Source organism: Sturnira hondurensis, unplaced genomic scaffold (assembly GCF_014824575.4).
Source record: "Sturnira hondurensis isolate 20B ecotype Veracruz unplaced genomic scaffold, ASM1482457v3 Scaffold0006496, whole genome shotgun sequence".
NCBI lineage: Eukaryota > Metazoa > Chordata > Mammalia > Chiroptera > Phyllostomidae > Sturnira > Sturnira hondurensis.
In genome coordinates this window covers 22,326,655-22,397,052 of record NW_028079127.1, presented here as the reverse complement: position 1 = coordinate 22,397,052, position 70,398 = coordinate 22,326,655, and the positions used below count along the sequence as shown (strand labels likewise).

Genomic DNA, 70,398 nt, shown 5'->3' with positions numbered 1-70,398 from the left:
CAGGCATGTGCCCTGACTGGGAATTGATTTTTATGCTTTTATTGACTGGTACAAAGTAGCAAAGAGAAATAAACAAATAAACAGAAATTAAACACCTCTGCACATCACTCAGGGCCAAGCCCTGGAGTTTCCCAATGAACAGCATGGGGCTCTGGCCTTTAAGGGGCTGTCAGGCTAGCAGTGCAGGACACAGCACAACACGGCTCCAACACTCCTTGTGTGAAATTTGCAGTGGCTTCTCATTTCTCACAACAAAATCCAAATACCTTCCCTCGCCCTCCAACGCCCTGGTTGACTGGCCTCAGCCCATCTTTTTGGCCTTATCTCACCATCTGCTGGGCTTCTAGGGCCACACCAGCTTCTTTCTTTTCCTCACACCCTCAGACCCATTGCTACTCCTGATCTGTGAGCCTGGGCAGATGCTTTTATCGGAGAGATATTTACTTAGAGAGCCTCAGGGCCTGCAGCCGTGCTTCAAGACATTCATTCTTCACTCACCTGCTGTGGTCAGACTGCCTACTAGGACCCAGCATGAGGCCCTTGGCCCCCAGCCAAAGGGCACAAACATGAAACACTGAACAACCGTGAAAAGAGCAAGAGAACACACCACAGGTCACTGGGCTGAACAATGAAAAGCCAACTAAAAACCAGATGAAAGCAGCATTAGAAATGAGCTCTAGAATGAAGGTTGGGTCACCTGGGTGATGGGAAGAAGGCTGGGCTATTGGCTGTAACAGACTCTAGACTAGACCAGTGCTGAGAAGTCCCTTGGTGTGTTTAAGCATGATCCAAAGAAGGGACCACCTGGATTCGAATCCTGGCACTGTCATTTCATCAGCTGTGTGTCCTGGACCAAATGACTCAGCCTCTCTGAGCTAGGTTTTCTCATCCATAAAACAGGATTAATAATACCGGCTTCACAGGGTAGAGATGAGGTAATAGAGATGTAGGGCCTGGCATATTTCTTCTTGCTCTCGCTCTCTCCCCTGCTCGGCTGCGGGAGAGAGGAGTGCCTGTCAGGGAAGGAAGTGGGGTCACCCTCAGCTCTGCATCAGTATCCGATGGGTTGTGACTAAAGGAGAACTTAAATTACATAACTAAAATAAATGCTCCAGGTGACGGGCACTTTTTTACCCTGGCCCAGTTGTGCTTTATAAATTAAGGAGGCTGGTAGGTCAGGGGTCTCCAAGTGCAGGTCCAAATGCAGCACTGCTGGCAAAACACAGGCAGATCCCCGGGCCTCAACCCAGGCTTCCAAATCACAGTCCCTGAGGTTGGGACCTGGAATGCAAACATTTTTAAGCTCCTTGGATAATTCCAGTGTGTAGCCAGGCTTCAGAACCCTCAGCCTGATGGACCCTGAAAAGCCTATAGCCCAGTTTTGGCTGCTATGGGTGAATGGATTGAGCGCTGGCCTGCGAGCCAAAGGGTCACCAGTTCAATTCCCAATCAGGGCACATGCCTGGGTTGTGGGCCTGATCCCTGGTTGGGGGCTGCAAGAGGCAAACAAACACTGATGTTTCTCTCCCTCTCTTTAAACAAAAAGAAGGAAAAAAACCCCAAATGTCTGTAGCCCCAACAGTCCTTGTTTCTCTCCCCATGAAACACCTCATGTCGCCATGGGGCGTCTTACTGAGTGTGTCTGGTCCGGAGCTCAGCCCCGGCTTTCATCACAGCTAGGAGGTTCCTCTGGTGCTGACTTAATGCTGAAACTGGAAACCACAAGTTGGGACTTGGTCTAGAATAAATGTTGAGCACCACCTGTTCAGTGCCCTGCTCTGGAGGAACCTTGAGACCTGGGATGTGTTCTCAATGCATATCAGCTGAAGTAAACTGAAAAGAAATCTTTAAGGCCAAAGATACAGTATAGGATTAAAACCTAAACCAAGAAGTCCTTTCCATCTTATGTAGCAGCTTCCTACCCAAGAAAGAAAGTGAAATTTTGTGGGGTTCCTGCTAGGCTTAGATTTTCCTCTTATAAGAACACGAGAGTTATTTACTGTTGCTGAGGTTCTTTCCTAACTGCCTGAAACAGCAATAAACTTCACAGCCTAAAGGGAGCATTTAGAGTGGTGAGTTACTGTTCATGTACTGACTTCTGTTGCAAACCCAGCATTCCCAGATTTCCCCATGAAGACGGGTAATTTCTTAACTCCAAGTGCTTTTACAGAGCAGAGGGGTTGAAGAGATTGGACTTTACATTTTCTAAGTGGGTGATTAAAAAACTCATTAAAAATTATATGTGACCATTAGTACCAAAACAACAGATGTATCAGCAAAAGATAGCATCATAAATTATATGCTGAGGGTAGGGGGTTTGGGGAGGGTGTGTGGGGCAGAGGTACGAAGAATACCTAGGATTTAAAAAAAAATAACAGCAACGACAACAAAAAGCAGGGCCACATTTAGAAATAAATGTAGGCCACAATTTTCCACCTTTGGGCTGAAAGGGACTTCGAAAGTGGGAAGCAAGAAAACAGTCTTCAGTGTGCACTAGAGCAATAAGGACAATGGCGTGACACAGGAAGAAGAGCACGGCTTAGTCACCTTGCTGTGTGCGGTGGGGGGTTTGCCCACATTACAGGGAGGAGACTGAGGCTCAGAGAGGCCGAGTGCCTGACCGAGGTCACAGAGCCGGGATTTGAGTCCAGGTGTCCCTGCACTGTGCCACCTTGTCCCCACCGTAGTGCAGGAATGAGATGGGATAACATCCACTTGGACGTACATTTAGGAAGAACTCTGGAGGGTTTCCGCCAGACAGCTGGTTAGAAGTTGTTTTTAAAGAATTATTTCCGAAGTCACCCATTCCTAGCCATTATAGAAATATGTGTATGGACCTTGGGTGAATGGAGAGGTGGATGGATAAGAACCCCCTTTATGATGTAATAATTTAGGCAGTTCCTGGGAGTAGTTTTAGAAAGATGGCTGGAGGGGACTTTGCCCCATTCCTCAGCATGTGGCCCTGACCTTGAGGCTGCTCAGTGGCCTTGTTCACTCATCACAGTCACCAGGAGTGGCAAGTTGGGTGAGGCCAGTGGCCAGGTGACAGGGCAGTGAGGGAGTGACACACTCCCGGGTAGCTGGTTTTTCTCCTTTTCTTGTGATCTTGTACAGAGCATTGAAATCATGGATATTACAAATCTAACCAGCAGATTTTGCATACTTTCTGTGAGCCAGGCTTTGTAGTAGCTCCTATGTTGTCCTAATCTTTCAGTGTAGAAATCTGGATGTAATCACCTGGTCATTTCCTGCCTCCATCCCCCACCTGAACATGCAGACCGAACAAGACATGCTGGAGAGAGTGGGGCGTTTGTCCGGGGTTGGGTCTGCTCCCTGTGCGTACACAGCAGGCGCTGGTACCAGGCTTTGAGTTCTTCTCTCTAAAAGTGAGACAGGATGGTGAGAAGCTAGGAAAATTCCTTGGCAAGTGGAATAGGGAAACTGAGACAGAGAGCTGAACACAGTGGCTGAGCAATTTATAGCTGGGTGCAGATGGTCACCAGGGCAGAAGGCCCCAGTGCCTGGCAGGGGGCAAAACTAGGGAAATAAGGACCTCACCCCAGGGTAACCTCTTCTCCCCTGGCTTTTCCTCCCTGGAGATAACATCTAGGCCTCAGTTGTGCTTCAGCTCCAGGGCCAGAAAAGCTGCAAAACCAGGCGGGCAATGCCAGGGCCAATTGCAATGACTAAAGGCCCCCCCTGCCCTATCACTGACCAGTCAGCGAGTCCATGACACTTAAAGGGTACAACTGGAAGACTGGTGAATATTCTGCTGAAACTCTCCCCTGAAGCCTCCCCTAAGCCTCCTGCCAGCAAGAGAGAGATAAAGCCTCAAGACAAAGGACCCAGTGTGCACTCTCTCTCTGGGGAACAATCCGCAACCTACACCGTTTCCTTTCCCTTCTTCTCCCATGCTGCTTTCTCCGGGAGGCACAGTCTCCTAAATTCTAAGGCAAGGGGCAGCTGGCAGCTTGTACCAGGCTAATCCTGTGAACCTGTCCTCAAGGGCCTCTTTTCTCTGACTTCCCAGTGAGCTAAGGCAGCTCAGCCTGGGCTTTCCTGTTGTATCTTCTGTGCTAAGCCTGTCCTTGTCCTACTGTCCTCAGCTTTAATAAGTGTAACCTCATGGTTACCTGGACTCATGTTGTAATATCTTTCCTATACAAGGTCAAGAACCCACACACTACAGGTGGCCCAAGGCAGACCCGCTCAGGGCCAGGCCCCTGTCTGGTAGCAAAAGCAGATGCCCTCAGCAGAGCTGGCAGGGCACAGTTTTAGGTCCCATTTTTGTGTCCCTAGTTTTCTTGTCCTGCCCCTTGTCTGCTGGCAAGACTGCTTCCTGGCCTAGTGTCCTTGGGGGTGGCTTCTTGCCTGTGTTTTCAATGTAGGTTGTGAGTTAAAGCCTCGGTGTTCTGCAGGGCAGCCCTGGTCTGATCCCACCCCTGCTGCTTACCGGCTGTGAGTGCTGAGGTGTACAGCTTGGTCTTTGCACTCTGTTTTCTTTTACTATAAAATGGGTGATGCTTCCAGTGTCATGATGGGCAGAGTGCAGGCTTGGGAAGTGCAGACCAGTGCTGGCAGGTGGAAAGCCTTCCCTGACTGTTAGCCACTCTCCTACTTAGAAAGGGTTTATTTATCTTTTTAATTTTTTAAAAGATTTTATTTATTCATTTCCAGAGAGAGGGGAAGGGAGGGAGAAAAACAAGAGAGGGGGAGAAATATCAATGTTTGAGAGATCATTGTTCATGTGTCCTGACTGGGAATTGAACTGGCAACCTTTCGATCTACAGGCTGGCACTCAAACCACTAAGCCACACCAGCCAGGGCTAGTGAGGGGAGTTTTGTTATATCAGTCTTTCTGTCTTTATCCAGTGATTCCCTTTGACAGAGTCTGGGGCATGCTGACTGCCAGCTGCAATGCTTCCTCGCCAACCTGATCTCTTTCTTTCTTGGATTAGGAAGAAGTCTTCCAAAGCTGCATTCTAACCTCTGTCAAGATCAGCATTTTGTATTCAGCTTTGGAGAAGGGAGTATGATTTTACTGCCTCTTTGGTGGAAAAGTTACTGTTTGGATCTGTGCTGAAAACTGCCCACCGTTGTGTGACAAAGGCACACTTCCTGCCACATTCCACCAGGGAGGTAGGGCTGGTGCCAACACCTGGGATTGCTTCTCAGAGCCAGGAGCCCTGTCTCTAGTTGGCATGAGAGGGGAGAGGCAGTGGTCAGAACGGAGGCCCAGAGGGTCCATGTGCTCACCCCCTAAAATTAGATTTGAGCTTTTGTTTTGTCCTAAGTCCTCATTTGGACACAGCTGGATTCCTCTCTTAAGATAAATAATATTGAACACCTATTTGTCATATACTATGAACCAGGCAGTTACAGGCTATGAGGCACTGTATTTTGCCATGTATAATGCATATTTTTTGCCCAAATTATTGAGAGAAAAATAAGGATGCATATTATACATGGGTAGTACTAATTCTGTATCTATGTAAATGTTTTTAATTATTTTATGTATGCTTGTGCATTAAAAGTGTAACCCTAGAATAATGGTATCGGTATGCAGAATAATTCCCTGGAATATGATAATTGGTTTTGTTTCTAAATATAAATAAATACATAATTGAATAAAAAATTAAAATGAATTTTTTTCCTGAAAGTTTGAGTCAAAAATATGGGTGCACATTATACACTGCACAGTACAGTAGGTACAATCATTGTCTAAATGTTTGCACAAGCGGACCCTGGGTCTCAGAGCAGTTAGTGACTTCTCAAGCTGAGGCAGCTACAAAGCAACAGAGCCGGGTGCACAGGCGGACTGCCTCGAGTCCAGCTTTGGACATCAGTGTGCAGCCTCCCACCACCAACTGAGGAGAAAGTAGCATTTATTGAGCACCTAGTATGTTCCAAGCATGATGTAGGAATATATAACTAAATCCCAGATCAACTCCTTCTTCCCAAGGAAGATTAAAGAGGGAGAAATGGAGAAGGGGGCCAGCAGGTGGCTCTGCCCTCCTCTGCTGGGCTGGAGCTATAGGACAAGGAGCTGTAGGGGCCAGGCCTGGCAGAGCCATACCAGGGAGAGGGCAGAAGCTGCAGAGCCCCAGGTGACCTCAGCTCTCCCAGCCCAAGTGCAGCTGTCCCTCTGGGCAGAGAACCCGGAACACATCTGCTCATTAGCGGACATCAGGATGGTTGGCTGACAGCTCCTCCTACAGGGCCTCCCTGAGCTCAGAAGCCTGCCAGCCTGGGCACCTCCGGCACAGACCCCAGAGCTGCTTTTCCCACATGCTTGCACAGGCAGGTGCAGCACAGGTGTCTGACAGCATTGGCTTCAGGGTCCTGGCCTCCACATCCGAGGCTTTGTGGGATGCTCCAACTTGGCAGGTTGGGTTGTTGAATTCCAAAACCAATTAATGTGGGGATTAGGGGAAAATCTGCCTGACTGGTGGTTTGGCCAAATCTTCAATCACTTGTTAGGATAGAAGAGCCAGGTAGTATGCTCTGTCTGTTCCTCAGCACTGGCTGTGGCCAAGTAGGGTGGGCCACCAGTGGTGCTTCCTTCTCTTTTAGTCTGTCCTCCTTCCCAAATGCAGTAGGGGTGCATCTGGGGCAAGGGGCCCTCGAGGCAGCAGCATGTCCTCTGTAGGTTCCTCCAGACCCACTTTTCTTGCACATCAAGCAACAGTCCCCGTTCAGCCTGCTGGCAGTTCCAAGTGCCGCCTCACATGGTCAGTTCAAGAGCTGAGGGGTCAACCAGGGTGAGAGCCAGGTGCCTGGAGGAGCCTTGGCTGGCAGAGGCAGTGGTCAGCTTTTGGCTGGGCCTCCTCACGGACTCAGCCTCTGGGGTACACAGGAACCCTGGGGCTAACCTGGAACCAGGGAGCCAGAGCCAGACCACAAATCCCCTCTGATCATTCTGAAACAAGTGCTGTAAGCAGGAGTTGGGGGTGCCCTCAAATTGTAACTGTCTGGGGTCTTCCTCTGTCCATTAGGGTCGTTTTTTCCTTGGGTGGTTTGACAGCTAGTGCAAGACAGGTGAGCCTCATCAGTCATGGGGCTGTTAGTCCTCATTTCCCTGAGGACTTCCATGTACTTCTCCAGATTCAGGGCCTGTGCTACCCCGCTGATTGGGGAGCTCTGGGGGCTTTTGCTGCAGCCAGTTAGGCAAGCCAGCTTCTGAGGAGCCAGAACTGTGTGCAGATCTCTGGTGGACCTCAGAGAAGGAGGGTAACATCCCCACATTTGGTTTACATGGGCAGGTGTGTGTGCACACACTCCCCTAAGGAACACTGGCCCCAGCCAGAGCAGGGACTGAGGGAGCCTGGTTAAAGGGTGCTCGGCTTGAGGGGAGGAGAGGCGAGGCATGGAAGGGTGGTGGCTGTGGGTTTGCTTTCCAGAGCCGTTTCTGGAGGCTGAGATTGTAGGGTGTCTTGTGCTGGCCCCTCCACCTCCTGGGAGTGGCTTTCCATGAGAGGCTGTCACAAGGGTTTCCGCTGCCAAACACCGCCTATTCCGGCTCAGAAACTTCTCTGTTTCCATGGCAGGCCAGGTGTTCATATCCATCCTGTTGTTGTTTTCTTCTCCTGGTGAATTTTTCTAAATACTTTAAGAAATTCCTTTATTAAACTATTCCTTTATTAAACTATGCTAAATTACTTTATCAAACTATGCTATTCAGCCTTGCCAATCACTTCTTGGGCTCCCTCACTCTGGGCTTTTGTTTCTCTCCATACCCCCTGCCTTAAATGCCCTCCTTCTCCTTCCCTCTCTCCCACCTTGTGTCTGCCAGAATCCCCTTCAGTTTTAAAGCCCAGTTCAAGCTCCACCTCTTTCTGGACACATCTGGCTGTCTGCTTCACTCTGCTATGATGACTCTTGGCTCTGAAGTCCTCCGAAGTTCTCTCTTCTGAGGCCTCTTTCCTTAGCTCTAAAATGGGACAGTACCATATTATGAATTTGTTGTGAACATTATTTGAGATGACCTTTATGAAAGTGGCCAACACATAGTAGGTAATGCTTACTTAGTAGGTGAGCTTCTTACTATGTAAGTAATTACATAGTAGGTAATGCTCAATAAATGCTTCACTTCTTTTCCTGTTCTATTCCAGGCACAGGGATAGGGACATAAGATGCAATCTCTGACCTCTCAGTTCTAAGGAAGCTGGGAGAAGGGGCACCTGACTTCTAGGGTGGGGGTAGGGCAGCGGGGAAGGCTCTGGTTGAGTCTGAAGAACAAATGGAGACAACTGAGAGGACTAGGGTGGTAGGAGTGAGGGAAGGCAGTAAGGCACAAGGAGGAGGGGGTGCGAAATGCCTGGGGAAGGGGCTGGAGTGCTGGGTGCTGTCTGGGAGCAGCTGGGGTAGGGGCTGGTGGCCTGGGCCTTGCAGTAGCTGAGAGCCTGGACTCCACCTGGGAGGTGGGGAAGTCACCAAAGGTGTTGAGGGGAAACACCTGCTCTTAATTATATGTGGAGTCGTTGGGAGAGGCAGACCCTGGAGGGCAGGAGGTGGAGGGAGGGTGCCAGGCCCTAGGGAGGTGGCTTGCAGGTGGTCCTGACTCAGGCTTTGTTAGAGACCCTGGCTGGTTCAGGCCTCCCCAAACCCTGCAGCCTCACATTACTTTTCCTGGAATAAAAGGTGGAAAGTTTGGATTTTCTATTTGGAGTTATCTTGAACTTGGCCTGGATAAGGCAGGTGGGCGGGACCTTCCCTAGGGCCCCTAAGGCATGTGGTTTCATTTCTCTGTGTGTTCCTACTTCATTGCATTGGTGGTTTTAATCAAATTCTACACTGAACACCATGTTTATTTTACTGGGTGGGTTCTCCTTCATGGACTTTGGTCTTCAGTTTCTTTCCCCACTGTTTTCACTGCTCCCTCAGTTGAGGCAGTTCGAAGCAGAGAGTGGAGAGCTTTGAAGACCAGCAACATGGGGGTGGGGAGAGGCAGGGTGGGACGGTGGGCAAAGGTGGCCTTGCCCTCCTTTGGGCTCCCATCCCAGCGTCCCTTACAATGGTTTGCTCACTCTTGTGACCTAATACCCAGCACAATGCCCAGCAGCTGGTTTGTGGTCAGTAATAATTGTTACGTGAATGAATGTGGAATGCCAGAATCTGTGTCTCCAAGTTCCCGGTATATACTGGGTGCCCAATACATGTCCCTCCCCCACCTGTGATAAGCAGTGGAGGCAAGGACCATCTCAATCCTCCTCAAAGTTTATCTGGCCCATATATTCCTCCTTGGTGCATCCCAGGTCCAGTGCTAATGGGAGTGTGGTGCCGGTGATCCAAATCTGTGTACGGAGGTGAGGAGTGGGGCACAGGAGAGGCGCTGCCTCTATTCCAGGTCTCTGAAATGTGCTGACCTATTTCTGGAAATTGCTTACTTTTCTTATCACTGAGCTTGGCAGCTGTTGGGGAATTTCTGGGTGGGTGGGGGATCCTGGAAGGAAACCACCGCCAGCCTGTTGTTTCCCTAGAAGCCCAAACACAAAGAAAGGGTGGCGTGGAGGTGGTGTTATGGAGCAGGGTGTTTTTTTCCCTGATGAATAAGCCATCTCCTGCCAGAAAAATGAAGGCTGTTATCCTTTAATCTCATGTTTTGTTCCTCCAACCTGGTGATCTAAATGTGTGGGGGTAGGAGGGGCTGGGCATACGGATGGAAGAAGGCGGGTTTCCACATTAAATAATGGCGGTCAGGTGAGTGCACTGAGGGAGGCCCAGACTGTCTCACCAAGCTGCACGGTGACCCTGTGATTCAGGTGTTATCATCCTCATGTGATAGAAGAAGCTCAGAGAGGTGAAGGGGCTTGCCCAACGTCACACAGCACTGTATTGATGGAGCTGCCATTTGACACAGGTCTCTTGGCTCCAAAGCCATGTTGAAGCATCCCCCTTGATGGGTGGAACAGCAGAATAAACAAAGGCCTGCCCTCCCCACTCTTGTTCTAGGTCATTCCACTCCCCTCCATCAGAACTCACCATTTCCTTGCCCTGGCCTCCTTGGTCATGCCTGCTACTGTATGTGTGGCTGAGCCAGGGAGAGGTCGACTTCCAGACACCAAGGTGAGAGGTGGGGACTCCAGGAAGCATTGCCCTCAGGGTAGGATTTCAGGCTGCCACCATCTCTGCCCTTGGGTGGGGCAATGAGAGCCAGGCCTCAGGGGAGGAGGGAAGCCTCTCTCCTGGGAACCAGGAACAGACAGACACAAGTCAGTGCTGGTAGCTGGAAAGGAGCAGCAGCCACAGGACCCAACTCCTCTCAGTCACAGGGCTGAGTTTGCCCTTGGCTCTGTCAGAGCTGACAGGGTTCGTCAGGTGTGCGCACCATTAGAGAAAGCTCTAGGAGCCGAGATCAGCTGGTGATGAGAAGCCTGTGCTCTGCGGCTGCCCTCTGTTAGGGTGGACGGAGGTGGCCTGGGTTGTAAATGGTCCTTGGAAATCACAAGGCTTGAGGTCCTCCACAGGGAGGGAAAGAGCCCATTTTCCTCCCAGGAAGCCTGACGACCAGGGGAGAAAGTTCAGGACAAAATACAGTTCACAGGTCAAACACCACGGATTGCTTGGTGTGAGCAGGGTCTAGAAAGAGAGGAGATGGTCACCTCACACCATTATGATGGCTACAATCTGAAAATGGAAAATAAGTGTGGGCAGGGATGTGGAGAAATTGAAATTCTTGCAATTGGAAGGAATATAAACTAGTATAGCCACAGTGGGACATAGTATGGAGGTTCCTCAGAAAATAGAGCTACCATGTGACCCAGCAACCCTGTGGGAGTGACTTTCCTTGCAAGTCCCCCCGTGTGCCACAAATGAGAGTAAGCATGACTGAGACATGATGTGCTCTGCTTGGGGATGAGAGGTGGCCAGTTTCCCAGAGGAAAAAGGCCGTGAGCAATGGCCAGTTTCTCAGGGGAAAAAGGCCTCGAGCCCCTTCCTCCAAGGGCTTTTATTGGGTTGTACACAAGAGTAAAGAGCGGCAAGGATCAAAGAGTAGATAACATTTCAAAGAAATCTAAGGGCTTAGTCTGAGTCAGAGTCTGTCAGGAAGAGTTTTAGGGTTTCCTGATGGAAACCTTAGCATATGAATGAAAGCACTCTTAGCAGAGCAGATTTCACAGGTTTATCAGGAAGTCTTTGTGATGCCAGATTTTTCCCCAGGACATGTTCTAGCAAGGCAAGGAGCTGCACCCCCCCCCATCAGGTATTCAGGATTAAGGGGATTAGAGCCAGGAAGTGCTGCTCCCAGGGGACACGGGGACTCAGGCTTTGTCAAAGCCGGAAGGCGAGAGTCTGTTGCTCTTTGTTGCAGCCTCCTGAGTCCTTCCATGACGCCTCCCAAGTGATCGTGTCTGGCCTAGGCTGCCCCTCCTCTGAGGGGTCTTACTGTTACCGAACAAGGGTCCAAGGGGGGGCAATACTTGGCCCACCCAGGGATGCCAAAAACTGCTTCAGAAAACAGGCCCCTCCCAAGGACGATACACTAATATCTATTGGGCTCTTCTGTCCGCTGCCAATTGGAAAGACATCTCTCAATGCCAGAGATTTGTGAAAAGGAAACAAAATGTTTATTTAATGCTATTCAGGCCTAATGCCTTCCTTAAAATATTAAAGTCTTTAAGGGCATACACCTACACACACACACACACACACACACACACACACACACAGCGCTCCCTTCTCCCACTGTCCCAACTCCAGGTACCATAAATCAGGAAAAGAGCACACATCCGTTTTTCAGGTCGCTGACACTGTGAGCTGTGTCACCTGCCTAACCAGGCAAGATCTCCAATTAATCCAAAGTCATGTGGTACCTTTCACTGGCAAGAGCTCTTTGTACCAAGTTCCAGTCAAAGTCTCTCCTGGTTTCCAGGCCACTCAGCCAAAGGGAGCACCCCAAAGCCGCGTGGGCCTCTTCTACCAAAGCCGCACTCCACCAAAAGCGCACGTCTTTCTTCTTCACCTGGCCGCAGGGATCTCCATTCTGGCAAAGCTACGTGGTCTTCCTTTTCACCTGGCCAAAAGGGGGTCTGCACACTGCTATGACCCGTGTGGCTCTCTCTCCTAATGGCTACGGGGGGTCCTCACTCTGCTGAAACCTCGTGTCTCTCCCGCTAATAGCTGCGGTGTCTGGGTTTAAATCTCCCGGTGCCCATCTTCCTCTGTACCCCTATTTCTGACTCCTCCCACGATGAGTTACACCTGCCAGTATTTCTGTATTATTATAAGTTTACTGGGCTGCCATTGTTAGTCTGGGCAGGTATGGTCCCATGTCCTAGAGCCAATCTCCTCCAAGCCCTCACGCAGGCGCTGTAACTCAGGGGATCTGCCCCCCAGTCACATCTTGGGGGGAAGTGACTTCATTCCCCTAGCTCCAAGCATGGCCACAGCCATTTAACATATCCAAGTGACCCGCCAAAGGCTATAGATATGTTAAATGACCAGGCCATGGATTAGCTGCAAGGCTGTTGCTGTACAAAACAGCCCTGCATGTTCCTGCTCCATGTGTCCCTTCCCCCAACTCACACCTGTGGGGGAAGGAGTGAGGACACCTTATACGTCTCTCCAATACTCCTATACACTTTGAATTCTGGACACTATTCCAAATCCTTCCCGGACACCCCCCTTTGGCTGCACCCTGTATCATTACCTGTTATTGACTTCCGACCAAGCTTTGGGGGCAGGGAGAGGAAACTGAGGCAGCGTTTGCTGCCAGAGATAAGCTTTGTCTCCTGCGGCTCACATTCCAGAGGCCATCCTGTTATGGAGCAGAGGTCCGAGGGGGGGGCCATATTTGGCCCACCCAGGGATGCCAAAAAGACTGTTATAGAACAGATACACCGGGGGCTGGACTCCAGAGGATGGTATATTAATACCATCCGGACCCCCCTACTGCGCCGATCGTCTGTCACCAACTGGAAAGACATCTCGTAATGCTAGAGATTTGTGACAAGGAAATGAAATGTTTATTCAATGCTATTCAGACCTATTGCCTTCATTAAAATATCAAAGTCCTTTAGGGTGTACACCTACACCTACACACACATACACACACACACACACACACACACACACACAGAGCACTCCCTTCTCCCCCTGTCCTAACTCCAGGTACCATAAATCAGGAAAAGAGCACACATCCGTGTTTCCAGGCCTCAGGTATCGTCAGCTGTGTTGACATCCAGGTAGGATCTCCAATTAATCCAAAGTCATGTGGCACCTTCCACTGGCAAGAGTTCTTTGTACCAAGTTCCAGTCAAAGTCTCTCCTGCTTTCCAGGCAACTTGGCCAAAGGGAGTGCCCCAAAGCCTCGTGGGTCTCTTCTACCAAAGCTGCAGGGGTCCGCACTCCACCAAAAGCACGTGTCTTTCTTCTTCACCTGGCCACAGGGATCTCCATTCTGTCAAAGCTGCGTGGTTTTCCCTTTCACCTGGGAAAGAGGGGGTCTGCACTCTGCCGAAATCACGTGGCTCCCTCTTTCACCTCGCCAAGAGAGGGTCCTAACTCTGCCCAAAACCACATGGCTTTCTCCCCAATGGCTGCCGCGTCTGGGTTTAAATCCCCACACCAATCCTCCTTAGCAGCCCCATTTCCGACTCCTCCCACAATCAGTCACACCTGCCAGTATTTCTGTATTTTAACAAGTTTCCTGGTCTGCCATCGTTAGTCTGGGCAGGTATGGCCTAGAGCCAATCTTCTCCAAGCTCTCACGCAGGTGCTGTAACTCAGGGGACCGGCCCCCCAGTCACATCTTGGGGGGAAGTGACTTCATCCCCCTAGCTCCAAACCTGGTCACAGCCATTTAACATATCCAAGTGACCCACCAAAGGCTATAGATATGTTAAATGACCAGGCCATGGATTAGCTGCAAGGTTGTGGCTCTACAAAACAGCCCTGCATGTTCCTGCTCCATGTGTCCCTTCCCCCAACTCACATCTGTGGGGGGAAGGGGTGAGGACATTTTATATGTCTCTCCAATATTCCTATACACTTTGAGTTCTGGACACCATTCCAAATCTTTTTTGGGGGATCCCCCCGCCTTGGCTGCACCCTGTGCACCCTGCACCCTCACCCTTAGCCACAAGGGGTTGAGATACAATTCCTAGAACCAGGCAGAGTGGTCTACAACACAACCCCACATCTGGGTATACACCCACATATTTGAAAGCAGGATCTCAAAGAGTTATTTGCACAGCTGTGTCCAGAGCAGCATTACTCACAGTAGCTAAGGTGTAGAAGGAAACAGCATTACTCACAGTAGCTAAGGTGTAGAACACCCAGCTGTTCACTAATGGATAAGAAAAATGTGGTCTGTACATACAGTGGAATAGCATTCAGCCTTAAAAAGGAAGGAAATTCTGACACATGCAACAATGAGGATGCACCTTGAGGACATTCGGCTAAGTTAAAGAAGCCAGTCACAAAAGGACAATTACTATGTGATTCCACTGATTGAAGGTACCTGGGGCAGTCACATTCACAGAGACAGGAAAGTGGTGACTGGCAGGGGCAGGGGGGCAGGGGCTGGGGAGAAAGTGTTTGATCCGATCGGGCAGAGTTTCTGTGTGGGAAGAGGAAGAGTTCTGGAGGTGGGTGGTGGTGATGGCACAACGATGTGAATGTACTTAGCGTCAGTGAACTGTCCACTTAAAAATGGTTGAGATGGTGAATTTTATTAAAACTAATAATAATAGGGAGAACCCTTCCAGTTGCTAGACAGATGTCCCTGATTCATGAATTTCTTAAAACCAATTAGATCTTAAAAAAAAAAAAAAGAACAGAACAAAACTAAGGAAACAAATGTGGGCCAAGGGCCCACTATAGGCCAGACTCACCAAGCCCTTGGCATTGTTTTCATCCTCCATCGACCTCTGTGAACTAGCTTTCCTTGCAGACAAGGAAACTGAGGCTCAGAGATGTGCCATGTGTCACCCAAGGGCTACTCAGCTAGGATGTGGCAAACCAGCATTAAGTCACTTTCATCTTCTGGGCGAGAGCTGCTTCCTTTGTGTCAGGCTGTAGCATCGGGTATTCGACATACAGGGGTCTTAGCATTTTAGCAGGGAGCCCTCACACCCACAAGAAGAGGAGCCAGTGAAAGCTGGTAAGGAAAATGTAAGGACAGATCAGAGTCATCGAGAAAGCTTCTTAGAAAAGGAAGTGGATTGGAAAAGCTGGAGGCCATAGCTGATCCCCTCTGGTCACCCAGCCCCTAAGAGGGGACCACTGAGATAATGAATGGGTCCAGACTGGGGGGCGTTCCTTAGAAGAAGAGCTTCAGGGAACAAAGGGGAAGGAGAAGGGCTGTGAGGCCCTGAGGGCCTGGGGCTAGATGGGCACCTTCCTTCATCCTTTTCCCTGAGGGGAATCACAGCCACACACAGTTCCATTTGAGTCCCCAGCTGTCCCTGCTGGCAGAGATGCTTGCATGCCTTGGGGAGAAGTCTCTCTGGCCTGGGACAGTTCTCCTGCCTGCTGTTCTGGTCTCCCTCCCTGGCAAGCTGGACCTGTGCCTGTGACAGTTTTGGTGGCTGTGGGCCACTGAGATTTGTCCACCCAGAGATCCCTGAGCTTGGGTAGAATTGTCAGATTTTGCCAGTAAAAGTACAAGGTGCCAGTTAAAGTTGAATTTCAGAACAAGAGTGAATACTTCATAGTATAAAGTAGGCCCCCCATACTGCATCTAACCATAGTAGTCTTGGGCCTTTGTCCTCTGAGAGAGCAGCAGGGGGATGGATGCTCTGGGTATTCCAGGTTGTCTAAGGCCAGGCCCACCCAGCCTGTCACAGCTCTGCTGAGACACACGAGGTGGCCTTGGGTAGAGCCACTACCTACTGTGAACAGCAGGGGCCTTAATTACCAGGTGTCAGTAAGGAGGGTCANGTCAGATTTTGCCAGTAAAAGTACAAGGTGCCAGTTAAAGTTGAATTTCAGAACAAGAGTGAATACTTCATAGTATAAAGTAGGCCCCCCATACTGCATCTAACCATAGTAGTCTTGGGCCTTTGTCCTCTGAGAGAACAGCAGGGGGATGGATGCTCTGGGTGTTCCAGGTTGTCTAAGGCCAGGCCCACCCAGCCTGTCACAGCTCTGCTGAGACACATGAGGTGGCCTTGGGTAGAGCCACTACCTACTGTGAACAGCAGGGGCCTTAATTACCAGGTGTCAGTAAGGAGGGTCAAAGGCCTGATGCCGCTCTGTGTGCCCTGCAGAGCCCGGAGTGAGAGACTGGCACTCTCAACACATTGGGGTCTGTGCTCCAGGCTGGCACGCTGTTCTCTGCGTGCACCTTCCCTGACTCCTGCCTGTATCCCTGAGGCTCCCTCCCAGACAGCACTCTGGCCAAGTGCCCTCTCCTGGGTCTAGCACCTCACACCTACCTCAGCAGGGCACCCCCAGTTTGTCAATAGCACTTCCTCTCCCTGAGCTTCTTAATCACCCTTCCTCCAACCATTTCCTCATCTACCCACAAACATTGCTAGGGGCTGAACACAATAGCGAGCACTTTGATGTATAGGAGGGATTATAGGAATTCATACTTAAATATGAGCTGCTCTCAACAGCCTTCAGGTATGACTTCTGTTAACCAAAGGACCTCATCTCCTGTGCTTCAGCATCAGGTGACCCAGATCAGGAGATTCTCTAGCCATGCCCTCTTAGACACCAGCTGCTCCTCCTAGGAGATGGCTTCAAGCTGCGAGGAGATGGGACTAGGAACTCTGGGGACCTGGAGCCCTAAGAGGTCTCAACAGTCAGGGAGTGGAGCGGGCTGTGCCAAAGCTGTGGCCTCCCTCTTGAAGGGTTAGAGCTGGGACCTTAGAAGCACCCTTCCCTTGACAGCTGGCGGCTGGCACAGCTCCTGCCCATAGCAGGTGCTCTGTGTAGACTTAAGACTATCACTCTACAGAGAAAATTGAAGTCCAACGAGGGTAGGTGACTTGTCCAAGGTCACACAGCCTTGCAGCTGTGGATAGGAAGGCAGTAGAGACTGAGATAAAGAGCATGGATTTTGTCAGGCACATCTGTTCTGAGGCATGCTTTGCCTCTCAACCTGACTGCCCTATCTAGAAGTAAGAAACCACACCTCTCTCTTAGACTATGCAACAATGAAGGAGACTGGAATGACACTGTAAGATGCCCTGCACAGGACCTGGCATGGTGCCAGCCTGCATTGCTTAGGAGAGAGAGGGTGAACCCTGGTCTCAGCTGAGAGGCTCTCCATGGCCTCACCCACCCCAAACACATCCCTGGGGCCTTCTGAGCCCTGGGCCTCTCCTCCTTCCCAGCTGAGGAGAGGGCAGGCACTGGGCCAGAGAGCAGGGTCTGACCTCTGGGAAGTTGGCCCTTTGCTATGCTGCTGGGTCAGGGTTTGCACAACTACCTGGACAGCAAATTGCTTCCTGGGATTTATAACCCTTGTGACAAGGCTGGATGTGCCACCTGCACAGGTTGTGCAAGGAGGCCTTGTGTGCACCCCTCCCCCATGCAGGAATGTGACCCCAGTCACCACTTCCTTCTGGAACTTTCCCTGTGGGGGCCTGGCCTCTGTGGGGACATGTACAGGATGCAGCTTTCCTACCCCTGGGGCTGCACTAACCTCAATGCTGCTTTATTTTTGTTCCTGTTTGCCAAATTTCTTCTTAGCTGTTGTAAGGAACAAACGCTACAGAAAAACCTGTTCCAGGAATGGGAATTGTCCCTGACACCCACCCCAGAAATGTCCATTTTTTCACAATGTTTGTTTGTTTATTTTTGTTCTATCACAGTTGTGCCAATTTCCCACCCCACCTCCCCTGACTTGTCCACTCCCTCTACTCCCACTTCCACAGTTAATCCCCATCCTGTTGTCCATGTCCTTGGGTCATGGACACTGTTCTTTAGGCCCTTCCCCTTCTTTCCTCCCTTATTCCCTTCCCGCTCCCCTCTGGTCCCTGTCAGTCTGTTCCTTGTTTCCATGCCTCTGGTTTTATTTTGCTTATTTGTTTGTCTTGTTCAATAGGTTCCAGTTATAGGTGAGATCTTATGGTATTTGTCTTTCACTGCCTGGCTTATTTCACTTCGCATAATACTCTCCAGTTCCACCCATGTTGTCACAAAGGGTAGCAGCTCCTTCTTTCTGCTGCGTGGTATTCCATGCGTAAATGTACCACAGCTTTTTTGATCCACTCATTTACTGATGGGCACTTAGGCTGTTTCCAGCACTTGGCTATTGTAAGTAGTGCTGCTAAGAACATTGAGGTGCATAGGTTCTTCTGAATTGGTGATTGGGGATTCTTAGGGTATAATCCCAGTAGTGGAATTGCTGAATCAAAAGGAAGTTTCACTTTTAGTTTTTTGAGGAAATTCCACAGTGGCAGTACCAGTCTGCATGCCTATCAACAGTGCACTAGGGTCCCTTTTCTCTGCATCCTTTCCAGCACTTGTTGTTTGTTGATTTATGATGGCTATTCTGACAGGTGTGAGGTGGTATCTCGTTGTGGCTTTAATTTGCATCTCTCTGATGGCTAGTGATGCTGAGCATCCTCTCATATGTCTCTGGGTCCTCTGTGTGTCCTCCTTGGAGAAGTGTCTGTTCAGGTCCTTTGCCCATTTCTTAATTGGATTGTTTGTCTTCCTGGAGGGGAGTCATAGGAGTTCTTTAGATATTTTGGAGATCAAACCCTTGTCTGAGGTATCATTGGCAAATATATTTTCCTGTGTGGTTGATTCTCTTTTCAGTTTTCTGATGTTTTCTTCATTTGTGCAAAAGATTTTTAATTTGATGTAGTTCCATTTGTTTATTTTTTCCTTTATTTCCCTTTCCCTAGAGGCTGTATTGGTGAAAATAGTGCTGCGTGGGATATCTGAAATTTTACTGTCTATGTTTTCCTCTAGAACTTTTATGGTGTTGCAGCTTATGTTTAAGTCTTTTATCCATTTTGAGTTTGTGCTGGTGTATGGTGTACATTGGTTTAGTTTCATTTTTTCCACATACCATTCCAGATCTCCAAGCACCATTTGTTGAATAGGCTCTTTTTTACTCCATTTTATGCTTCTGCCCCCTTTGTTGAATATTAATTGACCATAAAGACATGGGTTTATTTCTGGGCTCTCTATTCTGTTCCACTGATCTGTGTCTGTTCTTATACCAGTACCAGACTTTTGTGATTACAGTGGCCTTAATACAGTTTGATGTCAGGTATTGTGATCCCTTCTACTTTGTTCTTCTTTTACAAGATTGCTGTGGCTGTTTAGGGTCATTTTGGTTCCATATAAATTTTTGAAATATTTGTTCTAAATCTATGAACTATATCATTGTTATTTTAATAGGGATTGCATTGAATCTGAAAATTGCTTTGGGTAGTATGGACATTTTAATGATGTTTATTCTTCTAATCCATAACATGGTATATGTTTCCATTTGTTTGTGTCTTCCTTGATTTTTTTCTTCAGTGTTGTGTTGTCTTCTGCGTACAGGTCTTTAACCTCCTTGGTTATGTTTATTACTAGGTACTTTATTTTTTTTGTTGCTATAGTAAGTGGGATTTTCCCCCTAGTTTATGTTATTTCATTGTTGGTGTACAAAAATGCCATTGATTTCTGAATATTGACTTTGTATCCCGCTATTTTGCCAAATTCACTTATTAGGTCGAGCAGTTTTTTGGTGGAGTCTATAGGATTTTTTATGTACACTATCATGTCATCTGTAAATAATGACAGTTTTGTTTCCTCTTTTCCAATTTGGATGCCTTTTATTTCTTTTTCTTGTCTGATTGCTGGAGCTAGAACTTCTAATACTGTGCTGAATAAAAGTGGTAAAAGTGGACATCCTTGTCTTGTACCTGATCTTAAGGGAAAAGCTTCTAGTTTTTGCCCATTGAGTATGATGTTGGCTGTGGGTTTATTGTATGTGGCCTTTATTATGTTGAAGAATGTTCCCTCTATTCCCATTTTGCTGAGTGTTTTTATCATAAATGGGTGCTGTACCTTATCAAATGCTTTTTCAGTATCTATTGACATGATCATGTGACTTGTGTCTTTCATTATGTTTATGTCTACCCTAGAGATGTACATCTTATGTTTTGGTAGTCTTGCTTCTTCAGGAGGAATATCCAGGAGCTGGGTGTGTGACTTTATAGATCTTTCGTTCCAAAGCAGGGGTCTCCTGGCTCAGTGGTTCCTTTCTAGTCCTGAGCCATCCCACATTCTTCAGACCCCTGACCTTTTGACCTGGCCCCATTCTTGGGAGCAGATGCAAGGGAAGAGATAATGCTGTCTGTTAAAAAAGAGAGTCACATTTTAAAACGTGTTGCTAACAAAAAATCACTGTGGAGGGGTATGACATTTATGGGTGGGAGGGGCAGAGAGACAGAGGCTGCCTGGGGATGGGCTGGAGGCCAGTCCCAGTCCAAGCAGGTCACTGACACTCCCCAGGTGTTGGGGTAGGATGGGAGTGAGTGGGGTAAGGGCTTAGGTGATGAGGAGAGAAAGGGGCCAGAGAAAGGCAGAAATGCAGGCCCACTCCTCTCCCTGGAGAGCTGGAGTCAGCCTTAAGCACAGGAGGTGAAGGTGAATAAAGAACCTAGAGAGCCCAGGATCGCAAAGCAAGGTCCCAGGAATGTTCTGGGTGTACAAAGCCAAACTCCAGAGTGACTCGGCCTGGGCTTGACCTTGGGCTCTACCCCTCTGTCCTCTGTGACCTGTTGGCCCCTGAGGCCCAGGGTCCCCATCCTTCGGGTGAGGAATAGCAGCTCACAGAGGGACTGCTGTGAGGGGTCACGAAAGAGGAAACAGCAACTAACAGTGCCAGGCACGTGGGAAGGATTCAGCCAACATTGCGTTCCTCCTCTCTCTTCCTAACTCAAGTGTTGTGCCCTTTTTTCTGTCTGCCTAGCTGCCCAGACCTGGATGACTCCATGGGTCATATTCTTTTGCAGATCAGGGGAACACTTGGGTTGGGGACTTGGATCTGGTGAGGTGTCATCATCATGCACTAAACAGGTGAGATGCGAAGGAAGAGGTGGTTCCCCAGGGAGGCAGGTGGCAGAGACAGGACTATCAAGAGCTCCTGTGTCTGAGGAGTCACACAGCTCACAAGGAAGGCTGAGGAGGCATTCTGTGGCAGAGTCCGGACCCCCAGTACATTCGTGGTTGACAACATTCACAAAGATCTTGTGACATGGTCAGGAGAACACACTGGCTGGGCCAGAGGGAGGGCTCAGGGGGTCTTTTTGTGCTGCTAGATGGGGCAGCTTCTTGGGAGACTGTGGCTAATATTTCACATTGGCGAGAGCTCAGCACAGAATCCAGACACTTGAATCTCATTTCATCTCACAATCAGTGCTTTGCAGCTGTCACCCTGCACGGGCTTTTATCTGGTTATCTGGCCGTGAGTACCGGACCCGTGGTGACTGTTTATGGTGATTTTTGGAAACAGGGCGCATGTGTCTCCATGCAGACAGCAGGAAGGAGAGAACATGAGCCAGCAAGTGGTGGGGATTAGCAACAATGAAGTCTCATTACTCAGTGACAAAACAGGGCTACCTTCATTTCTGGGAGATAATTCTTTGTAAACTATGATGTCAGAAAGATAAGTCCAGCTAGTTTGATAATTTAAAATAGAAATAAACCATTTTTTCTAATGTGTTTCTCAAGGAGATTAAATTATTTTGTTAAGGAGAAAGCTCATGCCCTAGCTAATTATTTGGGCCTCTGTCTGTAACCAAACGCAGGTCTGGCTACCTGCCGCTATGAAACTCAATACTCAAGAGACAGGTGCTGATGTAAAGGACAGTGGTTTATTTTCAGGGGTCGGCAACCTGGAAGATGGGGGACTCATGTCTCAAAACACATCTCCTGGGAAGATGGGGGACTCATGTCTCAAAACCCATCTCCACTTCTCAGGGGAGGCAGGGGTTTTTTATATGGAGGGAGAGGGGAATAGAACAAAGAGATCAAGGGGTGGGGAGACTTGAAAAGTTCTCTAGATACCGATTAGCACAGTCCATTCCAATAAGGCAAGTGAGAGTTTGGTGTGCTTCATCCTGGTTTAGTCATCCTGGCTTCATGTCTTCCTGGATCTGGGGTTGAAGGTCAGCAAATCTCTTAGAGCTGAGATGTTTGAAGGTTGGGGTCTGTATCTTTTGAAGTTAGTTCCTAGGATTCTTATATAAACATGATGTTTTTATCTATAAGCTACAAATTACTCAGAGTCAGCACTTACAGAAGCAATGTCAAAAGAATGGTGGGGTGGGTTACAATTTCTTACCATTTCAATTTTCCTCAGTTACATGCTTTTGCAGCAGAGCAGTTCCCAGGAATATCTGGTTAGTTCCTGCTGGCTGGCTGGGGCTATAGAGACAGCATAGAAAGATGACAGTGAGGAAAGAGAAGCTCTCAGTACCTTTTCACAAGTGGGGATAAGTCACTCCATCCTAGCAATGTGAACTAAAGTTCTCATGTCCTCCCCTAAGTATTCCCCCTGGTCTAGGACTTTTGGTTTTCATCAACTGGATGATACAAATGGCCAGTAAGGAGTGGGTAGCCACCGAGCTGCCGTTACTCCTTTATTCCCATGTGTGAATGAGCCTGTGAGAACCACTACTGAGAATACGGCAAGACAGCAGGAAGTGGAGAGAGAACATTGGACACTGGGGCTGGGGAAATAATAGAAAGATGACCACTGTGCTGAAGATGAACTCCACCTAGTTTTGCTGTGTATAGATCTTTTTTGTAAACCTCAGGAGGCAAGAAAGTCACCTCCCCCACCCCCCACCCCACTGCCACCCAACCTATAGATTTTTTTAAATTTAATTCCTATTAAAGTACAGTTTTCTGTCTTATATTCCCAGCCCTGCCCACCATCTAGTGCTCCCCACCTCCCTCCCATTCCCGCCCCCCACCTTAGTTATTGTCCATGTGTCCTTTATACTTGTTCATGTGAGTCCATCCCCTTTTCCCCTGTGATTCTCTCCCCTCTGGACCCTGTCAGCCTGTTCCGCATTTGAATAATATGGAACGCTTCACAAATTTGCGTGTCATCCTTGCGCAGGGGCCATGCTAATCTCTGTATCATTCCAATTTTAGTGTATGTGCTGCTGAAGCGAGCACCCAACCTACAGATGGGCAGTCCCTTTTATTTTCTAACTGAGGTGGTCACCAAGTATCAAATGCCTGGATGGGATGCCAGACCTTGTCAGATTCTTTCTAATACCATCTATTTATATAATACTGCCAGCTCAAGGGAGGAAGTCCCTAATGCTGGCTACTGTTCTACAAACTGGTCGGCAGTCTTCTCTATACCCTCCCCCATTCCTGCCTGGCTTTTGAGCCCTCGTCTCCTTGGAGTCAGAGTACCTCTGGGTAGGAGGCAACTTCCAACCTGGCTTCTGCTTCCTTTAGGATTGAGAAGGAGGACCCCTGGGGTAGTTCGTCAGGCCTCTTGCTCTCCCTGCAATCTCCCCAAATGCCCTGTTATCTTCCTGTGCCTCTGGAAGGCTATATCCAGCCCTTACACCCTTTGACACCCTTACAACAGAGGTGTCAAACTCATTTTCACTGGGGGCCACATCAGCCTCAAGGTTGCCTTCAAAGGGCTGAATGTAATTTTAGGACTGAATGTAATTTTATGTTTAGTATAAATGTAACTCTCCTTAAAAGTTAAGTCAGAGCGAAACAAGGTGCTGGGCTGGATAAAACAAGGTGGAGGGCCGGATTCAGCCCGCATGCCTTGTGTTTGCCATCTGTGCCTTATAGCCCATGGCCTTGTAGACCGTGCTTTGCTGGACCCTGGAATAGCTTCCTAATCTCCATCCCACACCTGCCCCTTACAGTCCATTCTCCATGAAGCAGCCAAAGTGATATTTTTAAAACCTAAATCAAAGCATGCCACCCTCCTGGCTCAAATCTCCTCAATAATTTCACACTTGCAATAAATGCCAATCTCCTTATCATAACCTGGAGGCCCTCACCTGCATAATCTGCCTCCCACCTCCCTTTCCCTTTTGTGTGGTCCCTTTCCCTGCACTCCATCCAGGCCTCCTGTTTGTCCTCAAGGGTACCTAGCTGTGTTCTGCCTCAGGAGTTTGCACAAGACTTACTCTGCTGGGAATATTCTCCTCTCCTTTCCCTCACTCCTGACTTTTTCTAAGACTGATTCATTTTCTTTTTTTTAAAGATTTTATTTATTGATTTTTAGAGAAAGAGGAGGGGAGGGAGAAAGAGAGGGGGAGAAACATCAATGTGTGATTGACTCTCAAGTGGCCCCCACTGGGGACCTGGCCCGCAACCAAGACATGTGCCTCGACCAGGAACCGAACCAGCAACCCTTCGGTTCAAAGCTCATGCTCAATCCACTGAGTCACACCAGCCAGGGCAAAGACTGATTCATTTTCATCCGTCAAGTCCTAGCTTAAATGTCACTTCCTAAGAGAACTTTTTAAAAAATATATATTTTATTTATTTATCTTTAGAGGGGAAGGGAAGGAGAGAGGAAGAGAAACATCAATGTATGGTTGCTTCTTGTGCATTCCCTGCTGGGAACTGGCCCCTGCCGGGAACTGGCCTGCAACCCAAGCATGTGCCCTGACTGGGAATTGAACTGTGATCGACTGGTTCACAGGCCCGCGCTCAATCCACTGAGCTACACCAGCCAGGGCCTAAGAGAACTTTTTGACCACTCATGTCTCAAATACTTGTCATTGACACAATTTGTAACTATAGAATTGCTTGTTCGGTTACTGGCTTATTTGTTAATCTGTTCTTTTGTCTGAGTTGTTCACCACTGCACCCCCAACTTGGCATACTTCAGGGCCTTGTATCAGTCAGAGCAGGCTGAGCTCTGTGGCTGTTACAAACAACTTCCAAATCTTAGTTCCTTAAAACCACAAAGGTTTGTGTCTCAGTCATGCTAAAAGTCCATCACAGGCTGGGGGTGTTGGGGGTGTTGGTGAGTGCTCACTGAGTACTGATAGAGTGGCCACACACCCAAACATTCCCAGGGGCCATACCACAGAGAGGAGAGCTCTGGAGGTCGTGCATTGGCAAATAAATTCTCCAGTCCAAAAATGATTTGTGTCACTTCCACTCACAAGTCATTGGTTAGATCTAGTCACATGGCCTCAGCCAATAATAGGGAGCTAGGAAGTTTAGTCCTTCCCAGTGCCCATGACCCTGTTCCTCGAACTACTCATTTTACTTGGACAGGCTGCTACAGACTCTCCCATCTAAACTTGGATTTGATCAAACGGTACCACCACAAGTACATTCCATAAGGCTGTGCAGTATTGGTTGCACTATGATAGTGTTGCACACTTCCAGATACAATGGGCCTTGGAAGGAAATGATGGCCCTACGTTGGTTATAACACCCTAGAGTATGCATCATGGTTTATGGTGGCAATCACAATTTAAGCTAACATTTGTTGAGTACTCAACACGTTCCTAGCACTGCAGAGAGCTTTACATGTAATATCACTTAAATCTTCACACCTACAGTGTGGAGATGCTTTTCCTATTGGGCAGTTGAGGAAACTGAGGGCCACAGAAATTAAATAAGTTCCTAATTAAGTAATTGCTAGTTATACTGTAGGGCCCTTCTTTGAACCTATCTTTCCTGATTCTAAACCTGTGCACTTAATTGTTACTCCATAGGAAAAGGTTTGGGTCTGATTTCCTTTCTAGGTTATAATACCAGAGAGCTTCTTTCTTGAGAAGTCTCCTACCCCTTCTCCCGTATAGTACCTAGCAGAGTTTCTGTCATATAATTAGCATGCTATAGAAGTCTTTAAAGTACATGAGAAGGGTAAAAATAGAATCCTTAAGATAGTAGACTAACACTAGGATATTCTTCTGGTTACATGCTTTTTGTTCAGCCTGTTACTTACGACTAAGGTAAAGCTTGCGTGCTTTTTGACAGCTGTAGGTGGAGGGCCTGGATCCGTTAGTTGCTTCTACCTAACAATCTAACCAAGGCATCAAGCCTCTCATGTAATACACGTGTACCCGTATGTATTATTATCAGCAAAGAAGGAATTACATAGTGCTAGCTGCAGTGGATATCAAACTGAACAATAACTACTTTCCTTCCTCAGAGATTAGAGACAGATACTTGAACAATTAACTGGAATACAGTGTGTTGTGCCATGGGGTTTGTGTAAGGGTCAGTGGGGCCGCAGGTCCTGCGGAGGCGGTGAGCGGTAGGATTCAGCTCTAGGAAGGGGAGGTTAGTTGGGATAATCAACCCGAGGTGAAGCCCTATTTGGATAGAATATTACAAGTTCGGGGCTTTGGAGAGCGATGATAGATAGGGGCAGGCTGTGGGGGAGAGAGCTGTGGGCCTGGAGCTTTTCCACTGCACTTCCTGCCTCAAGGCTGTGGATGGAGCTAGGACTCTTGATCTTGTGACCTGGGTAAAGTATTGCTAGGAACTCCCCGGGACGTCATTAGCCAAGAGTCTTGGCGCCACGCGAAGTTTCCTCCTCAGGTGACCCCAGCGTCCCGACAGTCGCCTGGACCCTTAGGCATTTGCGCGCCGTATGGTTCACTTTCCTTGATTTTCTGCCTTAGGTCTGCCCTTCCCTTTTGCTTTCCACTAGGTTGGCCTTACCCTTACCTAAAACCACGACGGGAGCACCTTCCGTCCGTCCACACCCACGGTCCCCAAACTACCTCCAGACTCCACCACTGCAGCATTTGTCACATGCTACGCGTCGCACGGCCGAGAGGAGGAGACGGAGGTGGGCGGGGCAGGCTTGCGGAGCCGGTCTGCCCCCGCCCCCCCCGCGCTGGAGATCGCTTGTCATTGGCGAAGAGTACCCCTAGCCTCCTGAGGCTTGGAAGCTCCGCTTCAGATTGGCTACTAGGTGCTCAGTGGGCATGGCCTCCAGGGAGTGAGAGCGGAAGGGAGGGCGCGCTCTCGAGAGGCGGGGTTGCCTAGGCGACAGCGGGGGCGCGCTCCGGGGTGAGGAAGCGATCCCTGCTGCTCAATGACAAATAGGCTGGGGACTGCTGGGGACTGCTGGGGTCCGGCCCTGGGAGAAGGCGAAGGGGACCGCGGGGCGCGTTTAAGACCGGCTCGCGGGCTGCTGACGGCTGAGGCGGCGCCGGACGGGGCCTAGGTAAGAGAGTCCGGGCCTGGCAGGACCCCTTAGGGGCGGGCTGGGGAGCGGGTTGGGGAAGTGGGGTTGGCCCCCCCGGCGCTCTCCAGGCAGGGTTGTAACCAGCCGTCGGACACGTAACGCCCGGAGGCCGCCGGAGGGCGACGCGGGAGCAGTGACCCGGGGAGGTCCCCTGGAGAAAGCTTCTGGGCCTCCTAGATCGGTCTGAAGCTGGGGAAATGGGGGCGGCGCCCCAGCCTCTCCCTTTTCTCCGCTCCTTCCCTTTTCCCACAAATGGCCTCTGCTTCCACTTCCTGCCCTTTCGGGCCTCCAGCCCGAGGAAGGTCCACTTCCTCAGTGCCTTAGTTGCCGCTAAAGTGTTGCAAGAACTTGTAAGTACCTTAAGATCTTGTGCTTGGACCGAACAGGACCACGTTCCAAAAGTTGTTCGGTCTGTTTTTGGTCTTGTCTTGCAAATGAGGGTAAAGTTGCTCCCGCCCCCTTAGTTTCTTTCTGATAGGGGCTGGCACGGGATGTGGCTTCTAATAGGAAGAAGCACAATGGACTTGAAGTATTTGCCAGGACTAGGTTTTAGCACCTCTCTTCTTGCCCTCTTATAGGTAAATAACTTTATTCATGGTTGATTCAGAACTGGTAGTGGCAGAAATAGCCGCGGCCTGTCTGTGCTCATTTTCAGGTGAATACTGGAAACTTTGATGTTGTTATCAGGTGAGTCTTCTGGGGAGAAGTTCTTGTGTTTGATGGACTGATTTAGAATTGCCAGTGAAAGAGGCTTGGCTGATTATTCATTTGAGTTATCTGTGCCTTGATTGCAACCGTTCTAAGAACAGTGAACTTTCTGCTTTGTCCTACTTTCCTAACTTCATTTCTTTTTGTCAAGTTTTGGGGATGGATAGTGGGCATTGATTATCAGAAGGGACAGCCCATCTTTTAGATATGTAAATGTTTTAAGCAAAGCAACAAGATTCTTGGGTGGCAAAGCTTGAAGGTTAAGGCAATGTTTCTTAAACCTGCAACAAAATAATTAGAATATCCAGAAATGGGATGACTGTGAATGGTAGCTTTGAATATTGGGAAGAACTGGAGGGCAGAGTGCGAAGACCTAGGTTTGCTGATGGTTCTGAAACTTTATTGGTGATGTGATTTTGAGTATGGCTTTTGCTTCTCTGTGCTGCAGTCTACAGCTGTGAAAAGATGATAATATATATTTAAAAATGTGATAATAGTTATCCTACTTGTAAAAGATTAAATGAAGTAAGGAACTTTTAAGGTGTTCTTTGTGGTAGTGGGGGTGGGATTGAGATGGGGTGGGAATAAGGCTCGGGATATCCATCTCCTGTGTGTGGTTTTAATCCAGTCAGCTAGTGTCTTCTCTGACCACAACTGGGTGTTCCCTTCCTCTTCCTTTCCTTTATTTCTCATTGGAAAAGTGGGTTCTCTTATTTGAGATCTCAGCAAGATTTCCCTGCACCTGAGGAGTAGAGGATTTTCCAGGATTTTGTGTGGAAAAAAGTGGAAATAAAAGTTAGATCTCTTTGGGAATATGGGACCTAGACACATCAATGTTAGAAAACAAGAATTAGAGGCTCAAATGGGATCTAAACAGGTCTTGGTAGAAGGTGGAAGAAGTGGAAACGTTTTAAATTCATGCCTTAGCTGAAGATGGTTTGAGGCTGGAAATTTTTAATCCAGAGTTGAGATAATCCTTTGTGCCATATCACCCAATCTCACAATACCTCTTTGTATTCAGTTTCTAAATTTTTATCCAGTCATTGGATTTGGAAACATCATTGGAAACCTTTTCCCAAAGCTAAATTTGGAATCAATATAGCAACCTTGAACTAGTATCAGAAGAGATCTTGGTGAACTTAATTTCCACTGTATTTGTCCCAAGATGTGCAAGAGTCCTACTTTTCATTGGCTACAAGTACTTCTAAATGAATAGCCCCTGTGCTTGCATATGCAGGACACTTGGATTTTTTTTAAGTGAATTCATGTGGCTGAGGATAAGTCTGAATCAGAGAGCCAGATTACCAGAGAAAATGGAGCTCACATGGAGGATGGTGGGGTGGGTAAGGAGGAGGGGGGCAACTAATGTTTACTGTGTATCAGCTATCTGCTTGTTACAGACTCACTGATCTAACCAACACCAGATAAATATCTGACCTTGGAGATAATATTTGACCTTGAGTAGTCTTTAGCTCCTCAGTTCTTTTGGTACCTATGACAACAATTACGGAAGTATATGTGTACATATATTTAGATATTTCAACAGTAGAGGGGCCAGTAGGCCAGAGGATGTAGGAGATTTTGGACAAGTGAGAGTGGAAAGAAAGATGCAGAGAGTGTGGAAGCTGAGTATCAAACCCCAAAGTATGTAGTTACTGTGGCCAACTACAAAATGCCAGCCAGGTCTCAATTTCAAGTGTATGTTACTTTTAAAGAAAGTAACTGCTTACACAGAACTGAATGTTCTCTGTTATGGTTGTAGATGAACCTTTAGGGATTTTTTTGCTCTTTAGAAATTGAAGTATAAATGCAGAAGAAGGTGCTATTAATTGATCATTGTAATATATTATTGTCATCATTGCTTTTGTCATTGGTTTGTGGGCAATTTATATATAGCATCTTTTAGGTCCACTAGATTAGGGATTGACATAGGAACTACTAAATTAGGTCAGACTCAAATTAAAAGAGTCCAAGTTACATACTTTTACTTAGCATAGGGCATGAGTTAAAAGAAATATAGTAGTTTGGTCCTCTAACATTTGTTTATCTTTTGAATGAATTTTTCTACCTCTGTAATGAATCATGCCAAACCTGGCCACTTAAAACAACAGACATTTATTATCTCAGTTCTCAGTTATATCTACAGTTTCTGAAGTTCAGGAATCTGGACATTTGAAGTTCAGGAATCTGGGGACATTTTTGCTTTGAGCTGATTGAGTCTATCTTTAATGTAAAGCACAGAAAACCAGTCCTTCCCAGGAAGATTAAAGTCCAAATCCATGTCCAGAAGTTTTTCATTATTGTTTATCTGTAGTTTAAGGTAGTTATTTAAATGGGTCTTTGTCTCTAAGTTTTATGCCTTTTTTGGTGTGTGTGTCAGAGTTGTCATTGCCTTGAAGGAGTTCCTGTCTTTTTATGGTTTGGAGTGTGTTGTCAGGTTATTCCAGACAGTTGTTCAGGGGAAGCTTCCTTTGCGAGGAATGTCTCAGCTCATGTCTTCGAGTGTTGTTCCTAGAGCGAGAAAGTGGAGGTTGTCCAGGACCCATGCGCCGTGTTGTATTGGGTGGTAGTGTCCCAAGGGCTGGAGCCCAGCGAGGAATGTATTTGTGTGGGACCTTGTCTTCAGGAACTGGCTTCCAGCTCTTCAGGGCCCAAGGCCTGAGCCACCCTGCCTGTGCAGGGCAAAGCAAGGGTCAAAGAAGCCAAAGTGCCAAGAGACCTGAGAGTGAGTTTCTGCCTCTCTTTTGTTTAACAGTTTCACCCAGAATCCCATGTGCTCTGGAGTGTTGAGCTTTTAAATTAATGAGGGCCAGTGTCAATCATATTTGTCTTTCCCCCTTTTTTGGTTGACATGTTTAGGAAGGGGGCAAAGTCTCCAGTCACACATGTTCTGGACAAGCTCCCTTATGCTGAGTCAGGAGCGGCCTGGCTGCCCTGGGCAGTCTCCCTGCTCCAGTGGCCAGTCCCTTCACAGAGAGGCGTTTTCTCCCCCTGCCTTCTCCAGCAATTTGGTCTGACCCCTCTGTTACAGTTTCTGAGGGCGAGTATAGGGGAGAATCATGGTAAGACTTCTAGGAAGTGTTGAGTGGATGTCCATTTCTGGTTTGTGATCATAAATGCTTTTAACGTGAAGGTTCATACGGCCACTCGCATGATTTTCTTTCCCTCTAGACAGCATCAGTTGCCTGCCAGGTGCAGGTGTGAAGAGCCTGGTGAAAGGAGCACCGGAGGTGACTGTATTTGCAGGAGGGCTTTTACAATGTCGACAGTGGTGTGGGGGCTGGGGAAAGAGGGAATTTGAGCCCAGAAGGGCTGGAGTCAAGAGATTGGTGGGTGGATATTTGAGCAAGTGAACTAGAAGGTGGTGGCTGAGGCTGGACGGTTAGGGGAGAAAACTTCCTGATAGTGATGAAGTTTGGCATACACCCCTAGCAGAGTGAGGTAGCATGAAGGAAAAAGTTTCTGGAGAAGGTCAAGGACGTGAGAGATGCCAAGCTTTTAGATAGACCATCCATATGAACATAAGAGGTCACCGAGGAAGATGCCAGGAGTTGGGTCGAAAGGAAGTCTATGAACCAGAAGCAAATACCATCAGTAAATGAGGGAAATGAGGAGGAGGTCTACAAGATGACAGCAGCCAGGTGGGAAAAGGGCATTAACCACTTCCTAAGAAAGGAGGAGATTATTGGACCTAGGGAAGTACTGAATTGGAAGTGACAGCGGAGAAGGAGGAAGGCACTTATCACCTCCTGGCCCTGAGGCACATGACATCTTAAGATTTTGTGTCCCCAGGGCACACCCAAGTCTCAGGGAAAACCAGAAGGTAGAGAAACATTCTTAGAAGAGGTGGAGGGTCTTGAAGAGTTTGCTAATGTTTCCAAGGGCTTGGGATGGTGTCATGGTGGATTAGTCATTTCAGGGGATGGATGCTCTTCTGATGGTATGAGAATCTCTGTCTGTAAGAGGGAAGAGTAGGAATGCCTGCATTTTGGTGGTGACTCAGTAGAAACTTATTCAGCAGTATGTGGCCCTTTTAGAGAACGGCGAACCCTGTTCTAACACTGTGGTTGCCAAATCTTGGCTGGGTAGGTGGCAGTTTCCTGGTTCTGGTTCCCTAAGTCTTTGTACACCGGCATAGCAGGGAAGAGAAGGACTCAAAAGATTGTTTCTGTTAGAGAAATTTCAGGACTTGCATGGGGAGACTTAGGGCAGGTCATGAAATGCTCATCAATAATGCCTCTGAAGGCCTGTGACATTGTGTTTTGGGGTGATAGAGAAGACAGGTCTGAAGGACGACCTCTGTTGATGATGAGAATACTCCTACTCTTATGTCTGTGTTGGAAATGCTCTCAAAGCTCTCAGATTCTGTAGTGCTATTAAAAAGAAAGAGCAGCTCCAAAATGGAGTCACTTTTGTAGGCCTCTCCAAGACTTAATAGGTATACTAGTTGCCATTTTAGCCTCTCCCAGGAGTGGAATTTAGACCAATCAGTCTAGAATTCCCTGGTCAGCACTAGTGAGTTCATCTGCCTGATAAGACCCCTCCCTTCTCCTTAGGGAAGGTGATCTTGGCCTGAAATAATTCACTTGTTTAACTGTCTTGCCCACCCCCTTTATGCCTATAGGAACCTTCCATTTTGTATATCCCCATGTGCCCTTCTAGTTGTTAGATGGGTTGCTTAATAAAGCCAATTAGATTTTCAAATTTACTCATTTGCATTGGTTCTTCAGCAGTACATACTTCGCCATTCATCCCTTCCCAGTTACTCTGTGAGACAGGCAGGGCAAGTACTGTCCTTGTTCCTTGGGTGGAGAACTTAGAAGTGGGGTGAGGTGACGCCCTTCGTCAGTAGGGAGTGACTAAGTGAGGTCCGCAAGCCAGAACTCTCCCTTTCTAGCGCAGTGATCTAGATGGCTGTCACCTCAGCGGTCAGGACGAAGGAGTCTCCCTTGCCTTATCTCTCCATGGCTCCAGTTTCTTTCTCAGGACTTTTTAATATATCAGAGTGTTATTTAGAAAACTGTTAAGTGATTATTCAGAGCCAGGTATTATTGTAGGTGTTTTCTTATTTAATATTCAAATAAGGATGAGGATGTAACCCTGAGGGTGCAGATATTTGTATTTTGTAGATCAGACTGAAGCTAAGAAAAGCAGCTTAGCCCCGCTTAGTTTCCTAATGGTAGACCCCAGACTTCAAGTTGTTAGGATGGTCAGGGATGCAGGCTGTGGAAGAATTCACAAAGAGGAGAAAATGTAGAGAGTGAAGATTTTATTCACTGTCCAAGAAAGGAGAGGGGCATGGTGTGGAGAGATACACCAGCATTGAGGGGTGGGGGCTTCGGGCTTTTACTGAATTATAATTTGGTTGAAAAAGGGTGGGGTGCTGTTGGGAGGCCCTTGGGCTGTTGTAACTTGGGGCTACAGTCCCAGTGTTACCTCCTGCCTGTGGCTGTAGGGAGCCCTTAGTCACGTTCCGTTCCGTTCTTGCTTTCTAATAATTTCGAGTCCTGGGGACAAGCTCAGAAGAGTAAAATGGCAGTCGTGTTCAACGGGGTCACAGGCCTGCTTGGCAAATGGTGCTGTGGTAGTAAATGGTGCCAGACTTGTCCTTCAAGTCTGTCCTCGGGACAGGATAAAAAAAATGTGTTCCACTATACATAACACAAAATTTACCATTCTAACCATTTGTAAGTGTACAGTTAGTCATTCACATTGTTATGCAATCTCTGTCCCTCTCCAGAACACTTTTTATCATAGCACCCTGCAGCCCTGTGCCCGCTGGACTCTACTCCCATCCTCCCCTCTGCCCTGGCCCTTGGCAGCCACTATTCTGCCTTCTATCTCTATGCATTTGACTGTTGCAGGTATTTCATGTAGGTGGAATCACATGGTATTTGTCCTTTGTGTCTGATTTATTTCACGTAGCATAATGTCCTCAAGAGTCATTCATGTTGAAGCATGTGTCAACATTTCATTCCTTTTTAGACTGAATAATATCTATGGTATGGCTGTATCACATTTTGTTTATCATTTATCCATCAACAGACACTTGGGTTGCTTCCACATTGCGACTGCTGTGAATAATGCTGCTGTGGACATGGTTATACAAAGATGTATTCAAGTCCTGCTTTCAGTTTTGAGGTTGTAGAGTAACTGCTTTTTGTTGCACTTTCTTCCCAGGTCTTTGTTTCAGAACTGGTGCTCTAGTTGCCTATGCATTTCCCTCTGTTTCATGAGCTTCCTGATCCATAGTTTTGTGCCTTCGATATCAATTCCAGTGTTTGACACCCCGGTGGAAGGTCTTCCCCACCCCACTGCAATCCACTAATGGAGCAGCTCAGTGTTGTGGCTCCGAGTAGGACTCGGAAGCTAGACTGCTGGGGTTCTAATGCTGGGGTTCTCTGCCGTGATTTAGCTAAGTGACCATCCAAATTATACAAGTTCTGTTTGAATGGATGCAGTATACTAGCAGAAGTGGAAATAATAGCAAATCTCTAAACAGGGTTTTATTTAGCTAAATAATTCTGAACAGGGACATGTATGTGAGTTCCAGTCTTCAGCTCTTGAGAGATGAATTAGCTCTAATGTCCCTGAGGCTTCTCTTGCAGGAAGAAGGAGTTGGAGTTTGTCTTATATAAATTGGTAGAACTCTTTATTTAAGGCCAGTGAAATCCCCAGATCCTTTGAGGGTGAGGGCATGATGGGAGAGGACTTCATTTCAGAAAAACTATACATTTAAAAAAAATCAGAGCTTGGATATGGACAACAGTATAGTAATTGTTGGGGGCAGGGGGAGGAGGGTAGATGGAGGTGGAGGAGGGTATGGTGGAAATACATGGTAATGGAAAAAATACAATATAATAAAATTTAAAAATCAGAGCTTGTAAATTAATTCCCACCACTTCTTGGTGCTTTGTACTTCAGGAAAGTCATCATATAAGTTGACTTTTCAAAGTTTACCTGCAATAACTTGTCCTCTTGAGGCCTCACAATCCCCAGATGGAGAACTCATTTTTTTATTCATCACGCATTGAGCATCTCTGAAGTACCAGGCACACTGGGCACTCAAAAATGAATGGACAGATCTCATCCAGGAGATTACTGGTTTACCTCCTTGGAAGAGTAGGCTGCTTTGATAGGTGTGTGGTCTCCTTAGACTGGGAACAGCTGTGAGTCAGCTCTGTGGGGGGAGGGCGCTAGGCAGGTGGTGGGGGAAACATTTAGGCTGAGTGTGAAATTGCAGGTAATCCTTCATCAGGAGGAAGAGTGTTCTTGGCAGGAGGAATAACATACATGTAGAGTTAAGAACCAGAAGCAGGGTGCTTAGCTACTTCAGAGCTTTCTGGGTTTTGTTTTAGTTAATTTAGTTTGTTAATTCTTTTGCTTTTCTTTTGGTGGGAGAACAGATAGAGAAAAGTTCCTTAGGGAACAGAAATACGTAAAACAAATTTCCTTAGGCACACAGGGTCACTAAATTGTTTTGCAGATTTAATTTCATAAAAAATTAGAACAAAAATTGGAAAGGAACCTAGATCATTTCATTCAACTTCCTTATTTTTACAAGCATGGAAGTGGAGTCATACATGCATGAGAAATTCCCTTCTGTTCCCTGATGCTAATGACAATAGCAGCTGTGGGGGGGGCGGTGCAGGGAGGGATTTGAGTTTCTTCTTTAACTCAGTGTGTAAGTGTGTAGGAAAGGCCAAGTGTGCAGAAGGAGAACTGAGAACTGTGTTACTTGCCAGGACTCTCACTACTGGAATGCCCCAATTAATGAAAAGCAGTAAAAATACACAAATTTATCTAATAGAGCAGTCAAGGCTGAATTAATAGAAGGATTTAACAGAGGTACAGGAGCAGCTGTACTGAGTCTGTATCTATTAAAGATTGTTAGCCAACCTATCAGAAATTTTTCTCTGGGTGACCAGCAGGCCTGGAGCTGAGGGATTCCGAACCACTTGCATGGAGTCTTGTCGCTTAGCCATTCAGATTCTGCTCTCTACCGCAAGGGTCCGTCAGTCAGAAATCATGGTTCATTGAATAACAACCAAATGATCAGACGTCATTATTTAAATCAGAGGGTAAAATGATAGATCTTATAAACTAGGTTGCTCTAGGGTCTTTGCATATTGTATTGAAATAGCAAACCACTAAGGCAACAGTTTTTTGTTTACTCTGAGACTTGTTCAATAAATAAACTTACTTTACTTAATAATCTGGTAATCTCTGTTTCAAGGGCCTGTGTCATAACTAATAATGGTAACTTCAATCTTAAAATAGCCAAATTCTTTAGTGACAGATTTTCAAAGCTTTAAAAATTAATGTTACCCACTTGTCACACTTTGCTTTTGAAATAAGAACATAATCACTTAAATTTTTTATTCTTCTCACCGTAAGTAATGGAAATAAGATATGGATGAGTCCAAGTGTTAAATTGACACTGTATACTAGATTTTATAGTGACCAGAGTTTGGGTAAAATTCATGGTATTTGGGTTGTAGCATGATTTATGTGACCGTAAAAGGAAATATTCCTACAGGAGGAAAAAAGTGGACCTGGTACCTGCCCTCATGGGAGTTAATTGTAGTGGAAGAAATAAGTGAAAAGCAGAGAAATGAATTGTGAGTGATCTGCAGTGGAAAAAGCTAAGGGGCTGAAGTGGAGGAAGGTGGACTTACTGAGGTGTGGAGATCTAGGAAGGCCTCTTGGAAAAAGTGACATTTAAGGTGAAACCTACAAGATAAGTAAGGCATTAAGTTTGTGAATGATAATTGGGAAAAGGCTTGGGGTTGGGAGGGGGCAGTGGGTGGGGGAAGAGTAGTAGGCCATGGGGTTGGAGAGGTGGAGACTGAGATAGGGGAAGAAAAGGGGTTCTGGAGGTATCATTTGAGCCCCTGAAATAAGCATTATTCCTAGACATGTGGTTATTCAAGCCAATAAATAACACTTATTTTTATTTATTTTTGCTTAAGCTACTTTAAAATTGTGGTTTCTTTCATTTTGGACAAGACTTCTAATGACACAAGGGGGCAGAGTATTTGAATTCCCCGAAAACACCTTTAGCTGGAGTGGGCTAAAAGTAGAGTTCAAATTTTATTCATTCTGAAGGAAGTATTTTTGTGTCACATTTTCCCCTTAGCCCTGCCAGGGTCTTTAGGAGAATTTATTGGCAGGATACCAGTGTATGTCAGTGACTCAGAGGAGAAACAAAAAACCAAGCCAAGTTAAGGGGTCGAGGATGTGGCTGGGACTCAGGAGCAGCAGGAACCAGCACCCTGCATGCCGCCAAGACTGTTGCATTGTCTGTCTTCGTGTGCTGATTCTGTCTCTCTTTCTTGCTGTAGATCAGCCCTTCCTTCTTGGGAAAAAACATAGCTGCCAACTCGTAAAAATGAGTGGCCTGTAGACATGCTTTTCTTTGCCCACAGTTGATTTAGTTAGTAACTTTTAAAAGGGGAGATTTCATATAAAAATCCAAATTCCGGGCATCTCTTAAGAAATCAGAAGCCTGACATTCCTAAATCCCAGCAAACAGCTGGTGCTGAGGAACTGCCCTTCCTTTTGGAAGGGGCAGTGCGCTGTCTAAAGGGCTACAGTTCCCCTACTGCTCTCTTTCTTCTGCCTGGGGCTCCCTTTCCCAGCAGCACCATCATGGAACCAGCCCACTCAGCCTGGTGCCCATACCCTGGTTCGGTTCAGTGCTCTCCTTCAGACCAGTTTCTCCCATACCGACATGGTACATCTTACCTCCCTCACACCCTCCTCTCTCCTGTAATAACCATGGAGATGACAGGAGGGAGCAGTTTCTAGAAAAGGGGTGCTAGGCAGATAGTATCTTAAGTTGCGTATTTGGAAAAAATGTGCGTTATGAAGTCTATTTTTAAGTTCATTTTTGCCAGATGTACTTTTACCCAAATGGCCTGTTACTGTTCTTAATGTGCCATTACTTTAGTAGTCCTCTCCTTTTTTTATTTTGGAGGAGAGTTGGGAGGACTTTAGAGAAGCTTTAGTGATGTATGGCAAAACATAAAATAGTGTGTGCAAGTATACACCTGTTCTGTTTACAGGGTAGTAGAAGTACGGTTGGACAACATTTAATCTGGGGATACGGAATTTTGCTGTAGATACTTTCCTCTGCTACATAAAGTGGAAGATTTGGAGTGTTTAAGCAAATCTTTAAAAAATTGTCCTGAATTGAATTTTTAGGTTTTGTTAAGAGAAGATGGAGCGATTTGTACTTTTTCCTCAATGTAAAGGTTAGTGACCATCCTCAGGAGTAACTAAGTTGTAAGTCCTGTTAGTATATATATCAGAAATAATAAGCATTTCAGTTGGAACTTTGATGTAACATGGTTTATTCATTTGTTTTTATGGATGGTATAAACTGGGACTACAAGAAGTTGCCATAAATGTATTAACAATCTCCTAAAACTTATTTACTGAAAATTAAAATTTAAGTATTAACAGAATTTTAAAAAAGATTTTATTTATTTTTAGACAGACGGGAAGGGAGAGAGAAAAAGGGAGAGAAACATCAATGTGTGGTTGCCTCTCATGCGCCCCCTACTGGGCACCTGGCCTGCAATCCAGGCATGTGGCCTGACTAGGAATTTAACTGGTGACCCTTTGGTTCGAGGGCTGGTGCTCAATCCACTGAGCCACACCAGCCAGGGCTAAGTATTAACAGAATTTAATAAAATATTTTTAAAACTTGTCTTCTGGTTCCTAGAGTTTCTATTCTGTTCTAAATTGTGAGAATCCAAGAATGCATTTTTTAAGTCAGAATCATTCAAATATTTTATTTATTTTTAGAGAGAGGGGAAGAGAGGGAGAATGGGAAGGAGAGAAATATTGATATAAAAGAGAAATATCCATCAATCAATTGCCTCTCAAATGCCTGGGAACCAAATCGACAGCCTGGGCTTGTGCCCTGATGGGGAATTGAACTGGAAACCTTTTGGTTTGCTGGACAGTGCCTAACCAACTGAACCACACTGGTCAGGGCCTATTTCTGAAGCCTTCAAAATCATAGAGTGAATATGTGAAAATGATTGTATTTGAACTTGAAGAACAGAAGATAAATAGAAGACTGTATGAAGAATAAGTTTTTCTTGTTAGTAGGTAAACACGGAGAGGAAGGAATTCACTTGATGGGCTGAATGAAAAACGAAGAGACTGTCTCTAGGATGGCATTCGAGAGTTGAGTGTGGATACTTTGTCATCTTCATTTAGATACTAGAAAACTCACAAAAATGGAATCAGATTGTGAAATGTGAATCAGGTTTTGTTTTTTTTTTTTAAACAGCAATGTACCCATGCTTAAACAAAGTTTGGTAGCATAGTGTTAAGCATAGTGTTAACTGTGAGATGGTCAACTGATTTTATAAGAAAGTAAGACTTCTGTTTGAAGTTAGATTCATCATTCCTTATAGATGTATATGCTACTTCTCATAGAATTAAGGTGAGAAAAACGGTGTGTCCTGTGTTAGGTGATGGGTGAAACAGCAGTTAGCAAAATACAGAATCTGTTCTCAGCTTAAAATTAGTGGAATGGTGTTCCATCTAGGTGTGTATTGGAATCAGCTGGACCACCTGAGGACACAGGTGCCAGGTCTCCATGTCCCTGAATTGGAATCTCCAGGAGAGTGGGACCTTGGCACCTGTATTTTTGTCTTCATTATTTTTTATAACTTTTTTAGTGTAGAAGTTTTTAAACATATACAAAAGTGAAGAGAGTAGTATAATGTATCCATCAGTCAGCTTCAACAATTATCAATTTATGCCACTCTTATTTCATCTGTATCCCTAGTCTCTGCTCCCTTGATAACTTTGAAGCAAATCCCATTTGTCATTTAACTTCATTTGTAATAATGTTAAATGAAGTCATTTGAAATTTTCTTAAACAATAAATTTTTTAATATTATGCGATCCAGTCATGTTTAGATTTCCCTAGTTTTCTTATGTGTTTATTCATTCAAATTAGCATCCAAATAAGGTTGATATGCTTCAATCAGTTTATATGTCTCTTAGATCTCATAATTTATAGGTTCCCTCTGTGTCTCTTTTTTCTTGGAATGTATTTGCTGAAGAAACCGAGTGGCTTATTCATAGAATGTCCTGCAATTTATATATTGCTGATGGTGTGTCTCTGTGATTGTGTTCAACATACTCCTCTGTCTCCCGTACTTCTGGAATTAGACCTAAAAGCATTGGGCGCCGGGGTGGTCAAGACCACAACACTGATGGTTGTGTCTTTTTCAAGATGCTCATCATAATGGTCCTCACTGGTGTGGCTCAGTGTGTTGGGCATTGCCCCGCAAATGGGAAGGTTGCTGGTTTGGTTCCCCATCAGGGTGCCTGGGATGCAGGCCAGGTCCCCAGCTGAGGGCCTACCATAGGCAACTGATAGATGTTTCTCTCGCACATAGGTGCTTCTCTCTTTCTCCCTTCCCCTCTCTCTAAAAATAAATAAATAAAATCTTGAAAAAAATAGATGTTCATGATGTCAAATATTCCCGCCTCCCCTACTCTACCCCCCAGTAGTGTTAGCAGCAGCTCTTGAAGCTTAGTGCCTAGGTTTCTTAACTCACGAGGAGTTGCAAAGTGGTGATACCCCAGTTTCTGTCATTCCTTGATTTGTTAGAATATTTTGTAAAAGAAAACTTGCTTCATCTATTATTTGGTCACCATGTGTTACAGTTTGTATAAGAGAATCAAGATACATATTGAATTCTCTCCCTTTATTTACCAGTTTTTAAAATAATGAGTTGTTCTACTGGACCTCCAAAAGTGACCAATAATGTTCTTTTTCAGTATCAGTGTGAACAAATTTGATGCATTTCAAGTCATTGCATTTATTGTCTTTGTATATCTTGAACTGTCCATCTTTGACCAATCTCTTCAAATTGGTTCTCGAGTGTGCATGCACATGTATATGTGTGTTTTTTAGTTATAATTTTTGTAGCTAACAAGCATCTATTGTTAAACTACAAACAGGACCTTTGGGGAGGGCTTCTGCTTTAATGGCTTACCTTCTGGAATCAGTGTTCACAATAGAACACTCATTTTCTTAATGGAACTTGGATGAGAAATGCGGTGTAGTGTATATGATGGGATATTGTTTAATATATGTCCTTATTTTTATTTCTTAAAACTCTTCCCTCATTATTCATTCATCCCTTTATTTATTTATTCTCTGGGCATTTTTAGGTCTCTAATACACTGTAGGCTAGAATTGTAGGCCCTGGGGACACGTATGAGTAGGATACTACGTCCCCACGCAAGGAGAGCCTGTGAGACAGATAACCGCAAGTTTGTGTTGTGTCTTTAAAGTGACAGTGGTGTTGGGACTCAGTGCAGGAAGTGAGGTGCTGCCGAGTCACATTCTTACGCACGTGGCACACTCATTTACACAGTCCCTCGGTTTGTTTTGTTACAACTGGGTAATAATTTGATGTTACGTACTAAGAAATAAGACTTTTTTAAAATGACTTTTTAAAAAAGATTTTATTTACTTATTTTTAGAGAGAGAGGAAGGGAGGGAGAAAGGGGGAGAGAAACATCTATTGGCTGCCTCTTGCAACCCAGGCAGGCGCTCTGACTGGGAGTAGAACCAGCGACCTTTTGGTTTGCAGGATGGTGCCCAACCAACTGAGCCACACCAGTCAGGGTCCATGTTGATTTTCAATATGAATGAAAATGATGTTTACTGAGTAGGCAGTTTTATGTTTTCATTATTCAGCATTCACAATCTCTGTGATCCATCTGTTTCCTGTGTTGCTTTATATTAGGAGTACTGTTTTTTTAGAGGTGGTTCCTGCGTGACCCTATGTTAGATCAGGTTGTTCCTAATTTGGACTGTAACCGGCAGTTGCATGGATAATTGGGACTTGCCTTTACACTTATACTAGTGTCAGTAAACTTCGCTGCTTGTTCGGCTGAAGACTTCGATTTGTAAGGAATCTGTGGAGACACTTTAAGATTATGCAGATAAGGTGGAGAAAGGCAGAAAACGGTACTTGGGAAACAATTAGAAAATTGTAAAAATAAAAAGACTATGCAGATAGTTTGTTACTCATCCAAATCTTCCCTTTAGATGTAGCATCTATTAATGATCCTTGCCTGAACCAATCTTTACTATAATAGTTGCAAAGTGTTGATTTTTCAACTCAGGTGCAACCTTTACATTTATCAGTCTGCCTTTGGTGTCCCACTGTGAGCAAGAGCCCTCCCTTCTCCCTTGTGTGTAATATTTAGTGTAGATATGGATTCATGAATTTCTAAGTTTTCAGTCTTATGGGCTCAGGGCTGTGCTGTGCCTTTCATGTATTGGCTAAGATGCAAATAGTTCATTGAAGAGATCAGGTTTGCAAGCCCCTTACAAAGAGTTCTGATGTTGTTAGTGAAGGCAATAGGTGAATTATAATTGATTTGCAAAAAAAGGGGGGGGATGTATACGTGGAAATCAGGGATGAATTGCACTGATGTCTATAACTCACATGAAAGATATCAGAAAATAAGACAACCGATGGGTGCGTAGAGGGACCGGATGACTGTGTGTGATGGAGCAAGTGGAGCAAAATGTGACTTGTAGCGTCCAGGTGTTGGGTGCATGGATCACTGTGTAGTTCTCAACTTTTCTTAAAACTTGAAACTTTTCATTATAAAATGTTGAGGAATGGGATTCTGCTATTATTTTAAATAATGCATATATTGGCTAGGCATATCTATAATGAACACATATCATCAACATGACCTTCCTAAGCCTTCTTAGTTATTTTTCTTCCTTGTATTGTTCCTCCTCTCTTTATCTAGTCAAATACCAGTTCTTATGATGCTCCCTTAAAATCTTCCTAACCATCCAGTCTGATTTAGATGTTTCTCCTGTGTTTCCGGAGCACCGCTCACAAATCCTGCTGTGGGACTTACTGTCCTGTACTATGTTCGTTTACTAATCTGCCTGAACCACTAGACTTTGAGTTCCTTGAGTTCAAACACTGTTTGGGGGATGTTTTTGGTACAAGTAAAAGCAAAAACAACAATAAATGGACTAACAATAGTTTAAACAAACAGCAGTTATTTTCTCCCATGATAGGAGTCTGGAGGACGCATTTCCTGTGCCCAGGGTAGGTTCAGTGATGGCCACTCGGCAGCCTTTCTCCTGTCTCCCCCCCCATCACATCAGGTTCACTGAGGCAGTTCTGTGGATCGGAAGTAGCCAACCAGGGTTATGTCCGTTTTTGAACTTTCAGCACATTTGGACAAATGTCTATGAATTTGGTGAACAGCCTTCAGTTTGTTTGTGATTTCTTTTAAGAAAATTGATTTTGTGCTTTTGAAAATAACCGCTCAGAATTACATGTGTTTATAAAAGCCCCCCCCTCCTCAATGTAGAAAATTATTTCTGTCCAGTTGTTAAAACAGCTATAATAATTCATAGCAGCAAGGTTGCTTCAGAGAAATTATGTGACCACTTACTGGCAGGGGTGAGGGGTGGCTCTAACCTCATTCCCCACCCTCAGCTCTGTGGGAAACAGTTGCAGCCCAGAAACTAGGCCAGAGCAGTTTTACTTCCTAAACTAAAGCCTTTTGTGGTGGTGGTGGTGGTGGGGGGGTTCTCCTTTATCTCACTTACTCTATTTTAGTCACAACTCAAATGTGCATAATTATCTAGTTAATGGCTTAGAATACTTATTAAAAAGCACATAATTAGAAAAGGGAGAGTGGAAAGAAGGCCCGGTGTAGGTGAATAAACGGATGGGCCAGTGACAGGGGAGGAAGCAGACTGTCTCCACAGGTGGCAGCGTGAGGACGACCCTTAGAAAGGAGAGTGAGTCACCTGTGGTCCTGCCACCCGTGGGTGCTCACTGTTAGCAGTTATTTCTTGCTAGTACTTCAGTGTCTGTATTCCTATATTTAAAACCAATTTCAGATCATATTTATGTAGTTTTGTGTATTTTTCTCATGTATTTTATCTATCCTTATTAAATGGAGCAGGCTGAGCATAAGTAAACCTTTTCTTGAAGATTTAACCCTTAAAGATAGTTTTGTGTATTTTGTAAACTTTCTGCCAATGATTGACGGGATTTAGAGTATGCCACCCTAAAATCTGCCACTTCGGCATAAGGATTGTTTTGAGCCAAGGACAATTGAGAAAGCTAACGACAGGAGGAGAAGCTGCCTTCCCCTCTCTGTGGGAAGGGAAAGGCAGTTCCTACTCGCCTGAGACAACGCTGCCTAGAGGCTGCCAAGGAGCTGCTCCTAGACGCTGCCAAGGAGCCCAGAGAATCACCAGAGGAATCTGCCTGACAAACCTTGCTCACCTTCACCTTTTATTAGTTTCCCCTGCATTTACCTCCCCACAGTTTGCCACCCCTACAGGTGCAAAGCCTCTTTCCTATGTTTTGTCACTTCTCTAGAAAATGTATTGTTCTTTTGTTAAGATACTTCCTAAGCCCAGGTTCTAATCACCCCCTTTGATTGCTCATCACTGCTTTCTCCTGTGTGTGTGTGTGCGTGTGTGTGCACGTTAATAAGTTTCTGTTTGTTTTTTCTTTTCACTTCTCTTTGTTTTCTCATTAATCTGCCTTTTGTCAGTCTAATTTTGGAGCCTCTGCCAGTGACTTAAGATGGGTTTGTTTTTCCTCCCCTACAGTGTTTATTACTTTTCATTTTAAATATTAAAAAAATATTTTAGACATTCAGAGTGCTTCTTGTTCAACTCCTGGTCTTTTGAAAATGTAATTTTTCTTTCATTCTGATTTTGTTAAAAATGATCAGCTAATGCTTCTTTTAATCGCTGTCTGAGAAGTCCTACTTGTTACGTATGCTGACTCCTGGGTGGGGTGATTTTTTTAGGTGCCATAGGTTTGGTGGGTTCTTGTTTGTGGGCTTTAGCTATGAATTTCCTGAGCTGTCTTCACTGCATGTTATCCCCACAGAGAGGCTGTGTTTCGCGCTCTGCCTCGGTTTCCAGCACTGCAACCAGCCTGGGGTTACTTTGTGTGTGAATCTTGGCTTTGGGGGAGTGCTGTGGTTACAGATTTTCAGAATACACTTCCCTGCAGACAGAGCTCAAGCTTGCTTGCCATCTTTCCCTATTGATGAAAGATGGTTTTCTGGTCCATTCTTTACCAGGAGGTGTGCTTCTTCAAGGATCTTATCTTTCCACGTCTCAAATCAGAAAAGCTCTCTCAGTTGTAAGTCCCACCTGGCAAAAGGCTCGTCTGCTAGCCCTGTGTGTAAATCCTAACTTACCAAGAATAGCAGCTGTCCAGGTCTGCAGAAATGCCAGCCCTCACTGCTGTTTTTTCCTGCCAAGCATGGGGCTTTCTTACTTTCTTGTAAGCTAAACTGTACAAGACATTCCCCACCTTAGCGGTCTACTGTAATACAATGCAGTCACCTGGGAAACTTTCAGATGTTCTCAGCCCAGGCTGCATCTCAGACCAACTCCATCAGAAATCTCTGGCATCAGGATGTTTTGAGAGCTCCCCAAGTGACTCCATTGTGCACCCAAAGATAGAAACCACTGTTTTATAAATGATGTTGTTTTATGTAACCCAGTGATTTGTGTGTGTGTGTTATATATATTTATTTTTCTAGTAGGGTATTTCCAGTTACTTTGTCAGAAGAAAACCAACCTTTATTAAGTTTTTAGTGTGTACTAGGCTTTGTGCTTAGGTTTTTCATATGTTATCTCATTTTGTTTATTTATTATTATTTTTAAAAGATTTTATTTATTTTTAGAGAGTGGGGAAGGGAGGAAGAAAAACACTGATGTGTGGTTGCTCCTCATGCACCCCCTACTGGGGACCTGGGCATGTGCCCTGACTGGGAAGCGAACCAGTGACCCTTTGCTTTCCAGTCCAGCGTTCAATCCACTGAGCCATACCAGCCAGGGCATGTTATCTCATTTTAATACTCAGAAAAATCCTTCAAGGTAGGTTGGTGGTTTTCTAGTTTTCAGAGATAAGAAAACTGGCTTGGAGAAATTAAATGACTAGTTCTAGGTCACATGGCTTTCAAATGACAGAGCCAGACTAGGGATCATGTCCTTTTTCCTTACTCTTTATACATGAAGTAGAGAGATTTTTGCACACAAATTATTAAAATAAAAATTGGCACTTTGGCCCCGGCTGGTGTGGCTCAGTGGATTGAGCATGGGCCTGTGAATCAGAGGGTTCATGCTGGTTTGGTTCCCAGTCAGGGCACATGCCTGGGTTGCAGGCCAGGTCCCCAGTAGGGGGCACATGAGAGGCAACCACACATTGATGTTTCTCTCCCTCTCATTCTCCTTCCCTTCTCTCTAAGAGTATATAAATAAAATATTTTTTAAAAATCGCCACTTGGGTTGGAATAAGTTCTAGGTACTGTCTGTTAAATTCACTGGTTCAGAATACCTTATCTTTCCACAATTCAAGGGTACTCTACTCATTTCATCTCACTCTAATGAGGTTAAACTGATTTTGACTAATGAAATTGTTATTTTTAGGGAAGTTTAACTCATTTCATCACTTTAAATATACTTAAAGTAAACAATTTAGTTCTCTTTTAACTTCATGTGTCATGAAGGGGTACATATAAAATAATACATGTACTTCCCTTTTCAGGTGACCTCTGAGTCTCCAGTCTCTGAGGGCCGTGTGGGGGTGTGTGATGGGAGGGAGAAGTACGGTGGGGGTGGAGTGAGGATACAGACAGCGAGGCCCCTGAGTCCTGGTGTTCCCCGTAGCTCCAGATGACTCGGCGGGGAGGCGGGGCGGGTAGGCTCGGGCACTAGGACTGGGAGTAACTGCACCTCCCTTCGGTGAAGCAATGCTGAGGACACATCGACCTTTGGTGGCAGCTCATTCCCCACCCTTCTCTGTGACACAGGCCCATTTCCCTTCCTTCTCTCTTGCCTCGCTGTTGCTCTGGCCCTGCTGTGATAAGTTACTTCCAGAGTTGCTTGTGGGCTTTACCTCTGCCTGGAGCCGAGAAGAATTACTCTCTGCTGGAATGTCTGGATTAGGCTTTTCTGGAGTATATGTACTTCACTTGGGTTGACACCAAACCTCCCCTAAGTTTCTGTGTTTCTCGTTGGCAGTTCTTCAACTGGGTCTTCTGTCTGTGTGTCACAACCTCAGAAAACCAGCAGGATGGCTGCAAACAAGAATAAGAGCCAGAGCTCCTTGGCCCTGCACAAGGTGATCATGGTTGGCAGTGGAGGGGTTGGCAAGTCGGCCCTGACGCTTCAGTTCATGTATGATGAGGTAAGCCACGCCGGGCACAGGCCACCTTTGTCCTCCTGTCTGTTGTGGCAGTGTCCCCTCTCCAGCAGTGTTCATGTGCCTGTTCCCCCACGTGTGTGGATGGTCACGGGGCAAACTCATGTGAAGGTGCTTTCTGAATAGCTTTGTAAGGGGCGTTGCCTGCATAAAATCTGGATTGCTGCTTTTTTGGTTAATTTCAACTCTGGCAGGGATGGGAGGGGCCCCTACTTGCATTGTTTCCGTTGTTAATGTTTGAGCTGTCTTTCTGGCAGGAGCAAGAGAGGAGAGGGGGACCTTTGTATAGTTATTTCTAAAGAACAGGTTGGCACTTAGCTTTTTAATAGTCAATTTTAGGACCTATTAGAAGGGGGAGCTAAGTTGTCATAAGACTGAGTTTTTTCTCAAGTGGTGGACAGTAAGTTCTCCTTGCAGCAAGGTGAAGCATGCACTACCCTCGCCCCAGACTCCATCGCTTGTGTAATGTGACTGGTGCTGAGTCCAGTGTGACAACACAGGCTCGATCCCTGTGGTGACGGCCGCCCCTGCTTGGTGATGGTTGCTGATATTAGAGTGTTTGGATCAGAGCTTAACCATGGGGACCTCTCTCACTTGCATCACATTTCACATGGCACGTGCTTCACAAAGTTTGTGGAAGGAAGCCGTCAGAACCACAGTCGGGTAAGGTCATTATCCCTTTTCACTAGACTTCCGTCTGCCCAGCTCCTCTTACGCTGCGTGGTGCTGGAGTGGCCATGGGCATTTGGGGGGTTTAGCTGAGGCAAGCTGATTAAGGATATGTTTAGTTGGGGATTAGTGGCGTATATTGATGTGGTTCGGAGTCACTTTGGTGGTTATTACCAGCTGTCCCAGTGGAGGAATGGCTTCCAGGAAAATTCTTACCGCCCACTGTGCCGACTCACCAGGCGCCGTGACAGGAGCCGAGCTCCCGGGGTGTGTATGGTGACATGGACATGTCCTCTGACACCTGGCACCGAATGGGTGGGCTGTGAGGGAGGAATAGGGATTGAAACAACGATAAAATTTAAAAGTGTTTAAAAAAAACCCATAAGGAGCTAGAAGCTGGTGTGCGAAGTTCTTCCCTATCTCACAGGAAAGCTTGATAGAGGTATCCTAATTTTGATGGTAGTCCTAAATGTTTCATTGCTAGTAATGTGAAGTAGTTGTGAAGCTGAGAAGTCTTTCTAAACTATCGATAAAAACAAAGTTTGGATCAACTAGACTACCAGAAAGACTAAATTATTTTTTTAAATTCTCTATAGGAAATATTTCAAAAGCATTGGTATAGGACAAGATAATCAAAGAATGTACAGCACCCCCCAAAACAGTAGGAAGATATCCTAGAGGTATGGCAGGCATTTAATCAATAAAAATGTTATTTTGCTGGATTTTGTAGTGTGTTATTTGTATTAGTTTTCTATTGCTGTATAACAACTTACCACAGATTCAGCAGTTTAAAATGATGCATGTTCGTTGCCCACGGTTTCCAGGGGTCAGGAATTTGGGTGCCAGCTTACCTGGTGCCTCACTGAGGGACTCACAAAGCTGCATGCAGCACAGTGTCAGCTGTGGCTGTGAGCTCAGCCGAGGCCTGGGTCCTTGTCCAACCTCCCTGGTAGCTGGACAAAGTGGCTGGAGGTCCACAGCTTTGAGAGGTCTCTGCTACAGGGCTTCTCCATGGGTGTTCATACCCTGGTTGCTTATTTCTTCAAGGCTAGGAGGAATGCCTGTCTGGTTAACTAAGACAGATTCTTACATAAGGAAGTGTAGTCCTGGGCTCTTCGTGTTCAAGCCCTTTGTGACATTCTTTTGGTCAGAAGCCAGTCACAGTTTCCCCTGAATTCAAGGGGAGGGCATCATACAAAGGCATATTTACCGAGGGTCACCTGAGGGGGTGTGTTTGTTCATTAAAAAATTTTTATAACGAGTTTTGATTTCTCCTGGTTATTCACTTCTCTATCCAATATTATATGTATAATTTTATATTTACTTAGAGAGGGACCCCCAAATGAATAAACTTCAGACCAAAATCATAATCTTTCCTGGGTTATAACTCTTCTTTTTCTTATAATGAGAAACTTGTTTTTTGATGCTTGCTTTTCTTCATCTTGTTGTAGGGACCAAAATAGGGGAATCTGGCAGAACCTGCTTAATTTATCCGAACATTTTTGCATAAAAGAAGAGATGCAAATTTTGAAGTCCCAAGTCTTTGTTTTTGCTTATTAACTTGATTTGCATAGGACAAAATCCTTACTTTTCTTTTATAATGGAGACTATGGAAGAATAGAGGGTGAAGAGAGGAATTAAGACGAAGGAGGTAGGATTAGAGGTGGTTTGTTAATGAGATGAGGGAAGGGGATTTTGCGTCCCTGAAGAATGAATAATTGGCTATGTCCTGTATTTTTGGTTGTCACAACTGGAGGGCAGGTACTACTCACACCTAGTGGGTAGAGAGGCCAGGGATGCTCTTAAACGTCCTGCCGTACACAGGAGAGAACTGTCCTGTCCGCAGTGGCCGTACTGTGGGTTCGAGGCAGAGCTCTGAGAATAGGATCCTCTCAGCACGGCTGCGCACTGTGGGAGGCTGGGGGTCTCGTTTGGACTTTTCATTGTGTGTGTGCATGTGTGTGTGGCATGAGAGAGGGAAAAGAGGCATGCAGAGCTGTTTTCTTTAGCTTCTTCAGAGAAACGAAAGAAAGCTGTTTTTGATCTTAGGCTATTTTTCTCATGGGTTAACATATTTGAGGAATGAAGGCAGCAGTTATTAAGAAATGATAAAGTTAAATCAGAACAAGGGAAGAATGGAGATGAAGTCATGTGTGTTTGGGGAACTCTTAATTGATTTCTAAAAAAGTGTTGTCTAGTAGAACCTTCTGCAGTGATGAAAGTGTTCTGTAGCTACCCTGTTCAGTACATGCGGCCACTGAGCACTTCCCCCATGGCTGGTGGCTGCTATGTTGGACAGTATAGTTTCAGAAGCATAATTTTGGCACTAGAAGAAACCTTAGTAGTGATCCCCAAACCTAGCTAATCATAGAACTCCTCGGGATCTTTTTGAAAAATATCTTCTGAATAACATTTCTGGAGTTGAGAACTAGGAATCTTTCTTTTTATAAAGCCCTCTAGCAATTCTGACGTATGGCCAGATGTGATCATCCTGCTGAGGGATGATCCAGTCAAACCTGATTTCATAGAAAAGGAAACTCAGTCCTATAGTTGGGGATGCCTGTGGTCTAAACCGCTCAAAGTCTTTGTTCCTGGTCCAACGCTTTACCCTTAGTTTAAAAGAACTTTTATTTTATACGGTGGAATTGCCATGAAAATTGGATTGTGGACAGAGCCGCAGTCCCAGAATTCTTTTTTTCCTAAATTCTGACTTTGAGAAAAATTAGGCAGAGATTTTGACCTTTTTATTCTTGGCCTAACATACTTGAAGACTTTAAAAAATATTTTATTGGTTATGCTATTACAGTTGTTCCATTTTTTCTCTCCACTTTATTTCCCTTTGCCCTGCACCCCCCCCCCTCCAACCAACATTCTCACCCCCTCACCCCCTGCCTTAGTTCACATCCATGGGTCGTACATATAAGTTCTTTGGCTTCTCCATTTCCTGTACTATTCTTAACCTCCCTTTGTCTATTTTGTACCTATCATTTATGCTTCTTATTCTCTGTACCTTTTCCCCCAATCTCCCGCTCCCCACGGATAACTGTCCATGTGATCTCCATTTCTGTGATTCTGTTCCTGTTGTAGTTGTGAGTTTGTTATCATTTTACTGTTTGTATTTTTGATCTTCTTTTTCTTAGATAAATTCCTTTAACGTTTCATATAGTAAGGGCTTGGTGGTGATGAACTCCTTGAACTTGGCCTTATCTGGGAAGCACTTTATCTGCCCTTCCACCCTAAATAATACCTTTGCTGGATAGAGTAACCTTGGATGTAGGTCCTTGTCTTTCATGACTTTGAGTCCTTCTTGCCAGCTTCTTCTTGCCTGCAAGTTTTCTTTTGAGAAATCAGCTGCTAGTCTTATGGGAACTCCTTTGTTGGTAACTATCTCCTTTTCTCTTGCTGCTTTTAAGATTCTCTCCTTATCTTTAGTCTTGGGTAATGTAATGATGATGTGCCTTGATGTGTTCCTCCTTGGGTCCAAGTTCTTTGGGATTCTCTGAGCTTCTTGGACTTCCCAGAAGTCTGTTTCCTTTGCCAGATGGGGGAAGTTCTCCTTCATTATGTTTTCAATTTCCTGCTCTTACTTTTCTCCTTCTGGCACCCCTATGATTGGGACGTGGGAATGTTTAAAGTTGTCCCAGAGGTTCCTAAGCCTCCCCTGATTTTTTGAATTCTTGTTTCTTCATTCAGTTCTAGATGAATGTTTATTTTTTTCTTCTGCTTCAACTTGTTGATTGGAGTCCTGGTTTCCTTTTCTTCAACTATTGGTTCCCTGTGCATTTTCCTTTATTTCACTTTTCATAGCCTTCACTTTTTTCTCAATTTTGGGACCGTACTCAATTGTTTCTGTGAGCATCCTGATTACCAGCTTTTTGAACTCTGCATCTGATTGGTTGGCTCTCTCTTCATCACTTAGTTCTGTTTTTGAAGCTTTGATCTGTTTTTTCATTTGGGTCATATTTCTTTGTCTTGGTGTACCTGTTACGTTAAAGGGTGGAGACTTAGGTATTTGCCAGGCAACTCATGTCACTGCTATTGTGGTTTTACATTTCAGGGAGGGGTTCAAGTGGGAACAGTGCTGCTTGCTCGGTTCTCAGCCTGCTTTCAACCACTTCCCCTGCTTGCCCACAAGCCATTTGACTGTTCTGGTGCTGATTCCCAGGTGGGAGGTTTTGTGTACATTCTAGGACCCTGTGGGTCTCTCCAGTGAACTCTCCTGGGAGGCTGGGAGTTTCTCTCGCCTCCTCAGCCCCCACAGGTTTTTTCAGTTAGAGGTTTTGAGGCTTTATTCTCCCTGTTGAAACCCTGGGTTTCTCAGCCTGTCTGGCTCCCTAGCTGTTCCTCCCGGTTTATCTGCATGAAAATGGGGGACTGCCAGGTCCTCCAGCCAGTGCCCTGCTGCGAGTTCTCTCCACCCCATCTCTGAAGCTCCTACTGGTCTGGATGAGTGTTTCTTCTTTAACTCCTTGGTTGTTGGACTTATATACAATTTGATTTTTTAGCAGTTTTTTAAATTCAAATTTGTTGTCCTTCTTTTGGTTGTGCAAGGTGGCAAAGTGTATCTACCTATGCCTCCACTGTCTACTTGAAGACTTTTTAAGCTATCTGCCATTTCTGGTAAGGTGAGGTTGGTGCCGGGGGCACTTTGGCAGCAAACACTTCAGACTTTTAGTGGCTAGCAGAGTCAGCTGAGATGTGGCTGAGTGCACAGGGGTGTGTATGAAGTTTGACTTAGATTTGTGTATGGCCCTACAAGGCCAGGGGTATGGTTCATCTTAACAGATACCATGACTTTGGGGATTTCCAATTTCTAGTGGAAAAATGGGAACATCAAGGTTGTAGTCTAATGTTCTGTTAGTAAACACAGCTTTTCTTATCACAGAGGTATGCAGTCATATCAGGATATTCCGACTTCTAGTGTCAAAGGAGTCAATGGAACTCTCATTGGTATTAACCTTGAAAGCTCAGAAATATGCACTCGTGATGCTTTATGGAGGTTTTCATAGATTTTCACTGCAGGCAGGGGAGCTGGTCATGTGTTTGTCTTTTGGAAAGGAGTTAAAAGAAAGACACTGTTGTGCAGTAGAAGCAAATTTTCACATTTATTATTATATGATATTTATCATATATTTGTATTATATATTTGTATATTATATCATTATACTTATAATTATTAGGATGAATATAAAAAACCTAATGCTAAAAATATTTTACTTTTCTATTTTTAGATTTAAAATCATTACAACTAGTAGCTCCTAGTTGGCATTACACGGCTGTTTTCAAGAGTTTTCTTCAGAGGACCCATAAGTTCATGTTGATATTTCCATTTAAATTTTTAAGTCTTTAAAAATTTTAATTAGACCTGGCTCTTGTAGCTTAGTGGATTGAGCATGGGCTGCGAACCAAAGGGTTGCCAGTTCGATTCCCAGTCAGGGGACATGCCTTGATTTGCAGGCCAGGTCCCCACTGATGTTTCTCTCCCTCACTTTCTCCCTCCCTTCCTCTCTCTCTAAAAATAAGTAAATAAGGTCTTTAAAAAAATCCTTTAAAAATTTAGAGTTTTATTAAGACATAACTCACACACCATGAAATTCACCCTTTTAAAGTGTACAGTTCAGTGATTTTTAGTATATTCACATGGGTGCACGAGCACCAGCACTGTGAGCTTAGAAGATTCATCACTTCTTCCGCCCAAACGCCCTGTGCATTAGTCACTCCTCATTACTGCTTCCTTTCCCGCCTTGGTCCCTGACAGCCACTTTCTGGTTTTATGGATTTGCCTACCCCAGACATTTTATATAAACGGAATCATACAATATGTGACCTTTATATCTGGCTTCTTTCGCTTAACATAATGTTTTGAAAGTTCACCCATGTTATAGCATTATTTCATTTAAAAAATTGAGATAGGATTTAATACACCCTAAAATTTACCCCTTTAGAAGTGTAAAATGCAGTGTTTAGTATATTCACAAATTTGTACAACCATCACTGTCTGATTCCAGAACATCACCCAGGAAGGAACTGTGCCCCGCTAGCAGCCCCTCCCCACTCGCCTTGCCCACAGCTCTGGCAGCCACCGCTGTCCTTTCTGTCCCCACAGATTTGTCTGTTCTGGACAGTTCGTATAAATACACTCATTGTACGTGACTCTGTCCTCTACTCCTTCTGCGTACCATAATCTGTCATGGTTCATCCGTGTTGTAGCAGGAATCAGTGCTTTTTACTTTTGATGTCAGGTAATCTTCCATTATCTGCATATGCCATGTTTTGTCTGTCCATCGTCAGTCGGCAGTCTGTGTTTTGGCTGCTAGTAGGATAAGTAATATCCTGGAACTGCAAAACTATTTTCCATGAGAGCTGTACCTTTTTATCATTCCCACTGGCACTCTGTGAGAGTCCAGTTTCTCCATATTCTTGTCAGCACTTTCTGTCATCCATCTTTTTGATTGCAGCATCCTAGTAGTTGTGAAATGGTATCTTATTGCGGTTTTGATTTGCATTTCCCTAATGATTAATGATGTTGAGCATCGTTTCATGTACTTCTTGGCCATTTGTATGTCTTCTTTGGAGAAATGTCCATGCAGATCTTTTGCCTGTTTTTTCATCGGGCAGTTTGTCTTTTCATTATTGAGTTTTGGACAGAGGATAAGTGCTTCTCGAGTTCTGTCAGGTGTTGCCATGTTCATGTCCATAAGGATGTACTGTTCTCTATTTCCTCTAGCAATGTACAAGAGTGCCTTTTCCAGAGTGTGTTGTCAGCTGGGAATTTTGCCATTCTGGTATCTCCATATAGTTACAATTTTGTTTTCTTTATTAGTGAGTATGAACATTTCTTTGTGGGCTTAATATCATATGTATCAATATTTATTTTTCTGTGAATTGTTCATGTTCATTGCCACTTTCCTCCATTGTATTGTTGATCTTTTTTTTTTCCCCTTTCCTTTTTGTGGGAAGGGAAAAATCTTTGTGATATGGTTTCAAATACATTTTCCTTGTTTGTCATTGGTCCTTGTTTATAGTGTATTGTGCGAAACAAGTTTTTTAATTAATTTTTTTACCTGGTCTAATTTGTCAAAAAACTTTTTTAAATATTTTATTTATTTATTTTTAGAGAGAGGGGAAGGGAAGGAGAAAGAGTGGGAGAGAAACATCAATGTGTGGTTGCATCTCATGTGTCCCCTACTGGGGACCTGGCCTGCAACCCAGGCATGTGCCCTCACTGAGAATCGAACCAGTGACCCTTTGCTTCACAGGCCCGTGCTTAATCCACTGAGCTAAACCAGCCAGGGCTCAAAAAAAATTTTTTTACTTGGCTTCTGGATTTTGAGTCATTGTTATTAAAAAGACTTTCATTACTTAAAGGTGTTAAAGGGATTTTACCCACATTTTCTTCTAATACTTGAGAGTTTTATCTTTTACATTTAATCCTTGATGCATTTGGAGCTTATCACGTCATATAATTAGTTAAGCTTCTTGGTATCTCTTATCAAATTACTTTTCAGGTGAGTTAAGTTTCTGTGGATTATGAATAGGAGCCCCTGTTTCTTGCCCTTGCCAGCGTTTGTTTGTATTATAATTTTATACTGACAGGAATGTTGCCCAGTATTCTGCTGTGTGCTTGGTTCCCTTATCTGTAAAATCGGATTATCTGCTCTTGTTTAAAAATAAAAAAATAAAAAAAATGGTGGCACTGAGAAATTAGGAACAGAATTGTTATATAGGAAGTTATTTTTATTTTGTAGCACTTTATACATAGTGTGATAATTGTAGGCACCCAGTAATACTCAGTTGCCATACTCACTTGCTTATAGATTAAGTATCTGTATATTGACATTTATTTTTTTGGCAGATTTTATTTCTCTTAAAACTGTGTTGATTACTGATAATGTTGTTTATTTCCTCAGTTTGTTGAAGACTATGAGCCTACCAAAGCCGACAGTTACAGAAAGAAAGTCGTGCTTGATGGAGAAGAAGTCCAGATAGACATTCTGGACACTGCTGGACAGGAGGACTACGCAGCCATTCGAGACAACTACTTTCGGAGTGGGGAAGGCTTTCTACTGGTGTTCTCAATCACCGAGCACGAATCATTCACAGCGACCGCCGAGTTCAGGTGTGCTGGGGGTGGCCTCTAGCCTCCAGGGGCTTTTTGTCTTCCTTTCACATGTCTGGACTTAGAAGGAATCGGGGCTCAGAATAGTAGTGGATGGTTGAGCCTGTAATTAGGAAGAATCCTTCTAAAGAATTTTCTGGTTTTTTTGAATCTTGGCACATTATTATTGTTACAATCTGTTTGGACTTCCCTGTTTTATAATAATTTCTAAGGATAAATGATCTTAATCTGTTGTCCGTAAGAGGGACAATGTTTCTCATGCATTCAAGAGCCCATGGTTTGGTTATAACCAACCTATAAATCCTGAGAGACAGTGATTGACAAGAGTTAACTATCTTTTAAATAATTTTGCTAGAAAAGCAACAAGTTTGATCTGTTTTGAAGGTTATGAAACATTGTCAGCAGAGTAAAAGACGTGAGTCAGAGTGACCATTTGCTGCTATTGTAAGGACTTAGCCTAGTTAAGTAGGAAGAACCCAGCTTCTGAATCGGACAGACCTGGGTTTAAATCCCTGCCACTTACCAGTTTAGTGACCCTGGGCAAGCTTACTCAGCATTGGAGATTCTGTTTCCTTATATGAAGATATGCTTGTTGGTTGAGGTAATGAAATGAAAAGATGCTTTAGACTACAAATTCCACCCTTTATTGTCCTCTGTTCCCCAGGCCCTCTCACAGTGTGCTCACATGGTCCTTACATGTTGGGTGGAATAGTCACTGCTCTAAATCATTTGAAAATATGGTAAAGACACCTTAAGTTTATTTTATTATAAGGAAGTAGTGAGCTGTTAGACATAGTTCTTATGGGAATTCTAATGGAAAGTGTCTTTCTCTCTTTCCATCATTTTTTTCTTACACAATTTTTTTTCGTTTATCCTCCTCATAAACCTGTCTGTCCTGATGACTCCTTCCTTTAATACTTAGATCTAGACTCTAACAGGGAACTAAAAAAAGGAAACAAAAATCACTGTAACTTTTTCATTTTTTTAAGCAAGTTTGGTTAGGAATTCAGGTGAAAATGAGGAAGCTAAATATCCCCTCAGGATTGGGAAGGAAGCACGCATGAGTCCTGGAGGAGCCCTGGGGGAGGTGAGCCCTCGGGAGACCAGCTGAGAGAGTGTGAAGTGATAAGGGAATGGCTCCGAGCTGCAGGACCTCAGAGGTTGGGGCTCTGTGCTGTGTTGATCGGTCAGATGACTAGGACTCCCTCCTGATGAGAAGTCCTTTAATTTTTAGACTTCTCTAACATATCTTGAGGTTTCTGTATGTGGTTATAGCCCGTGGACTCATAATTGTGTTTGCAGCTACACAGTCCGGTTTTTATTCCTCCTTGTAGTAAAACAGAACAGATGCACGCTACCTTATTTTCTTCTCTTTTTTGAGCCTTCTGATTTTTTGGTTGCTCTGTGACTTGCCGTGAAAGGCGAGGTTGGGCAGTAGAAGAGTCTTCTCCAGAGAATAGATGGTGCCACCCTTGCCACCCTTGTCCTGTCTCCCCCGATTAACACGCACACACACTCACACGCAAACTCTTGCAATATTTGTCTGTTTTCCTAGACTTGGAGTGGTCTCATCTCATCTTGGAAGAAGGGTTTTGGTTAGAGAAGAGGGATTTTTAGAAGACAAAGGACAGGACTATCTAAAGGAAAAAGGAAAGGAAGTTAGTTCTTTCAACTTGAACTCTGACATTTAGATACAAATCTCAGAGCTGTCCAGGCTTCTTTATCATTGGAATCATGTAGGTTATCTGAGCCTTTGGGACTAAAATCAGTTACTTTATGCCTGTTAGCACTTTAAAATAAATGTACCATCTCTGTATTTATCTTCCAAATGGAAAGACCCCAACATAAAACAAAATGTTAATATGCTCTATTTTGAAACTTTTCTTGGACGCGTATTCTATGAACTAAAGAAATAGGCTTTGCTATAAGAGACCAGAAATTGGTATTTCCATTTTTGGATCAATATGTTTATTAATCAGGTAATTTTATATTCCTGTGTAAGACTAATGAGCCAGAAAGCTCTCAGTTTTGTTGTTTGTAATTTATATTAATCACATAACTACTAAATGTTGAAATATAGGGGACAGCAGTTTTCAAGCATCTAATGTCTGTTCACTTTTCTTAAAATATTTGATATCTGGCACTTCCGTTGACTGAAAGAAATTTGAAATATTTTTATTATAAAATGTTATCCTAAATCATATACAAATCCAAATCTCCACAAAATACATTTTTGAAGGGTTCCCACTGGATTGAAATAGTGCAGGAGGAATATTTAATTTTTTTAATATTTGGTTTTGATTAATAACTTTAGATAGAGGATTATTTCTAGTAGAGGTAAAATTTGATGTGCTACAGGTAACAGTTCTTTTAGAGAAGATGTTTTTGAAGTATTTTTTCGTAGACCTTGGAGTATTTCCTTTCTCTTCACTTTGTGTGGAAAAATAATGTGTGTTAAATACGATCACTGCCTAATATAGCTGTCCCCGTCCTGTGGCCTGTGACATTCACTGTGTCTGGGGGAACGAGGGGAGGGGGGTTGCGGAGGGGTGGGGGAGGTGGCGCAGACACGGACAGATGTCACAGCAGAAGTTTCACAAAACCATTACTTACTCTGCTGGTCTCCTGGAGCTCACCTCCCGAGGGCTCCTATGGCTCACGGGTGTGTCCTTCCCTATCTTGAGAGGATACTTAGCTTCCTCATTTTCACCTTAATTCCTAACCAAACTTGCTAAAAAAAAATGAAAAAAGTTCTTACTAGAGACTCCTGCTGATGTTTCTTTTCTGTTCTTTTTCAGTGAAGGAAAGAAATTACCGGTTGTGACCCACTAAATTGATTTCACAATCTACTAATTGACTGTTAACCTTTCATGTGAAAAACACTGGATTTCATAGCTTTTATTCTCACAAAGAAATCATACAATTTTTTTAGAGGACTTATTAAGTGTTTTGTGTATAAAGTAATACTCCTTTCGGCTTGGTTTTATCTTTGCAGTCCTAATTTTTTTTCCTTTTTTTACTTGAGCATAAATTGGCGACCCTACTGATATGCAGAATCCTGGGCCCCTGTGCAAGCATTTACTTCCACAGGGCAAGTTGTGGGGCCTAGAAATCTGCCTTTGTAGTGAGCGCGCCAGGCCACTCCTAGCACCAGACTTGGGAACCCTTTTCTGGTTTATGCAGGGTCTGGGTTGGGATGTGTCCTTGTGGTGTGCTGTCAGTGTAGCGATTTCTTCTTTTGCCTTTGGAAAGCATTTCATTTTAGATGACTTCATAATTGTTGTACTACTGCCATAGGGAACAGATCCTCCGTGTCAAGGCTGAAGAAGATAAAATTCCTTTGCTCGTGGTGGGAAACAAGTCAGACTTGGAGGAGCGGAGGCAGGTGCCAGTGGAGGAGGCGCGGAGCAAAGCCGAGGAGTGGGGCGTGCAGTATGTAGAGACCTCGGCGAAGACTCGGGCCAACGTGGACAAGGTGGGTTCGCCCTCCGCCTGTTTCTTGGAAACAGACTGGAGAAACAGCAGAAACTAGGCATCTCATAGGTTTGGTTTTAAGGGAACCATTTATGGAAACTAGGGTTTTTTACAGGTGTCTATGTCATGATTATGAGAAGCACTGGGAGGGTTTCGCCCATGTTTTAAAACAACCCAGAGTCCTTTCACTTTGCCGGCAGCCTTGTTGGAGGTGCCTGATGTTGGCCCAGCCCTGGGAGGATGGTGAGATGAGGTCGTTTGTTTGTACAGACTCTGCTGGAGGGGTGGACATAAGGACAGCAAGTCCTCAAGTGATGTCATTCCATTACTGTGATGCTGAGATGCATAGGAACTTGTTTATATCCATTAGCCCATGGTAAAATTGGTTTCTTCAGTTTGCTTCAAGTCATACCACATATTCCCTACCTTTAGTGAGGACTTTTCTGTGGCTTTCCCATGCTCTCTCATCTTTCATAGCTTGTTCCTCAGGCACAGGGCTGGCTGTGTCCCATTTAGGGACACAGTATGTCTTTGGGGAAGGAGTTTCCATGTATCTTGATTTTGTTCTCATCGAGTTATTGGTTAGATTTATTCTTTTCACTTTTCATCCACAGGCAGAGCCAAGGAGTTGCGTCTTTATAACTGAACCTCTAAATAATATTTGCTCTCAAGAATCAACGCTGCAGGGATTTCTTTTCTCTTCCATACTGAACTTCAGCATATTTTCTCTGTTAAATCTCTGAAGCTAGTGAAAGGATGGTCTTGATAATGATGAACAGTGACAATTTGAAAATCTATCTACCAGTGATTGCTATTGTTAGGACTTTAAAAATAAATCTAGGTTCAAAGTGGTTGTTATCTGGCTACAACAGACAACCTCAAAAACGAGGCCTTCCCCGTGCCTTACCTTGTTTATCAGCTCCTACCGCGCAGCTCATAGTCTGGTAAAATCTACACCCACCGCACCTTGGCACCAAGCAGTGGGTATGTCTGTCCTGTCTTATGCAGCCTCAGCAGCTGAATCCTCCAGGTCACTGCTTATGTTTCTCTTTTTCTTTTAATAAAGACTTTATTTATTTATTTTTAAAGAGAGGGGAAGGGATGGAAAAAGAGAGGGAGAGAAACATCAGTGTGTGGTTGCCTCTAGGGCACCCCTAACTGGGGACCTGGCCCACAACCCAGGCATGTGCCCTGACTGGGACTTGAACTAGTGACCCTTCGGTTTGCAAGCTGGCATTCAATCCACTGTGTCACACCAGGCTGGGCTTATGTTTCTCTTTCTTACGGAGATAAGCTCGAGGGGTGCTAGAGGAACACGGGTACCCTTGGAATGTCGTATTAGCAGCAGTTCACTTCAGAAGCACTTGGGCGGCACCTACAACATAAACCTCTGTTGTTGTACTCTGCAATGAGATGTTCACCGGTCAGCCACTTTTTTTTGTATTGTTATCCCAACTCTTATGTTGACTCTTGTGCTATTCCAACTCTCTTTCTTTCTATAAAATTGTTCCCCAGCTGTAGAAAACCTATGGGAAATCCAGACATGTACTTTGTTTTGAAAAAGTCAGGGAGGCGTTCTGAGCATGGAGCTGTTGACGGGTGGTTTGGGGTGGGATGGGGTAGGGAGGGGCTGTTGCACAGCGGCCTGTCGGCTCCCCTTCCTCCACCTGAGCAGCTTGACCTGCCAAACAAGAACCAGCAGAAACTTCTGATTGGAAGAATTGTATTCACTTGTAAACAATTCACATGAAGGGTTGATAAGATCAGGAACAACTCTGTCATCGTTTTAAGTTGGACACACTCCATTCCCCTCCTCCTGCCTTTTGTTAGAACAAAAAGAAAAACCTGTAACTTTTGAGGCTCTTCACTGTTCCTATTATGGGTGGGGTGATTTCCTGAGTGCTGGAGAAAGGGGTGCCTGCTCCAATATGAGGCGTTTTGGGGGAGCCCTTTTCTGTGCCCTGAGCTGGTAGTAAATGCTGGTGATGTCCCCCACTTGGTGAGCATGGTCTTGCCTCCTCTGAGAAGGTCCATTTGTGAGGATAAAAGGAGTTTGTGGTTTATGTGAACACCCAATGATAAAAGCTTCCACCCCGTCTTTCACTTTGGTCCTTCTCTAGGAGAAATCTCAAATGTTTGTTTTGGGGGGTGTATTTTGCCTGCTGAGTATAGTCAGTACTTTGGCACAATTGCTGGTAGCAGAGGGCAAAACCCAAACTATTTGGCAGATGATAATCTATCTAAATATCCCACACTAGCATTGGAAAGGACAGGTCTGTCAGTTCTTGATAAAGTTCCTTTCAGCTGACATTGCGAGGAACTGAGGAGGGGTTGTTCCTCAGCATTAGGGCGGGGTATATGGGCAGGGGGCGGGGAAGCCTGCTGGGCCTCTCCCTCTCCCCCTTTTCCCAGTTTCCGGAGTCTTCATTAGTTTACGACTCCCCCCTCCCCCGCTCCTGCCCCTCTCACAGGAGCACGACCACTTGCTCAAGTCTGCTCTTGAGTTATGCAGGGACACTGGCCTGCAAAATGGTGTCCTTAACCTTCATATGGTCCTTGGAAGGATTAAATAAGGTCCGGATACTTATATCATTTTCATTTTCTGGTGGTTGGGAATGCTAGAAAGTCTGACGACCATTCTCACTCCCAGTATTTGGGATGTCACTAGCTGTGATAGATGTTTGTTCAGTGCTGCTTTATCCTTCATTGTGCTTACCAGAGAGAAGGTTTTACAGTTCTGAAAGAAGCTGTTGAGTGATGATAGTAACAGTATGATGCGTCTGTCCTTAGGTTAACCAGTTGTATGGTATCAGTCAAGATGTGTCTTTCGTGAGTTGGAATATGTGTTTGATGTTAGTTATTCTTACCTGCGCTAGGCTTTTTGTTTTGACGGCATATGGTTTATAAGAATAAGTATGGCTCTGTGCTTAGTCTAATTGCTTTATTAAATCGTTAAATGACTTCTTTCTCGCTGTTCTTCTCACCCCAGGTGTTTTTTGATCTAATGAGAGAAATCAGAGCAAAGAAGATGTCAGAAAACAAGGACAAGAATGGCAAGAAAAGCAGCAAGAACAAGAAAAGTTTTAAAGAAAGGTGTTGCTTACTGTGACTGCCGCAGTGACAGATGGAGTCAGTTGCCGCCGAGGACATGGGGTGGGGTCGTTCAGAGAAGGCTGTGGTCTCCTCCTTGGTGTGTTCCCTGCTCGCCCCAGCTTCGTTCACATAGACTTCTTTAAATGGGGAAGAATATTTGTGAGTCAGTGGCTGGCAGAAATAAGCCCTTGACCTTGTGATGGATTGGCTACTTTGTCAGGAGGTTTTGGAGCTCCCTTTTCCTTCATTTCTCCCTCCTCCCTCCTCCCTCCGGAAGTTTAACCGCATATGTAGTGCTAGAGGTTGGAAATAGTCCAGTGCTAATTAAAATGAGAGAAGACTGTCATAGCATCTTATTTCCTCCCAATTTCATAACATTAGCACCTTTTGTTTTGCAATAAAAATGCCTTATTAGGTTTTGGAGAAGAGGTGGCATAAGACTCCCCCAACCCTTGTCAGCTTAACAGTAGTTCTCAGAAAGACCCATTAAACTCTAAGGATGCTGAAAAACTCAGATTTTTTGTGGGGGAGGGGTTTTTCTTGGCAATATCCAGTGGATGTTGGATAGCTAAAGCATAAAAGCATACCTAAAAACATAAATTTGAGTTGGGCCAAAGAGGTCGATACCATGCTCATAAGTTCTTATATGAAAAATAGAAGTTGTATTCTTCGTATTTAAGTATTGGCCCATGACAGTCTGCGTTGGCTCTCTTCCTCCTGTGTCATCCTTGTTTGGGGAACTTCTTTTTAATAGACTAAGTGAAGACTCAAGAGTGGGGTGCTTTATAAATGATGCACTTTTTAATCAGATTTTAAAAAAATTCTTTGGCTAAATCCTCCCTAATTGCCAGTCCCGTGGTGAGGCTCCTCTTCTCCGCCGGGAATCAACACATTTGTCCCCTGGTGGCTTCGCTGCCCGTGGGGGGTGAGCGCCTCTTCTTCCAGTGTAACGGGTTCTGAAGAACGGAAGGAGTTGGAGCTGCGTTCTAAAGTCCCGAGGCCAGAGCCGGTGCCAGACATTCTGCTACCTCTTGTAGAACTACCGAGTAATTCTAAATTTAAAGTTGGAAGTTGGGAAGGATAAGCCATTGCTCCTTTACCTCTGAGAACTGGCTGCTGTTTCTCATTGTTTTCCCCTGAGACAGCTATGTATGTTAGTTAGAAAAAGATTTTTACTGATGAGATACTGTTACTCTTTCTTGAATCAATATTCCAAAATCAGCAATCAGGAAAAGGAGAACTGTGATAAAAAACCCAGGATTCACATCTCCCCGCCCCCCCCCCCCCCCCCCCCCCCCCCCGTTTTCCAGAAGTGACATTTCACACATGGGTGCCAAAAGTGAGTGGGGGGAGGGAGGCAGGGACCTTTTGCATTTATGGTTGCTATAGAAATCGTGGAAATTGTGATCTGACCGGAAAACAGTTGTGTATAATCTCCCAAAGAATCACGGACTTTTGAATAAAAAAAGCAGACAGTACACTTTTTCAGGATTTCAGCCTTTTATTTTATCCTTTGTCATACATGTGAAAGGCAAATATTAAAGACCTTAATAGTAAGTTACTCATTATGTTCTTGTTTGATGTTCTGCAATATCAGACAAGCTTTAGTGGAATTAGTTCTTTGAATTGGACTGTGGGAAAATTTAAGTGCAAACAGTAATTTTAACTTCATTTTTTCCTTGACAGAGATGACTACTCTTCTTAAAATTTAATAAGTTCAGGATAATCACACTCTTGAAACCACCTGGTTCTTTTCATCTGACTTTGTTACCTGTTTGATACCATTTCTGGTCATGAGTAGGTAGATTTGAACATGTATGGATAAATTAAGGGTGGTATGAATTGGTTCATGCTAGAAACTATTCAATAATCAATACAGGTATATGTCTCTCAGTATGTCTAAAATTATAGACACACTGAGAGCAATCAGGAATGGGTCTTCCTAACAAAATAATTTATACATATGAGATTCTTTTTCGTAGAAAAATAAAGAAGCAGCATTATTTACAAGTTTGAGACACACTTGCTCGCTAACCGATTAGTTCTTGGGTCCTAGGCCCTGTCACTTCCCTGAAGCAGTCTAGGAATACGGGAGCCCCTCCTGGAGCCAGGCTGTGTTCCCGCTGCTGGAATATGGTGTTCAGCAGGACGGGCAAGAGCTCTGCCCTCTGGGACCTTATGCTGTAGGGAGGAAGGAGACAAGTCAGTGAAAATACCAGGGTAAGTGCTTTGATGAAAACAAAACTGGGTAACATGACAGGGTCTGTTTCTAGGCAGTAGAGCTGCTTTTAATTTGGCGGTCCACAAGCCGTGCCAAGGAGGTGACATTTTAGCTGAGACTTCGTGACCTGAAGGAGCCAGCCATGGGAAGAGACAGCCAAGGGGCGTGGGAGCTTTCCAGGGAAGACAGCAGCTGGTCCGGGGGCCCCAAGGTGTTCAGGAAAAGACTCAAAGACCAGTGTACGGCTGGAGTGGAATGCAGGAAAGGCAGAGTAATAGGAAGGCATAACAGTCTGTGATTTCATAAAGCGATGTAGGGGGAAAAATGACCAGGTATGTGATGTCACACAAGTATCCTGAATAGCAAATGTAAGACACCATTGGTAGTGAGACGTCATCGTAATGTGTGTGCCACAAAGGAAGAAGAGCCTGCCAATGAAGCGAGTCCATCCTGATTTCAATGCCATAAAAATGAGGAAAATGTATGTTTTAGATTAGATGAATTATGATATATGCATTTAAATTAAATGACAGCTAAAATTCACCTCTGTTGGTCTAGAAACTGCATTATAATAACACCATTGAAACTTAACAGTGGATAAATACGGTGACAGGGACTAATATATGTGGTTAATGTTGTGGTAGTAAACTTGACTTTGATATTTTAATTTATTTTTTATTTTTATTTTAAAAAATATTTTATTTATTTATTAGAGAGGAGAAGGGAGGGAGAAAGAGAAGAAGAGGCTGACTCTTGCATGCCCCCGACCAGGGACCTGGCCTGTGACCCAGGCATGTGCTCTGACTGGGAATCGAACTGGCGACCCTTTCATTCGCAGGCTGGCACTCAATCCACTGAGCCACACTAGCCAGGGCTGATATTTTTATTTTAAAAATTCATTAACTTGTTTAATCAAAATGGTAAGTGCATGTACTTTAAAATTCTAACGGACCAGAGGTGCTTGCAATGGAAGCTCTTATCCGTGCTCTTCCCTGCCCTCACCCTGCTCCTCGAAAGCCCCACTGAACTGTTTCTGTTCTCAGATCATGCATTAGGTGCTCCCGTGTTTCTAAATACTGGCCTTGGGCTGTTCTTTCTTGCTTTTCCATCTCAGACGTTCCTGGTGATGGCTGGCTGCAGTAGATGAGTATTTAGCTCACTCTTCCCCTCACTCTCATCCCTATTTTTGACAGTAATATCAGTGTTTTTAATTTCTCTCTTGGTGACCATACACGCCTTTTTCAACAGTACATTTTAACTTATGTTTTTTATTCTGTCAACTCCTGACAACATCTCCTGGCTCCCCACTCTGAGAGGTGAGGCCATGACTGACACCACTGCCCGTCACCACGAGGTCTCACCCCCCAGCTGTCTGTTCTACCTTCTACTTTTACACTGGCAAGGTAGATTACATGAATGTTTCGTTTTGTTGCTATAACTCAAGGTTTTCTGCTTTACAGGTGAATTCTGAAAGTTGAATAACAGTCAGCAACAATTTGATTATTACGGTGCATGCAATGTGACTCGTGACTGAGCCCGCCCTGTAGGTCTGGGGTCACAGCACAGATGGGGCTCCTGGCACACGAGTGGCCCAGTGGCTTTTCCATCAGTTGCCCGACTCGCACCACATTTTAGTTTGCTTCCTCTTTAGACTGTTTCCTATGCAGTGTGTCCCCTTTCTCTCAAGTCTGATTGGTTTTTTTGTTGGTGAGAGGATGACTATGTAAAGTCTGTTCCTGCTGCCACTTTCCCCTTCTATCTGCATCCATTCTCCGGAAAGCTTCCTGCTTAGAGCTCATTGTTTGCCTGATCGAATTCAGACTGATTGCTTTCTGGATCCTCTGCCCAGTTGCTGTACTGAGATTTGTTTTCCTTGGATACTTGGGTTAAACCCAGTTTCCTGAATCTCATATCTTTCTTTTTTGGTTTTTACCCTCATTTTGCTGGAGTACTTTCAGAAAGGGTGCACTAGTGGCAAGCTTGCAGAGTCTTAGTGTGTGCAACAGTATTGTTACTTCTGCCCATTATTTAATTGCTGGTTTGGCTTAGAATAGAACTTTAAGTTCAAATAATTTCCCCTTTGATCTTGGGAGGCTTTGCTTCATTGTCTTTAGGCATCTACTGTTGCTTTTAACATTAGTGCTATTCTGAGTGTCATCTCTTTGAGATAGGTGCTCCGCCCACCCTCCACCGGAGCGGTAGGTGGTACTCTTTCTCCATCGTGTTGAAGAACATAGTGCTGTGATTACTGTGGTTAAGTCTTCTCTTCTGTTTGCTGTTCTTGCTTTTCAGAACTCCTATTAACAGCTTTTGCACCCCCTAGATCCATATCTGCCTCATCTTTTCCTATATTTTCCATCATTATTTTCTTTCAGATTTCTCCTTCCTCTCTCCTTCCTGTCTGTCTGTCTCTCCCTCTCCTTAGCATTACCTGGGGTCTATCAAGTACCGCTGTAAGTTCTCAAGATACAGCAATGACCAAAACATGAAATTCTTTGCCCTCCTGAAGCCTGCACTGGTGGAACAAACTTTTTTCTAACTCCTTGTGTATGTGTGTGTTGGAGGACAAAAGCTTGCCTTGTCTCTAATTGTTCTTTTCATAGCAACCTTTTGGCCTTAGGGATTTAATATTTTGACTTTATGAGGATTTTAGAGCTTTGTAAAGTTCAATTCCCAGAGTTACCTTTGTTTAATTTTTATTCAGTTTTTCTCTTTATTCTGTTCTTTATTTTTTTCAAGGTTCAATTTTCCTCAAGCTTCTGGTGACCTTGTTGTTCAGCCATATATGGGTGGGCAAAAAAGTTCATTTGTTTTTTTCCATAAGATGGCTCTAATAGTGTTTAGTTGCCTTTAAGTTCATTTAAAATAATTTAGTTAGATTGTATTGTGATAGCTGTTATATCAATATACATTTAGAAACATTGAAATTGGTGAATTTTTGTAGCTATTTTAATATGGAAGATGGAAGAAAATGGACATTTCTGGCATATAATGCTTCATTATTTCAAGAAAGGTTAAAATGCAGCTGAAACACACAAAAAAAGATTTGTGCAGTATATGGAGAAGGTGCTGTGACTGATGGAACATGGCAAAGTGGTTTGTGAAGGTTTGTGCTGGAGATGTCTCGCTGGAAGATGCTCCAGGGTTGGGTCGACCAGCTGAAGCTGATAGCATCAAATTGAGACGTTAGTTGGGAAGAGTCAGTGTTATACCATGAGAGAGCCAGCTGACATACTCGAAATAGCCAAAGCAATACTGTTACTGGTGAAAATGAAAAACGTCTTTTTTTTATGGAAAAACCTAAACTTTTTGGCCACCCCAATGCTTATGAGGGAACAGAGTGATCGCCAGGAGCTCCATGTACGCAAGTGGGGCTTGTGCAACAGCAGGCTGGGCCTTGGGCGAATGTGGGAGACGGGCCTGGTGCTGCCGATCTCTAGGCCTAAACTGGGGAAGGCGCACTCTGTGGTGCCCGCTGCCCGGCTGGCGCCTCGGTGCTCCAGGATACTGTTTCTTTACAGAGAAGAGCTCTGGTGACAGACTCAGTCTTTCCTGCAGGAGTAAGGACTGTTTCCTAGGCAGACCTCTAATTGCTCTCCCTGTTTTCCGCCACACTCCGTAAGGCTGCTGCTCAGGCTGCTGCTCAGGCTGCCGGATCAGGACCACTCTAGGCAAACCAACGCCCCCGCCTCTACAGCCCCTGGGTTTCTTCTTTTCATTGGTCAGTTCCCTTCTGGACCTCAGCTTTCTTAAATTTGTCACACTCATGTGTTGACTAGTGGCCATTGCCCATTCTCTGGGTCCTCTGGAGTTTTTCTTTTCTAGGATTTGGATGGAGGCTTCAGGAGGCAGGATGGACTAACATTTGCATGCGGACTTCCATTGTGACCTGGTTTCATTTTCAAAAGTATTTAATATTTCCTTTTCTTTTTGCAGATCAATGTCGAATAAAGGGTAGAATGAAACCAATGATTGACCTTATGCGTGGGACATCCTGAACTTGGGAGCCCGTGGCAATCTCTGTTCTCCAGGAGTGTAGACCTCACTGATGGGGTCAGACCTGGGTCTGGCCAGTTGTTTTCCATCAACTTTAAAGTGAGGGTTTCAAGCCCTGTCTGGTGTGGCTCAGTGGATAGAATGCTGGCCTGTGAACCAAAGGGTCACCAGTTCAACTCCTAGTCAGGGCTCATGCCCGCGTTGCAGGCCAGGTTCCCAGTAGGGGGAGCGTGACAGGCAACAACACACTGATGTTTCCGTCTTTCTCCCTCCCTTCCCCTCTCTCTAAAAATAAATAAAATAAAAAAATAGGGTTTCATGGATTTTCCCTGAGCCTGGTGATTGCATTAAATGTTTTTTTTTGTCTTTTATCTCTTGGGTGATGAGTTTACTACTTGCTATGTGAAGTAGCGATTTCTTGTTTATCCTATCTTTTTTGAAATGTGGTTGACTTTATATGTTGTTTTAGTGTGGTCAAGCAATCTGAGTTAACTCACATGTGCTCTTAGTGATTTTATAGGATTTTTTTTGCCATCAGGCTTAGGGAAAAATGCTGTTTGCCAGTTGTTGTCATTGAAATGCCTTGCTTCCAGGCAGAGCTGTTTTTAAAATGCATACTGATGGTGTGGACTACCTGACTTCTTTTTATATGTTAACTACATGCACTTCACTTTCTGAGGACTTTTGGAAAGGATGTGGTATACATTTTAAAACTAATTTTGGCTCTGGGTTTTGGGGTTTAAGAAAATATTTTTTATTTATTTATTTTTAGAGAGGGAGGAAGGGAGGGAGAAAGAGAGAAACATCAATGTGTGGTTGCCTCTCATGTGGTCCCCACTGGGGGCCTGGCCTGCAACCCAGGCATGTGCCCTGACTGGAAATTGAACCGGTGACCCTTTGTTTTGCATCCCACGCTCAATCCGCTGAGCTATACCAGCCAGAGCAGGCTCTGGGTTTAGGGCTAGTCTTTTCTATGAAGAAAGCTCCTTCCTCCAGGAATACCCACCGACTCCTGTCTCTGTCTAGTTTATGTGCTGGGGCACATTCTGACACAGTGTAGCCATTCAGTCTTGGGCTGCTACGTTAGATAATCTCAGTTGCACTGGCAATGTTGTCAGAGGTATTGCTACAATGATTTGCTGCCACACATGCGACTCATAAAAGTAGAATGCTGTCATTGGTTGTGTCTGAGGAGCTCAGACACAGGGCAGAGCTGAGTCCCCTCCCATCCAGTGGCTGTGGCTGCGTAGTGGCTGCCTGCCCGAGGCTCAGGCGGAGCAGGAATGAAGCCCCAGCTGCTCTGAGGGCAGAGTTGCCCTCTCTAATGCATCCCTTCTCGCATCCTGTGACTGGAAGATCAGGAGATGTCAAAGAAGAACCAGGTGTCTGAATGATTTTCAAGTTCCAAAATCCTTAGGAAAGCTAGCTTCTATCAACTTTATACTTGAAATCAAGCTTAATTATTTCTAGTAATTAAACTAAATACTTCTCCAGGTGAGAGTAGCACAGAAATCAAAAGGGTAGATTGGTTAATGTCTTAAAGACCAAGTTACCAAATAATCCTCGTATATTTTCAGTAACTGGAAAAGCTTTCCTAAAATCTGATTTATCTAGTGAAAACAAGTGTATGTCATTACTTTAACTCTATGGTAAAAATAGACAAACCCAGAGTGTGACTTAAATTCATTGACCACAAGTGGGTTTAAATGAGAAGGCCGACACCAAGCTGCTTTAT

The 70,398-nt window shown here is 44.8% G+C and overlaps 1 protein-coding gene, 3 long non-coding RNA genes and 1 other non-coding gene across 6 annotated transcripts in view; 2 read left to right on the top strand and 3 right to left on the bottom strand.

The window, feature by feature from the left end:
- The window catches only part of LOC118989539 (uncharacterized), a 14,449-nt gene extending 9,014 nt beyond the window's left edge, over positions 1 to 5,435 (top strand). Inside the window, exon 3 of the long non-coding RNA XR_005067020.1 lies at positions 4,873 to 5,435. This is a non-coding gene — a long non-coding RNA (uncharacterized LOC118989539). The remainder of the gene's footprint in view (positions 1 to 4,872) is intronic.
- Positions 1 to 5,831, bottom strand: part of LOC118989538 (uncharacterized) — a 20,573-nt gene extending 14,742 nt beyond the window's left edge. Inside the window, exon 1 of the long non-coding RNA XR_005067019.1 lies at positions 5,820 to 5,831. This is a non-coding gene — a long non-coding RNA (uncharacterized LOC118989538). The remainder of the gene's footprint in view (positions 1 to 5,819) is intronic.
- A 15,960-nt stretch (positions 5,832 to 21,791) lies between these two features.
- On the bottom strand, positions 21,792 to 26,763 carry LOC118989537 (uncharacterized). The gene is made up of 3 exons (XR_005067018.1): positions 26,590 to 26,763; positions 22,247 to 22,329; positions 21,792 to 22,142 (listed from the first exon to the last, which is right to left on the bottom strand). It is a non-coding gene; the product is annotated as an uncharacterized LOC118989537 (long non-coding RNA).
- LOC118989672 (U6 spliceosomal RNA) lies at positions 22,985 to 23,088 on the bottom strand. The gene has a single exon (XR_005067049.1). It is a non-coding gene; the product is annotated as a U6 spliceosomal RNA (small nuclear RNA).
- A 159-nt stretch (positions 26,764 to 26,922) lies between the features above and the next one.
- Positions 26,923 to 63,686, top strand: RALB (RAS like proto-oncogene B). Of its 2 annotated transcripts, none has more exons than XM_037049866.1 (5): positions 26,923 to 27,094; positions 46,911 to 47,076; positions 55,671 to 55,879; positions 59,177 to 59,354; positions 62,343 to 63,686. In XM_037049866.1, the coding sequence occupies exons 2-5, from the start codon at positions 46,963 to 46,965 to the stop codon at positions 62,460 to 62,462; spliced, it is 621 nt and encodes a 206-aa protein (XP_036905761.1). In that variant the 5' UTR covers positions 26,923 to 27,094; positions 46,911 to 46,962; the 3' UTR covers positions 62,463 to 63,686. The 2 variants fall into 2 exon arrangements, with proteins under 2 accessions (XP_036905761.1, XP_036905762.1); XM_037049867.1 differs by lacking the exon at positions 26,923 to 27,094 and adding an exon at positions 27,302 to 27,465.
- The last annotated feature ends 6,712 nt before the right edge of the window (positions 63,687 to 70,398 follow it).

What these genes read in the sequence shown, in the direction of transcription:
- RALB (XM_037049866.1), top strand. Translation starts at nt 46,963, where the DNA reads ATGGCTGCAAACAAGAATAAGAGCCAGAGCTCCTTGGCCCTGCACAAG. An exon ending in TTCAGTTCATGTATGATGAG is followed by an intron (nt 47,077 to 55,670) that starts GTAAGCCACGCC and finishes TTATTTCCTCAG; the next exon opens with TTTGTTGAAGACTATGAGCC. An exon ending in ACAGCGACCGCCGAGTTCAG is followed by an intron (nt 55,880 to 59,176) that starts GTGTGCTGGGGG and finishes CTACTGCCATAG; the next exon opens with GGAACAGATCCTCCGTGTCA.